General features: G+C 40.8%; 2 protein-coding genes across 3 annotated transcripts; one reads left to right on the top strand and one right to left on the bottom strand.

Annotated features, from left to right (window-relative positions):
* Positions 1-6,491: 6,491 nt before the first annotated feature.
* LOC103727363 (glutathione S-transferase) lies at positions 6,492-39,600 on the top strand. Of its 2 annotated transcripts, none has more exons than XM_029559744.1 (7): positions 6,492-6,640; positions 23,058-23,156; positions 28,425-28,476; positions 30,050-30,182; positions 33,492-33,633; positions 37,303-37,434; positions 39,243-39,600. In XM_029559744.1, the coding sequence occupies exons 2-7, from the start codon at positions 23,070-23,072 to the stop codon at positions 39,411-39,413; spliced, it is 717 nt and encodes a 238-aa protein (XP_029415604.1). In that variant the 5' UTR covers positions 6,492-6,640; positions 23,058-23,069; the 3' UTR covers positions 39,414-39,600. The 2 variants fall into 2 exon arrangements, with proteins under 2 accessions (XP_029415604.1, XP_008823426.1); XM_008825204.3 differs by having other exon boundaries at positions 6,492-6,755.
* Positions 39,601-41,570: 1,970 nt separating this feature from the next.
* Tmem14a (transmembrane protein 14A) lies at positions 41,571-57,941 on the bottom strand. The gene is made up of 5 exons (XM_008825203.3): positions 57,774-57,941; positions 52,566-52,651; positions 45,290-45,391; positions 43,243-43,330; positions 41,571-42,131 (listed from the first exon to the last, which is right to left on the bottom strand). Exons 2-5 carry the CDS (start codon positions 52,633-52,635, stop codon positions 42,092-42,094), a joined length of 300 nt encoding a protein of 99 aa, XP_008823425.1. The 5' UTR covers positions 52,636-52,651; positions 57,774-57,941; the 3' UTR covers positions 41,571-42,091.
* Positions 57,942-64,265: the final 6,324 nt, after the last annotated feature.

Below are 64,265 nucleotides of genomic sequence, written 5' to 3'. Positions count from 1 at the left end.
CATGCTTTTAGGACATTGATTACAGAGAATGGAATTCATCCAAAGGTAAAAACACTGGCAATAATACAAATATGACTTTGAATGCATCAAAGTGACAAATAGCTAATTAGCATTCTGTGTAGTCCACTCAAGGAACCCTCTTATCTGACCACCCTGCAGTTTAATTTAAACTTACTTGAGTCATGAGTATTTGGGACTGTCAAAAACAGAAAACAGCAAACCCCTAACTTCCATAGATATAAAATTAGAAAAAGCAAATAAATATGTAACAATTTTTGAAACAACAGGATTGACAATTAGAAACAGCTAAAATGTAGGTTTTAAAGAAAAAAAACACTGCTAACTAGTTTTTAATATTCATGTGTCAATATTTTGTTTTAGCATAAGACATTTAACACTCTATATTTAATTGGTATTTTAAATACAAGAATCAGCTCATCCCAGTACAGCAGAATGTTGGGAATTCAGTTCTCGGCTCCTCTGGGTGCTAGAGCATCAGTAAGACGAGTCTCAGGATCATCATGAGGCTGAATTAAAATAAGAAGAAAGAGGAGGATCACTTTGCTGGACAGGATGGTCACATGCTGCTATCCCTTGGCTTCCAGGGCCCAACCTCAGCTCTCCTTGGAGCCGGGGTGGATCATTATTCTTGTGTTCTAACTTCCCAGATGCAACTGAAAAATGTTCCCCGAACAAATGAGAGAAATAAAACCCCACTGTTCTGACAACCTAGGATGAGGGCTTAGGGAAGAAAAGTTGGGGAGAAACACAAACTTTCAAAAGCTACCCAAGAGAAACTACTTGAGAAATTAATCAAGGAGAAATTTGGTGGGGGATGTTATTACAATATCAGGAACTTTGTACCATCTGGGCCCTTCTCTTCTTGATCATTAAGCTCTATTTTTTGTCTTTCTGCACATCACAGGATCATAACTGGAAAGCTATCCTTGGTGATCAAAGCGCCCCCCCCCCAAAAAAAACCTTCATAATACATAGCTACAGTCGAAAATTCTACAGAAAAAAGGAAGAACATTGACATTCTTCAGTAAGTGATAAGTGGTAATTCTATCACTGGTCTGAATTATGTTCTTCCTATCTTGGGTTATGCACACAGACATTTTTAAACATCAGGCCATAATGTATTTGTTGTGTTTTGATCTTGTTTTTATATTTTATTATGTTATTAATGCTTTTTAATTCCACTAAGTGGTTTTTGGAAGTATGACATGCAAAAGGCCTGTTCAATATTCCATTAAATAGATAAAACATTTACTGGACATAGCTCAGTAGTGAATTTTAAGGCAGTTCTGAAACTTTCAGATTATCTTGTACTTTCCATTACAAACAAAGCTGTGATGGCTGTCAGGCTTTGTATACTTCTTAGAAATAATTTCCAGGGACTGGAGACATGGCTCAGTGGTTAAAAGCACTGGCTGTTCTTGCAGAGGACCCAGGTTCAATCCCCAATACCCATATTGCAGCTAACAACTATCTGTAACTCTAGTTCCAAGGGAATCTGAGGCCCTCTTCTGGCCTCCGTGGGCTTTACATGACACAGGTACATTTACATACATGAGGGCGAAATACTCATACAGTTAAAGTCAAAAAAAATTTTTTTTAATTCCGAAATGTGAAAATGAGTAATTGATGTTGTATATGAAAGAAAGTGGACATTTCTGGCTGTTGACACACAAAAGCAGCTTCCAGGAGGAATTAAACATTTTCTCTATATTGCATTTCATAATTGTTTAATTTCTTGGGCAGAATCACTGAATCAGGGCTGGGGATTTGGCTCAGTAGTAAAGTGTTTGCCTAGCGTGTGCAAAGCCCTGGGTTCAATCCCCAGCACTGCAAAAGTAACAACTAATAACTGTTGTGGTTTGAATGTGAGATGTCCCACACAGGCTCATATGTTGTGAACAGCTGGTTCCCAGCTGGTGGTGCTGTCTGGGAAGGTCATGGAACCTTCAGGAGGTAGAGCTTTGCTGGTGGAAGTATGTCACTGGGGACAGGTTTCAGGTTTTATAACGTGGCCTCATGTCCTGTTCTCTCTCTCTGCTTCCTGTGTGTAGATGAAAATGTGATCTCTCAGCTTCCTGACTGCCAGGGAGGCCTCATGTTCCTGTTGCCATGCCTCCCCTGCCGTGATAGACTCTATTCATTTTGGAAGGGAACAGAAAAGTAACTAATATATCAGCCAACCAAATAAATAAATAAATAGTAAATAAAATAAAATAGATTATACTGGGTCAAATTAAGAGAAATGAGGTTATTTACCTTTTTTTCTGGTAAAGATAAACATGTACATTTGATTGTAGACTCTGGGGATACAAAGTACATAAAATAGGAAAGTTCATATCAGTACCAAAGACTGAGTGAATCCACGGTGGCTTACAGCTTTTACAGTCATGCTGTTACAATAAAAATTACTTTGACCTTTCAAATGATAATTAATTCTTTACAAAAATTATCAGCACATGGGGACTGGAGCGATGGCTCCACATTTAAGAGCACTGACTGCTCTTGCAGAGACGGGGTTCAGTTCCCACCACTCATATGGTGGTTAACAACCATCCTTAAATTCAGTTCCAGGGGAACTGGACATGCTCTTTTGACCTCTGCAGGCATTGCACAATACAGGAGCACTCACATGCATGCAGGCAATACACTCATACACATAAAAGAATAATAAGTAAAATATCTTTTTAAAAATATCAGCACTTTGATATGCTGGCAGAGGAAAGCATGACACAGAACAGTTCTTACCTCAAGCCTGCAACCAGGCCAGCAGGCACTATTGTCTTGGACCTCTTGAATCTCACACCCATTATGGTAGCCAGGATGAAAGCTGTAACTGAAACCTAGTCATGGCAAATTAGAGTTTCAAATATGCCATTAAGATTTGCTTGTGAAAAAAGTTACTAGTCCAAACCTCTTGGTATAAGAACTATTATGTGGAAGTATTGAATGCTAATTTCTTCAACAAAAAATAAATTTTAAAGATTTATTTTTAAAAAGGTCAAATATTGGGGCTGGAGAGATAGCTCAGTGGTTAAGAACACTGGCCGTTCTTGCACAAGACCTGGGTTCAAATCCATGCACCCACATGGCAGCTAAGAACTGTCCATTAACTCCAGTTCCAGGGGATCCGGCAAACTCTTCTGCTCTCCGCAGACGCTGCACGACAAGGGTGAACTTACCTATGTGCAGGCAATACTCACATACACATAAAAATAATAAATAAAATATTTTTTTAAAAAGAACCTCTGCGGACGCTGCACGACAAGGGTGAACTTACCTATGTGCAGGCAATACTCACATACACATAAAAATAATAAATAAATTTTTTTTTTAAAAAGAACTAATATGTAGAACTTTCCCCCAGAGAGCTCGGTACTTTGGCTTAGACAAAAGGTGTTTACTCCCAGCAAGATAGGAATATTATTGTACTTTCAACCTCAAAAAGCTGTGAAAGTTATTTGCAAACCTTGTCGATCAGTACTACCCAAGAAAGGCAGGCAGGGCCTCTGGAGGTCCAGCTTCTCAGACTCCCAGTGTATGCTTTGGTAGCAGCTGGGGCACTCAAAAAGGACCCAGACCATGAGGCCCACCTTGAGGGTGAAATCTTACTCTGCTTTCCTTAGCACTCTGCCTTGGTTGTGTGGGAAAATGCATTTCCTATATGTGTTTAACATAATCCAAAACAATTGAGAAGGGAACATGATGTTGTCTTAAGAATCTCCATTCCCTCTCCCTTTCATCAGAATGGTTTAATATCATATCCCTTCAAACAACAGAGTAAAGAAATTTATAACAAAATTTTGTGGAAAAAGCAGAAACAATGGTCTTATGACTACTTTCTTATTTTTGTTTAAAAAATTCCATCCCTAAAGGTGGTTTGGATTTACGTAAGGGCAAAAAGATGACTACATATTAAGGTTAAAGGCAAACTGTACAATTTCTTTGTGCTTTTCGTATTTTGCAAATTTTCTGCCAAAGGCTTCCATTGTTTTCATTTTTGTATAAATAAACCAGCATTTATGTATATAAAGTCCCTTGAGATTTTGGCTTTTTATGAATGAGTCTCCCCAAAGCAGGGTAAGCTAGAAGACCTGAGACAAACTGAGTTTCTGAACAGTTGATAAGGACCTGGCTCAGGATCCCACGACACTTACTGAGTGTGAACATCCCAGGAAACCCTGCCTGGGCAACCAGTGGACTGATCAGTTGAGCTTTTAACCTCCCTTTCTCATTTCTTCTTGCACACAACCTGTGAAGCTATCTGTTTTCATTCCTTGTCTGTTGTGATAAAACACCATGACCAAGGCTACTTTCAGAAGGAAGAGTTTATTGGGCTTACTGGTCTGGAAGGATAAGTGTCCACCATGACTGGGGAGGCATGGCAGGAGGAAGCTGGAGAAGAAAGCTGAGTGTGCACATCTTCAAAGTCATGCAGGAAGCACAGAGAGAATCTGGAAGTGGGTCAAGGCTATGAACTCTCACAGCCCACCCCCAGTGACTCGCTTCCTCCAGAACGGCCACACCACCTAAGGATTCTATAGCCCTCTCCAACCAACTGAACAAGTGTTCAAATACTTGAGCCTAGGAGGACACTGCTCATTCAAACTACCACAGTACCCACATCTACAGATATAGAATTTTTCATGTGGGAGCTACAATTCAAAGTGGCCTAAGAAATCAGAAGACATGAGAAGTTGAATGGAAAAAAGAAATTTCTATTTTCACTAATCTCTAATTGAATTTATCATTTCTTTCCATTGGGAAAATAGGCAGCAAACCATAGCAATATTAGTGCCTGTATCTATAAACACCAAGGATCAGTTCATTATTAGGATTTATTTTTAGCACTATTTTGAATTATGCTATTAGACATAACCCAAAAATTATAGACCAGTATATTCATAAAACTAGCTACCTTTGAGTGCTCATTATTTTATTTTGTGCTTTCCTCCAGAATGACAAAGGGGCTGAAACTACACTGTAAGCTGTGAATCTCTGCGGTGGCTCATGACTAGGTAGCTCTATTCAGTTGATAGAAGAAAAAGGCTTTGCTGCACCCTCATCCTGGACTCCACCCTGACCTTTCACTGAAGCAGGTGACAGCTGATGTCTCAGTTTAGATGACGAGGTCCTTCTGCCTAAGAACATCCTGTTCCCACATGTCTGACACTATGGCATTCCAATGTCATATAAAGAGATGTTATTTTAGGTTGGGTTGAAATGTAATTGAATAGGCGTATGTTGAGGCTGTTTCTATCTTTTGATAGTTAAGTAGCAGAAATCTCAGAGCATCTACTCTGAACCATAGCATTAACCCTACTGCTCGGCCTTAGGGTGTATCTTGGTGAATCCCTAAGTGCTGGAGTGCACAAAGCACTGTGTTCAAATCCCAGCACTGACCAAACAAAAACCCTTCAGTTTCAGTGCTAAAGTACAAATGGCAAACGTTTACCTAGGCCATATAATGGGAATTATAAAGCTTTCCGAGAGGGTTTTAGTTTTATTCTGAATAGAGAAAGTGTTCTGGCAGTCAGGAGAGTGAGAAGGCTGGGATGACGACTGCACAGCAGGGGGTCGGAAGGAGAGCTGGGAGAACTCAGGGGCAAACCAGGACACCACTGCTTCCATGTCCCTGTGTCTTACAGCCAATTGTCCTGTGACTCTTCCCTTGTTTGGTTAACACCTTAGGACCAATGTAGATCTCTCATGACAAGACACAGTCATGTTACTTCCATGAAATTCTTTTATGTGCAGAGAATAGGTTCAGCAAACAAATTTCACAGGATTTAATGTATATGTTAAGTTCTTTTGTGTTCTGGGGAATTCTATTATTCCCAACCTCACAGAATCCAAGAACTTTCTTCAAATCCGTGGACAGCCGTTGTGTAAGGAAAAGGGTCTGCCATAGACATTGTATTTAGTCTAGAAGGTAAAATTGGAGTGACAGGAGAATTTACCGGGAGGCACAGTTTCAAGTTAGTAGGTGGTTCCCCCGCCCCTCCCCCGCCCCGCACAGATTACCAAGGACAAGCAAGATCGAAAGTGCTTTCCAACTCTGGAGTTCTAATACCATTCCTTCCAGATATCTAAGCCTGGCAATCTGATCTGACAGTGTTAAAGCAGGAGCTTGATATCACAACCACATCTATATGACCCCATAGTGTGATGGACGGTTGCTCAGGTTTTGAGACTGTATGAAGTTGGAATCTGACTTTGGAGGTCTTATTTCATCTTCCAGAACGTTGTTAGCTGCTCCACTGAAAAGGGGGACAGTCTGTAGACAGCATATGAAGTGTTTGGCGTCATTAGAGGTTACATAGGTGTTCTTTGAAGGACAAACTTTTTCTCTGCTAAAAATCTTTCCAGCTTCGGGGATCCTGGCTAAACCCTATCAAAGCACTGCAGGTGTCAGTCAGCCCTGCAGGAGGCAGCAGGCCTCGGTCAGAACTCAGGGACCAAGCACAGGCGGGGCAGAGGAGCGAGTGCTCAGGATCTTGGTTCCCACTGCAGCAGAGTTGCACCGGGGTTCCTAGGTAGGGCAGGACGTAGGGAAGAAGCAGAAAGAGGCACATGCGCGCTGCAGCAGCTGGGAAGAGGAGCCCGTATTGTGTGCAGGAAGGTGGGCAGTGGAGCAGGAGTGCGCCAGCGGTGACACAGCTTCCCGAGTGTGGTACTGCGCTTGCCTGCCTCTGATTTCCCTCTTCTCCAGCTGTAGGAAGGGCTTGGGGCTGCAGGTGAGCTGTGCATCCTGTAAAGGAAACTTTCCTGCCCTCTATTTTCTGGCAAGATAAAAGGATCTTTGCTAAGCGTCAGCCCTCCTTACTGATAGGTAAAAGTTTGGGGTGGAGAGCGATTGAATGGAGGATGAGGCACCGAGGCCCAGATAGAACTCTCAGCAGCATACAGCTTTATTTCACATGGGACACGTTTCCCTCGGGGAAGGGAAAGATGTCAGCTCACGGGTTGTGAGCTGGGACTTATATATGGGGGCTTCAGGGTGCAGAAGGGGTGGTAGTTTTGGGGAAAAAATCAACCAAGGGGAAGCAGGAAAAGCAGGGCTTGTAAACCTGGCTCTGTTCAGTCTGCCAGGCAGGATCTGGGTCTGGAAGTGTTTACTTTTTTCCTCTTAAGGTAAGGGAAAAGCTGCTGTGTTGAACAGCTTCTAAAATCTCTGGTTAACAGGTAGAATCTGCTTATCTTGTCTTTGGAGATCAGAGGAAAGGCAGGCTGCTTCTCAGCAGAGTTTGTTTCCCTTGACTTCAAAGGCCAAGGTGCTTATCAGCTCAGTTCCTTTTTTCAGGCTTCAAAAGTCCATAGGTCCCTGTTGGGGAGGGGAGAAACTGCTGCTGTTTGGAACCCTAATATTCTAGACTTTTGTGTTATAGGATGGGGGGGCCGTTGTCATCTTTCTACTTCCTGCTGGACAGGGTTGACGTGGGAGGTACGCTGGTTTAGGGGTCCACTAGGCAGCAGGGGTTGTCTTTCCGTGCATCTCAACAGGGTCCTCGATGGTTGACAGGCGGTCATGTACATGTGAAAGGAAGGAAAGTTTCCTTATGGTCTGAGCAACTGGATCTGGCCGTGTAGAAGCAGCTGAAGAGACGACTGAATTTTCTCTGAATTTTCTAAGTGAACACAGAAGCTTTTTGCCAGGGTTAAAATAGATTGATTTTTGCCTCCTTTAACACTTACTTCTCTGTGGAGATGAAGGAGCTGTTGGGTTCCTGGCAATATAGCTGGGGGTGATCAGACAGCCCATGGGAATTGTAGAGCAGTTACTGAATATTTTTAGTTCTTTTGCCCCACCATGAGCTCATTCATTCCCTCATTCATCCATTCAGTATTTACTTAGTACCTACCTCCTGCAGGGCAGTGTGGTTGGTACTAACTATGAGCAGGCCAGAAATGAATGGAACATGGGCTTGCCTTTATCAAGCCCAGCTGTGAATGGTCTATCTTACCAGCCTCAGAATCTATAAGCAATGGTGTCTTCTTGGCTGCCTTGGCACCTCAGACAGTATTCCATGAGTCCTGTCCTTCTTTCCCCGCCATATACCTGCTGCTGCCCAGAGCTGACTCAGGAGAAGCGTGAAGACTCGGCCACCCCTACCTCTCCTGGAGGTCCAAGTCAGAGACCTAGGAGAGAGTCATCCTTACAACTTCCCTGCCCATCTCTCCCTACCTCCATACTGTTAGTTCTAACTCCTGACTCTATCAAATTCATCTGCCTCCATGTTTATTGCTATTTCTCTAGAGTGGGATCCCATCATCGACTAAGTTCTTGCTTAGTTTACTACAGCCATCTCCGGATTTATCTCCCTGCTTTACTGAATTCATCTTCCTCTGCTGCCGCCAGGAAACACTTGGGATCTAAACCTGATTGTGAGGGCTGCTTCTTTGACCCCCCACTGACTTTAGGGCAAGAACCACAGACTGGTTTTGCAGGGCTGGTGTGCATCTGCAGCCTTGTGTCTCTCACTAGGTGCTCCTTTCTCAGGCCCTCGGTATTTTATTTTGAGAACACGCCTTGCTTTCTGACCCCTCAAGGCCTTTGCATGTTTGTTCTTATGCCTGGAAAACTTGTTTACTATGCTTTCTTTTGACATTTTATTTGTTGATGTGTATAAGTGTATTGCCTGCATGTATGTAAGTGCACTCATGTCATTCAATGCCTATGAAGGTCAGAAGAGGGTATCAGATACCCTGGAACCGGAGTTATGGACTGTTGTTAGCCTCCTTGTGAGTGCTGGGATTGAACTCGGGTCCTCTGCAAGAACAGCCAGTGCTCTTTCTTAACTGCTGAGTACATCTCTCCAGCCCTTGTTCACTATGTTTATTCCTGTTTTCCCCCAAGATCCCAGGTGGGGCCCTGCATCCCCTGAACATCCCTGCTTAGGCTCTGAAGCTCATTAGATACCTGTCCTCTGAGTTTTGGAAGCATAGACGAGCCTGTGTTTGTGGCCTTTCCCTTGAATTTGACTGCCTTGAACAAAGAAGTTTAAATATCAGTTGTGACACGATATGATTCTTTGAATACCTGAATAACAAATTCACTCTCTACCTCATTGTACTGAATAATGACCTTAACAATGGATAGAACAACGAAAGACTATTATTACTGCAAAAGCTAACGTACCTTTATTTTTATTTATTTTTGTTTTATTTGACAAGGTCTTCGTCACCCCAGTTCACCTGGAACTCACTATATAGACCAGGCTGGCCTTGATCTCAAAGAGATCTGCCTGTCTCTATGTCCTGAGGACTGGGATTAAAGGCAAGCACCACCACACCAAAAATATGCCTTTATTTTTAATTGGCACATTTTAATTATGTATATTTTTAGAATAGAATGTGGCATTTCAATACAGCATCAGTATTTATTCAGATCAAAGTAATTGACATAGCTATCACCTCTGACATTTATCATTTCTTTATGCTAGGAGCATCCAAAATCCTGTATACTAGCTATTTTGAAATACATCATGTTGCCAACCACAGTTATCCCGCTGTGCTGTGGAATGCTAGAAATTGTTCATCCTAGGCAGTGCACCACTGTTCCTTTTAACCATCCTCACCCTCCCCACACAACTTAGAGAGTTTGGTAACTTTTATGCAATCAGCTTGTTAGAGTCCATATATAAGTGAGAACATGTGGTATTTGTCTTTCTGTGCCTAGAAGAGCTGATATTTATTGAATGCCCAGTATGTGTCAGGCACTCTTCTAGTATTTTAATTCATTTAATTTTCACAGTAGCCCTGTGAGCTAGATACTTTTATTTTCCTTTTGTAAAGGTGGAGAAACTGAGTTACAGAGCAATTAAGGAATGTACCTAATTTTGCACAGCTAGAAAGCTTGAAGCCAATATACATGGTACCACAGTAATAAATATTATTATTCCTGTGAGATGCCCCTGGGGCAGAAGAGGGTGAGTCACCAGATGGAAGGTGATGTCCAGTGGTCACAATTTCAAGGTGTGAGCCAAGTAGAAGAATCCACAGTGGAGACCTCTGAACAGCATCAATTTCATTTGCTTATTCACTTTGTTCCTCCAAGTAATCCAGTTCTGGATGGTATTGCATAGTGTTGAGGAGTGACACATGCCTGAAACTGATATCTTGGTTGTGCTGTGTAAAGTTAGGGCATCACTTGCCTTCTCTGTGCCTCAGTTTCCTCATCTGGAAAATACTGATTGCAATAGCATTTCCTTCATGAAGTTTGGGTCGTGATTGGGATGATATGAGATGGAAGAGGGCCTGTCACGTGGTAGTTACCCAAAAGCATGATCTTCTTTGTTACCCTTGTTACTGTCTTTATCTGTCATTCACTCAGCAGATGGTTTTGAACACAGCTCCTTCCTTTATGTTATGCCCCTTGGAGTCACTTTGCTGGCACAGATGAGGTCTCCTGGGTTAGTTCTTTTCCAGATGTGGGGTCTTTGTGTGTTGCTTCCTATTCTGTGACCTCTCAATAAGGATTTTTGTTGTATTTTGTTTTGTTTTATTTGAGGGAGGGTTTCACTCTGTAGCTTTGGCTCGCCAAGATTGGCCCTTGAATTCCTGGAAATCCACCTGCCTCAAGCTCTCAGTGCCGAGAGTACAAACATGAACTACCACGCCTGGTTTATAGTAAGTTCTAAGTGACTCCAAGATAAGCTTAACACCTGTTCTGTTCTGAGCCAGTCTGGTTTACCTAAAGGAGAAGCAGTGAGAAAACTGAAAGAAGGCACAAGATGGCCAAGGGTGTAGGTCGGTGGTAGTATGCTTGCCTAGAATGTACAAGACCCTGGGCTCACTCTCCAGTAGCACCCCCCACCCAAAGGAACAGGAAACTTCATACACCATTCCCATCCCTCATATTTACAAACAACTTTTTCCCCATGGAAGAAAATAGATGTTTTAAAAAAGTAAGATATTAAAGTACACCAGTAATTGTAGAATTTAACAATCCAAGGAACTATACACATCTCATCTATTTCCCCCACTTAGGGGGACCTGGGAAGAGGGAGGGACAAAACCTTTACATTAGCAGCCAGCTCAAGGCTAGTAGTTTATTGCCAACCTGTAACCATCTTGCTTCCTGCTGGATCTTGGATAACCCAGGGCAGGGCTTCATTGGAATATCTCACACTGGATATGCTTCAAGTGATCTGTGGTGTACTACAGGATGCCATGGCATGCAGTTAGTTTTGGGCCAGGGTTCTATCATCATGTTTAATGATTTACCACTGATTAAGAATGTCTGTCTCTGCCACAGCGAAGTTGGTACAAAGCAGATAGTCAAAGTGAATCCTCATTTCAAGTACCAAGCAAAATCCATGTAACACTTCTTTTGCTGTGCATTGTGGGGAGGATGGAAAGATAAATATTCACACAAATATGAAGGCTTTGAAAGATGGAGTTGCAAAAGCAAAGGAATGTAGAGGAGGCAGAACCACTCGCTGCATCTGATGACACATTCCAGAGGGTTGATGGAGAAGTATTTGAGGGCAGAGGCTGGGGCCAAGGTGTAGAGGATAGTGGGTACAAGTGTTGACTTTTTTGTGGGTTGAGGAAAAGAAGGTGTTGCAGGCGTTAAAGTGTAAAGGAAAGTTTGGGCCTTGTCTGGAGTTTACCTGGCAGGCAGGTTTTTATTGTTTGTGGATCACAATGTCTATACACCAAATCCCAGGAGACACAGCAAATCCTAGGCATAGTGTCAGTGGTTTCTAGTGGTGATTCTACCAATTTACACTCCAGCTATACTTGGCCCAGAAGATTAAAATATCCCCATATTTGTTTGTTGCTAGGAATGTCACTCATCCCAGTAGATAGATTTCTAAGGATTAGCTGTGTAACCTACATATAAGTCACATACATATTCCATTTAGTAAAGGTAAATGCCTTTTTAAATTATGAAACCCAGGACACAAAGCTTGAGAGACTGGTTGTTTTTGTCTTTGGGGATTAATTAATATATGTGGAGAAGTGCTTATCATATTTGAAATGAATGATTGTTCTGACCAAAAGATGCCAAACTTGCTTTGATTAAAGGCAGAACAGTTTTTCCATGCCTTTGAAAAGGTGAGTGATATACCTTTTCCTGAGATATCAGTTCAGAGGGTGGCAGGAGCGTAGTTCCAGCTTCTCCATGGGGCATTAGTCATGTGGGTGAGCCTTCTTGAGTACTAGTGAGCAACCAGGGACCCCATCATAGAAAAGTAGACAGTGACCAACAGTTGTACCAGTTATATCTGATTTTAAAAAATCAATAAAATCTCCATTCTAGAATTCTGCCTGTGATTGTACTTCATGGTCTTAATTACAGTGGGGAGAGTTGGGCTGAGGAGCTCTTGGAAACTCAGGGTCCCTGGTCTGAATGTGCATATAGTCATCATCTGACTCCTAGAAATCTGCAGGTGTTAAAGAGCCATGACTACCTTGTTTGCAACAGACCAAGCAGAGTTACGTTAACCTGGTTACTCCTCTACCACATTGAAGAGCTGGACTCCAGGCTTCCTCCACACCTTTTGGTAGCAGGTGATCTATTTTCAGCCCTGAGTAAAGCATTACCACTTCTTTCACCACAGAATCTAATATTTGGGTGTATATACTGGAAAGACCAAGACCGCTAGTCCTTTATGACTTTTAGCCCTTCCTATGGCTTAGCCCATTAGTGTCCCCCAGAGTATTATATACTACAAGTTTTGTCTCTAGCCATCGCACTACTGGGGAGGAGGTGTATGTGGAGAGAAGAGGTGGGGCCAAGTGAAAGGTCTTCAGGTTATTTGGGGTGTGATCTTGAAGGGGATAGTGGACACTAGCCCTTCCTCTTCGCTCTTTTGTTTCTTGGCCTTGAGGTGCACTTACACCATAAACGTACCACCACAGACCAAAAGCAATGGAACTGACCAGTGTTAGACTAGAATTTTCAAAACAGTGAAGTAAAAGTTAATTATCTCATGTATTTTGGTACAATGAGGTAAATTTGATGAACACATTTTCTTTTGCAAGGCCTCCTATATGAGCTTTTAGACTCTTATTTTGAGTCATACATAGAATCTAAGGAAATTTGAGGTACATTCTATCTAAGAGGATTGTTTTATGTTTGTGTCTGTGTCTGTGTCTGTGTGTATGTGTTTGTCTGTGTGTCTGTGTGTGTGTACATGTGCATGTGGAGGCCAGAGGTCAATGCTGAGTGGCTTCTTAGACCACTCTCTGCCTTATTGCTTGAGACAGGGTCTCTCACTGAACCTGGAATGCACTGATTTGCTATACTGGCTAGCCAGGAGCTCCTGGGACCTCCTGACTTTGCCTTCCAGAGCTTGGACTATGGGTGCATGCTGCTACACCTAGCTCTTTATGTGGGTGCTAGGGACCAAACACGGGTCTTCCTGCTTATGCAGCAAGCATTTTGTCTATCGAGCCATCTCCCCAGCCCTTTGTTTTGTCTTTAACTCAGAAGACTCAGATGTAAGGCTCCTTTTGCCTTGTAGTCAATGTTCTAGTCTGTGACTCCATTGTCCCAGGTGTGTCCTTGCCGTTCCTCAGTTTGTTTGAACAAGTCTTTATCCATCTGATTTCCCATCCTCAGCATCGGCTCCAACTTTCTGGTTTTCTCTTCCTCTTTGCAAATGCTGCCTTTAGCAGAACAGTTCAAACAAATTGGATTTAAAAGAGTTTATTTGAGCACCAAATGATTCCTGGGCTAGGGTTGTAGATTAGTGGTAGTGTTTTCTTAATATATGCAAGCCCCTGGCTTCAATCTTTAGCACAGAAGAAGAAAAAAAAAATGACTCATGAATTGGGCAGCAATTTGAACCTGAAGAGATTTAGAGAGTGACTCAGCAGTCTGAACAGTGAACTTTGTGACCCCACCCCCTGCTCCAGCAAAGTCAAGAAAAACGCAGTTTGACTGGCTCTGGCTTATTTGTCCACGGTATAAGGAGCCATTGGCCTTACTTGGGCATGATCTACTCAGGTGGTTGCCTGTCATTGGTCAAATCTGATTTGTTTGTGCATGTTGAAGTCCAGTTATTTATCTAAAAATATAGTTATAACTTAGGTTTTAGTTTGTTCACATGCTGAGTTAGAGTGAAGGTTTTTACCTATCAGTTTCAAAAGTTCAAGCCAGGCATGAAGGCTCATACCTGAAATCTCATTACTCCAGATGCTAAAACATAAAGTGGAGGCCAGCCTGGACTATCTAGTAACTATCATTTAGCCTGGGACCTGAGATCTTGTCTCAAAAAGCCAAACAAACAAACAAACAAACTGCCACCACAATCAACAAAAAAGTACCCCACCCTAAAAACAAAAACCAGGGGCTGGAGAGATGACTCAGTGGCTAAGACCAGCTCTTCTTGCAGAAGGCCCGGGTTAGAATCCTAGGAACCCACATGGTAGCTAACAACTGTCCATAACTCCAGCTCCAGGGGATCAGACGCCCTCTTTTGATCTCTGTGGGCTCTGCACAACAATGGATGCACTTACACATATGCAGGCAATACACATATACACATAAAATAAAAATAATAAATGAAATATTAGAAAAAACAAAACAACAAAAACAACCCCACCCCACTCTCGAAAGGAAAGGAAAAGGAAACAAAGGAACGAACCCTCCAATACCCCAAAAGTTCAAGGTTAGCTTAAGGATAATGGTCCCCTTTCACCACCAGCCCTACTTTTACCTCTAATGGGAAAAGCTGGTTTGGATTGCCCCATGATTTGCATTTTGTATTTTTTTCTATCTTTAAGTCCAGTTTCATTTTCCTGTATTATTTTTGTTTGTTCATTTAAAGATTTCACCTTGAGCATCTGACAGAAAACAACACCAGAGCAATGAATGCACAGGAGCAGTGTGCAAGGAATAAGACAGGGAGGACTGGGTCCTGACTAAGGTCTCCACAGAGGTACAGCTGATCAAGAGCCCCACATAGGTGTACCTGATCAAGATCTCCACATTGGTGTACTTGACCAAGATCTCCACATTTGTGTCTCTGGGAAGGAGTTGTGGAACTATGCTTCTTTCTTCTTACCTTCATTTCTCACTTCTAAACTCTACTGTGGAGTTGAAGCAGGAGACTCAGTTGATCTTTGTCTAGGAGAGGCTCAGGTTTCCTGGATTGTGTTAGTGACGAATTGTTTTGGCTCCACTGTGAGACTGTGATTTCTGGGTTCAAGACCCCCAAACAATGTTTAGCAGCATCCTGTGGTGAATGTGATTCTGTGGCTTGGAAACCAGAGGAAGCCTCATTTGAATGAGACAAATTTAGAAAGAATCAGAAACACTTTAAAGGTTAACTAAAGCAGGTATATACAGTATATACATGTAAATCTGTACTTAGGGAGTTTTGAAACAGTGAATTACTTAAATATTGACAGTAGCTATTGTGAAGCTGATAAACTTTTAAAAACTACATATGGTGAAATAATAAAATTCCTATGGTCAGATTGACTATAATTCATTAGTTAGGTCAGAAATGAAATTAGATTTCTACATATACTGTCTTAGAGTTCCCACTCATCCCCAACTGTACCAGACAATCTCTAAATTCCTGTCCTCAGAAGATTCTTTTGCCTCCAGAAAGGTTAGTAACAATTTTTTTGACTGTAGTTTTTTTCTGTTTATTTCCTGATTTATGAGCAGAGCTGAAATGAACTGTATGCTTCAAATGAGAAATAAATCTAAAAATACAACTCTAAACATTTGCCAAGCTCAAGTAATAAATTTTAAATGATGGATCTGAGACATGGCTATAAGTTTCATAGATAACAGCATAAAATCGATTTCTGTTCATGTATGTGTGTCTATATATGTATTTTATAAATGTGTGTGATGCTTTTCTACAATGTACTTATAAAAGCTTTTTTGATTTGTTTAAAGAAATTAGGCACTGAGAAAATAAAAAGTAGCTGGGTGGGGTGGCACAAGTTTTTAATCTCAGTACTTGGGAGGCTGAGATAGGCAGATCTCTGAGAGTTTGAGGCCAGCCAGGGGTCTATATAGTGAGATACTGTCTTAAAAGTAAAATGAAATAAAATTATCCTCTTAAAGTTAAATATAGTAGTTAATCTAAATGACTTTTGTTCATGGGACTTAATAAACCTTTGGTAAATACAGCCAGTTTAAAAAAAGTGTTGATGAAGTAAACACATCTTCACAATTGTCAGCGTTGAACTATAACTGACATTTTGTTTAGATTTTCTCATCAGCTAGGTTGTGTAGGCTCTGCTAGATACTTTAACATAAAAAACTTGTTATTTCTGTAATGCTCTTGATAGTTACTTGATTTGGCTGTGAGCTAATGCTGTGAGGGAGGCCTTTGGGCTCCTTGAAGCCTTGTGTACTTAAAGTTTGTCTTCTCTCTCAGGCCTTTGAATTTTAAGATATGGGCAGTTGTCTATGGCAAAACCTGGGAACACAATACATGTCCACATTATCTGGGCCAGTGACTACATAAACTAAAACCTAATATGGCTCACTCTCCCTGGTCTAGCTCTGCAGCTGACCATATAGGAGGGGTCAGAGCCTACCTACAGCTGTTGTCTTCACAGCTGCCTGTTCTCTCCCTAGGCTTCCCACCTGTGATATAGGTTGCAGATGCAGACAGGCCCTGTTCTTTGTAGCTATGTGCATTGTTTTTTCTCATAAATGACACCCTGGTTTCATTATCATCCAGAAGTCAGACGTTTGTGGTTCAGGGATGTATTACAAGCCCCTGGGTAAGGTGCCTTTAGCACAGGAGGAGGAAGTAGGACAGACCCAAGGCTGCTGATCCTGTGTTGGACCTTTGCTCAGACTTTTTGAGTTCTCTATGTACAAGGCTGATGACTATAGTCCCGTCCATCCCTTTCAGCCTCACCAGAAACATCATACTTACCCACTCCATACCACCTTGGCCACCTTCCTGTCATGACTCTTGCAGAGCACTATAAACTTCTGACACATACCACCTTACTGTCTCTACAGCCTGACCTGTGTGACCATGTAGGAGTGATAAACTATTTTACAGAACATGCTAGAAACCCTAAATTCCTGACTTTGTTACCATAGTGGAATCAATTATTAAAATAGCTGCTGAAAATACCATTGCTATTTCTTACTTGATTAAAGTGTGCCAAGTCACTTGAATCTCCAATATCCTTTTTAGGAAAACACTCTACCCCTGTTTTACAGATGAAAAGCTAAGGCTTAGTGATCTCAGCTGATTCTGTTGGGATGGCAGAGCTTCTATCAGACAGAATCAAGGTTTAGAACCAGATTATGTCAACATAGAAATACATAAAATCTTCGTAACTACTTTTTTAGATACCATGGTTAATAGATAGTGCTTTCATCACAGCAATAGAAAGTAAACTAATACACTCATTGCAGTGCATACCTGTAATCTCAGGGGAGGTAGAGGCAGGGGGATCAGGAGCTCAAGGCCAGCCTTGGCTATATAGTGAATTTGAGGCCAGCCTGGGTTACATGAGATTCTGTCTCAGAAACAAAACAAACAAACAAAACCCAACAAAGTTACAAAGATGAACTAAACATACCAAGAAACCAGGGGCCTACAGTATATCAGAAAAACTGCTTTGTTCCTGTTTATGGTTCGTGTAAACTGGTAAGGTTACCAGGTAATTTTCTTTTCCATTTTATAATCAGTCATTTCAGCAAACTTTTATTTTTCATCTTAAAATAATAGAACCTACAGGCATTTCACTCTCTTTGTTCTTTCCTTCTCGAAAACAGTGGCAGTTTGCTATTCCAGCAAATGCCCGCTATGGACACTGATGGGGTGAAAGTGCAGACTAGAGCTGTTCTCTAGTACAATGCCACCAAACACAATCTCTATGAAAGGCAAAGAGAGCCTTGTGCAGTATATTTTCTGTTCTTACCTCAATAGAAAACACAGGAAGGATTTAAGACACTGGCAAGGGGATCATGACTAATGGCAGGCTGAGCCTCGGGCAAATACACTGACATTATCAATATGGGAGTGTCATGTGGAGATGAGGGAAGGGGAAATTTGGTGGCAGATCTAGACGAATGTCCTTACTGAACTGAACGCAGTCCATGAATATTGCACAGTGATAGAGGTTTCCCAAAATGAGTCAGCAGATATCAAAGGATGGTGAAATCATAATTGTTAGGGTTCAGCCTTTAGAGGCTAGGATCCAGCCAAAAGTTTTGGTCAAGGGAGAAAGTGATTGTCTGGAGACCAAGGTTAGAGAAGGGAAAGATTAAAAAGCTGTCTCAAGTTTAGGACATCTCAAAATGATGATCAGGAACATGGTACTAGCTAAATGTATACATTTCTCGATGTGACAAGTTTTCATACAGGCCAATTCTCACGATACGGGGTTACCTAAAGAATTTCATCAAGAGTCAAAGTAGCCAGAGTGGTCCCATACCATCAAAGCACGTGGTCTTCTTTCTTGATTAAAAATAAATTGTATGGAATTGTGGGAACTTCATAAAAAAGTTGAGTCGAGTTACCAATGATCCAGAAAATCCTCTACTAGGGACATAGCCAAGATAAATGAAAATATACCTTCCCTAATACTCGTTCAAAATTTCTTATAGCAGCATATTTACAATATTCAAAACCTGGAACTAAATCAAGCACCTATCAACCAGTGAATAGATGAACAGAACGTTCTGTAGCAATACAAGGAAGTATGCTACATGGATTAACACTGAAAATCTGTTACATAAAAGAAATAAGACAAGTGCCTATATTATATGATTTGCCTGTGTGAAAAGTCCAGGCCATTCAAATTCAAGCAAGCAGTAAGTAGATTAGTGGTTGCCTACAGCTGGAGAGACTGGGGAGGGGAGTGACTGCCAAAACATTTAGATGAGTTTTTTTTTTTTCAAGGTGAAAAAGTGCCCTGGAATCAGAGGGTCCTTATTTGCAGAATTTTATGAATGTGTCAAACCAGTGAATGGTATCCATTAGCGGAATGACAATTACAGTATATGAATATGTCAGTAAGGGTGTTACATAAAATGTGCTTTTGAAAGATCATTTTGAAACAAAAGAAAGTCTATAATGTATACAGCTGTAATTATATAAAGAATCCCTAAGGGTTTATTTTATTTTTATTTTATGTGTATGAGTGTATTGCCTGTATGTATGTGAGTGTACCTGTGTCATGCAGTGCCTGTGGAGGTCAGAAGAAGGCATCGTATCCCCTGGAACTAGAGTTACAGACAGTTGTGGGTGCTGGGAACCGAACCCAGGTCCTCTGTAAGAGCAGTCACTGCTCTTAACAGCTGAGCCATCTCTCCAGGCCCCCTAAGGGAATACTGGTCAGGGTCTCAAGAAATGCCAACATGACCAGAGTTAGGCTCAGTGCATGGGGAATTTGGGAGGAATTCTAGTATCGAACACAAAAGTAATCCTGGGTTATATAAGAGGTCGAGGGCAAGAGAAGAGCATACCTGAGATCTGGGCCAGGGACTCTGTCTTTTAGCAATAGCAAGCACACTGTGGTGTGCACAAGACAGAGAGAGAACAAAGCCCAACATGGAATGTGTGGTCACATGCAGTGAGTCCACCAAATTCTCATATGACTGCCAAAAGTGTTGGTTGTGGACACTCTTTATACTTTACTTGGTCACAGAACCAAAAGAGTTTTTTAGAGAAGGGGCTAGGGAGATGGCTCAGTCACTAGAGTGCTTTCCAGCTCCCCGTAAAAGCTTGGCATGGTGTTGTACTCTGGGTGAAAGGTACTTCCATGAGTATAAGGCCATTTCCCAGGGGAGAGATGAGAGAGAGAGAGAGAGAGAGAGAGAGAGAGAGAGAGAGAGAAGGAGAGAACACAGAGGGGAGAGGGATGCCTTGAAATTTTGGGGCTGTATCCTTTTAGTTTAGCATGTGGAGCAAACAAACATAGGTTCAGCAGGAATCTGGAAGATACAAGTGAAGGGGTGTGTGGAGTTAACATAGGGATGTAGGACTGAGAATGGAAGGGTCACCTGGTCTTGAACACAGGAGTGAGAAGACCCATTTCTCCCTCTCCATTGAGTTAGGGGCCTGGAGAAATGTGTGGAGCTCCACATCTGATCAGGGAGACAACAGAGTGGGAATAGCTGACTCCAATGTTATCTGCTTTCAGAACCCTCTTCACAGTCACATCCAGAAATATCTTAGTAGCTGTGCAACATCCTTTAGCTGAGTCAAGTGAACACATAAGAATAGCTATTATAGCTTAACTGCGCTCTCTAACTCCATCCAGCAGAGATGGACTCTAAAGTCACGTGTCTAGGCCTTCCCTGACTAGGGGATCTTAAGACATGTCTCCTTTGTTGCTGCCATTGTGACAGCTTTTAATTTGGCTCTTCCTAAGAACTCTCAACTTCCAGTCTTTTGCCTGTTCCCATTACTGTCTCTCCAGTTACTCCACTGCTGCGATAATGGCACCTGCTGTTCTCAGCTTCGTCCTCTTCCAGACGCTCCTTCCCCCGCCCCTCCACCCATGGGTAGGGACCACAAACCATTACTCATCATTCATCATCTGTTCTATCTCTTAGAGATCTCAAGAGCTTATGAGATTGAAAAGTCCTTTAGCCTAGATCACTTCTTGTTTATTCTAAGAAGTCTTTATTGAAATCTGTGCAATTTTCCTGAATCTAATATTTTTAGATGATTTTAGAAAGAAAGTTAGAAATATGTTGATTTAGGTCATGGTAAAAACATGTTACAAATAATTATATTAAAATTTTTTATTTTTGAGAATTTCAAACTTGAGTATGAGATTGCATTATTTTTACCTCTCCCAGTTTCCCACCAATTTCTACCATGTTTCCCCACTCCCTGTCAGCTTCCTATCTCCTTCTTTAATTATATATTGTTATATATACATACACTTATAAATATTATATTACACACTGAGTTCATTAAGTGGTGCTCATGTATACCCGTGTTTCAGGTTATCCATTTGGGATCAGATAACCTCTCAGGTCCCTCAAAAAAAACTGGTTCTTCCTCTCTCAGCATCCATTGATTGCCTGTAGCTCATCATCTTGAGGTGGGACCTCAAGATATTCCCCCTGTGCATCTTCGCAGGTCAACTGGTTTTTGTCATTATAAACATCTCATGAGACTACCATATTGTGGAGATTTCACTGGTGCAGCTTCCCTAACATGTCTAGAGTTCATTAAATAGCACCAGGTGTCTTGTCCCTCTGGCTCTTGCATTCTTTTCACCCCCTCTTCTATGATATTCCCTGAGCCTTGAATGTAGAGGCTGAATTGTAGCTGTGTCACTTACAGTTGGGCACCTCACAGTTGTCCTCTGCATTTTGACCAGTTGTGGAACTTTGTAATAGTTTCTATCAGTTGCAAAAACAAGCTTCTTTGATAAGTGGTGAGAGGTACATTTGTCTGTAAATATAAGGATACATATTTAGAATACAGTAAGAAATTACATTGGTCTGTGGAAGTTACAGAAGTGGGTTCTTTTCTGGGGCCTATGACCTCTCTAGCCATGTGTGCTTGGCTATGTTTACAGTATCACACACGAGTTCTCTCCCATTGAGCTTGCCTAAAGTCCAATTAGACAGCTTGGATTACCTCCAAGATAAAAGTGCCACTACTGTACCAATAGAGAGAATTTGTTGGGCTTTGGGCTAGTCATTGTTGTGGTTCTAGGATTTACAGCTGGGTAGGATCATTGACTGGTTTTCTCCCTTGGATGCTTATATAGTATCTTCTGGTATTTTGAAAGCTAGTCTTTGGGGAAGAGGCTTCTTGGGCAATTCCAGTTCACTTGCTCCAAGTCCTGGGTCCAACATGTGTTGGGTCTTCAGCAACAGAGTCTTACCTTCAAGTACTTGGAGGCAATCAAGGGCTGTTGCAATAGACTGGATTATATTGAGAGTCTCTCAGATTTCCCTGGATATCAGTTTGAAGGGAGGTTTCCCATGCCTGACACTGTGATTTTTTTATTATATGACCATCAGCTATATACATGCACTCTCATTTATGTTATATATGTACTTTTCAATAGGCTTATTAAATATTCTATTTTCCTTTGGATTTTCACACTACTCAAGTATTATTTCTAAATCATCTAATCATTTTTTCCAATTCTGGATTTTAAAAATAGTGACTTTTTCACAAGCTATCTACATTTATTTTACTGGGATTTTCTTATTTAGAACTGTTGGATTTGAAAGTGAGTTTGTTGACATGCTGCAAAATAAATCAGTTCCCATTTATTCCATGAATACTCTCCTACTGCTAAGGATGATACTCCTCTTCTACAGTCCTTCTTGCTTTCTGGCAGCTCCTGTCCAGGCACCTCAAGGTGCCATTGAACATTCAGGATCTGTATCTATCACCCCGCCAAGCCTGTCTCTTATACCCTTGAGCCTCACAGGTTGCACTGGGGTCAGACTTTTAATATCTAGACTTGTGTATTATTTTAATTTCTTTAAAATGAGTGTGGTTTCTTAAAGGTAATCTTTATTTTTCAAGGAAAAAGATAGTATAAAAAGGCACTTTTGGCCTAACTGAACTTTTGATTAAAAATACTCATGAGTCATTAAAAATCTTTTTTCCATGAGGTTCTAGGCTTCAGAGACTACTGTGATTAAACTATCAAGATTAATTTGAAAAACAAAAATTACCAGCAATCCCACCCTCCCATTCACACGGTTTATCCAGTGTAGACTTGTCGTGGTAGGAGGAGGGAGACTGATTTGTACTGAAAAGGAGATTTAAAAGGTTGGAACACTCAACCGTTGCCACCTGCCTTGGGAGGGGAAGCTCATCTGTCTTACTCTTGAATCCCCTTCATCTGTCTGGCTTGCTTAGGCTTGTATTCTTCTTTTTAAAAGCAGTTATATAGTTAGGCTTTTGCAAGACATTTGGAAACCAGTTTGTAAAGATAACCTTCCCTGGTGGAAGGAACAGAGCACACAAGGTAGTCTTGGAGCAGAGGGGCAGCTTGGTGTGGGGGCCAAAGTTCCGAGTCACAGTTTTCTTAGCAACCTTGTGCTTCTGCCCTGTAAGTTCATCCTCCAGGTGTAGCCAGTCTCTCTCTCTCTTGATTTTCAGGAATCCTTAAGCATGGCTGGGAAGCCTGTGCTTCACTACTTCAATGGAAGGGGCAGAATGGAGTCTATCCGGTGGCTCCTGGCAGCAGCTGGAGTAGAGGTAAGATGCCTGATTGAATCATGCTATTTTCGAACACTTGATTGGATACATACTGAGTGAACCTTCTAGAGAATGCTTTATGTTTCCCAAACAAAAAGTGTGGCCTTCTCCCATTCTTCCAACTGTCTGTTCGCTCACTTCACTGTTTCTTTTGCTGTACAGAAACTTTTTAGTTTCATAAGTTCCTGCTTGTTGATTGTAGATCTCATTTTCTGTGTTACTGGACTCATATTTAGAAAGTCCTTGCCTATGCCAATAAGTTGAAGCTTATTCCCTGCTTTTTTCTTTAGCAGTTTTAGGATATCAGCTCTTATGTTGAGGATCTTGATTCGTTTGGAATTGAGTTTTGTACAGGGTAGGAGGTAAGAATTTAGCTTCGTTTTTCTGCATGTTGAAATCCAGTTTTTCTAGCATCATTTATTGATGATTCTGTCCTTTTTTCAATGTGTATTTTGGGCATCTTCATAAAAAATCAGGTAATTGTAGCTGCGTGGACTTATATCTGGGGCCTCAATTCTGATCCACTGACCTGTGTATATGTTTTGTACCACTGCTGTGTCATTGTTTATGGGTCTTTTTAAATTGTTTTTATTGAATTTTTGTGTATTTCATACAGAATATCTCAATCAATCTTAATCATCTTTATACCCCTATCCCCATTGACACCTCCTATAGCCCTACCACTGGAATTCATGCATTCTGTCATTTGTGTTGAGGTCTATTGTGTCAAGTTAGTGTCCCCAGATGTCCCTTAGTACAATTTCATCTACTGAGGTCTAGTCAGCTTATCTAGAGTCCCTCACTTTAGGAAGATCAGCTCTTCCTCACCCAGCAGTAATAAGTTACAAATATTCTTCAGCTAAGATTGGGGTCTGCTGTCCATCTGCCCAGTTCTATGCTGGGTTTTTGTCTGCTTGGGTTTGCATGGCACTTGTGTATGCTGACACCATCACTGTAGATTCATATGAGCAGGGTCCCAGGAGCTTGTAGGACTCTATTTGTATATGGTTGTGTATCTCCCTGGCTCTTACAGTCTTTCTGCCCCCTCTTCCATAATGCTCCCTGAGCCCTGGGTGGGTGAAGTTTAATATAGGAGTCCTGTCCAAGAACCAGCATTCTGCAGACTCTTAATCTTTATACTTTGGCCATTTGTGATCTTTTGAGTTCCTGGTCCTCTGTTGCATGAGGGAATTTCATGAATGAGAATTGAGAAATTCATTAGTGACCTATTTACCCCTGTTCTATGCTCTGTGAGCCTTAGGTGTAGAGGTTGCATTGTAGATGTGTCACTTAGGCTTGGGAAATTTACAATGTCTGTGTGTGACCCATTGTGGTACTTGATAATAGTCTCCATCTGGTATAAAAGAAGGTTCTTTGATGTGTGGTGACTGAGATATTTGACTGTAAATATAAGGATATATATTTTGCACATAATAAGAAATTACATTAGTCTAGGGATGTGACATTGTTGGGGTTTTCTCTAAGATCTATGACTTCTCCAGCCATGTGTATTTGGTTATGTTTACAGTACCACACTTGAGTGTTCTCCCCTAGCTCTCAAAGCTTTGGAGAACACTATGAAGGTGCAGAGGGAAAACATCAGTAGATGGTCCAACACTAGCTTAAAGACCAAATAACTACATCAATGGCCAGCACAGCATATGAAATTGGTGCAGTAGTGGCACTTTCATTTTGGGGACAATCAACAGCTACCTGATTGGACTAAAAGCCCACTCAATGAGAGGAAACTCAAGTACTTAAGAGGCAGAAGCAGAAGAATCTCAAGTTCAAGGCCAATCTGCTACATAATAAGACCCTGCCAAAACAAAGTTAAAAATGCACAACATAAACACCAACCAAGCATCAACCATACAAGAACATGTCATTTCTTCTAATGCAACATTTTACAAAACAACAATGGTGGGTCCTCCTTTCTGAGCCCCATGGAGCATTCTTAGTTCTTTTGATTCCTCACATTGTTTTAGATTCATAGCCTGTCAGAGTTAGAAGGAAATTCTGTGGTCAATATTCACCTTCATTCAAATTTTCCTTGTGAGGTTGTACTAAAAATTACTTCTGGGAGGTGAGCTTGGCTTGCAGCTTCTGGCTCTGTCTTCCCTTCGCCCTTATGACAAACTGAGATAATAGTCCTCCAAACTACAGTTTGGAGAACCAAAGACTTTATTGGGCTTACTTACAGAGAAGGGGGTGGAGGGGTGGGTATGGGGTTACTTACAAAGATGTGGGCACACGTGGGCTTCCTTCCTACATTGCTGCTGACATTCCAGTGGCGACCCAAGAGGATGAAGACTACCACCTCTCCTCGGCTTCCCCATCCCCATCCTTAGTCTCTCTCCCATGTACCACTTAGGCCCGGTGGTTGGATGGAAGGCATGACTGACTCTATCTGCCCTCCCCTCCTACAGAGTGTCTATAGTCAAATTAGTTTGTGGTGATTGAAGCAAATGTGTAAATCCCAGCTGGAGAAGAAGGCATCTGCCCTCTACTTTCCAGCCTAGCTTGCCAGGCAGAGGACAAGTCTACACAGCAGAGGTCCTGAGAAGTTAAGTAACCATGTCATAGGATGCATGTCTGCTGACATGGCTGTGCTTCATTTTTGGAGGCCCTGCTGTGCCCAACACACATCCTCTCACAGGGAGGCAAAAGATAACATGGATAAAAACACACTGCTAAAAAATAAAGCTCAAGTGGGAAACCCTTTTCTGGATGAACTTGCAAAACTTGATCTAAATCTATTGAGAAATCGCGCAGAGAGCATGGAGCCAAGGACACTTGGATCTACCCCATCCTGTTTCACACCCACACCCAGAACTATAAAACAGCAGGCTGCCCTGCTTCTCTCCCATGCAGCCCCACTCAGGCCCCCATCATGAAGGATCCCCTGATACTGACAGGGCCTCCAAAACAAAGCACAGCTACACCCGCAGCATCCTATGGCATGATTAGTTAGCTTTTCAGGACCTCACAAGGAAAATTCAAATGAAGGTGAATATGAACGACAGAATTTCCTTCTAACTCTGACAAGCTATGAGTCCAAAACACTGGGAGGCATCAAAAGACCCAAGAAAGCTCCATGTGACCCAGATCCTCTTCTCCAGGTCTTCCCAGGGAGGTTACCAGTTGTTAGCCTAGTAACACCCTTGTTAGAATTTGGTGTTGCACTCCCCGTGGAGTTCCTATCAGAGTCTGGGCAAACTAGAGTTCTTCTGAGAAATTCTAAGAGAAATTAAAATCATAAGCAAATGGTTCTTTTAAATAATAAATGAAATTGTAGGCAATGTTGAAAGGATGGAAAAAGTTCTCTGTATTCTCATATTTGGTGTCACGTTTGGAATATGGATTCTTTAACTGATACTATTTTTAGAAAAATTTACTAAGATGACAATAGTTGAAATGTAATGAGCGTGCACAGGAAGCTCTTTTATTTCTCTTCTTCCACCCTTTAGCTGAAGGATTTAGGTAAGTCGTGGCCTGTCTGGGCTTCCTATGCATCAAATAAAGGTACACGAAAGAGAGACTCTAACATTATGGCTGCTGTTGCCATTGATCATGTGTTTCTGTTTGTTTCTTTTTTTTGCTTTTCTTTTTCTTTTTCTTTTTTGGAGGGAGGGAGAGAGAGAGGAAGAGAGAGAGAGAGAGAGAGAGAGAGAGAGAGAGAGAGAGAGAGAGAGAAAGAAACTACTAATTCTACTGGAACCAAGCATGTTTTGGGAGCATGGAAAGGGGCAGAGAGGTAGAACACTTGGCCACACGGCACTTGGTACAGAGACTGCTAAGCACACCTAAAGAGAACTGTTTTATTAAACCAGAGAGCAAAGGAGAATAAAGAAGAGTCATCCACACACGTACATGTCGATATTCCACCCAGTGAGAGCATTCCTTGTAGATGTAGCAAGTGTCCAACTTCTACTTTACGTGTGTATGTGCATGCATGTATGTGCGGTGTATGCGTGTGTGTGTGTGTGTGTGATGTATGCATGTGTGTGAATGTAGGTATTCTTTCCTATTGCTCTCCACTCTAATGTTTGGGAAAGGATCTGTCACTGAACCTGGAGTTCACCATTTGAGCTAGGGTCGCTGTCCAGAGAGCCCCTAGGTTCTTCCCCCAGGGCTGGGGTCCAGGTATATACTGCCATGTCCAGCTTTTACATGAGTACTGGGGATCGGAACTCAGGTCCTCCTGCTTGAGAAGCAAGATTTCACCCACTAAGTCATCTCCCCAGCCTCTGAATTCTACTTTTTTGAGTGGTACAGTTATATTTATTAAAGGAGTGGGGATATAGCTCAGCGGTAGAGGACTTGCTTAGCACACTCAAGGCTCTAGGTTCAATGCCCAACACCACAAACAGAAGGAAAGAAAGGCAGACATAAGAGAATCAGTCTATTAAACACCTGTTCATGTTTAGAGACATGGCCACTAAAACCTAAATTCTTTTAGCTTATATTTTCAAAATTTCTACAATGAGTTCTATAACTTGTGTAAAAATATTGATAAAGTTTTTAAGTAAATGAGAAACTAGAGGTTTGCGTCTGTTTTTATTGTCTTAAAAAGTAGGCTGGGTGTGGTGGTGCACACCTTTAATCCCAGGACTCAGGAGGCAGACACAAGTGGATCTCTGTGAGATTGAGGCCAGCCTAGTTTACATAGTGAGTTCTAGACTAGCTGGGGCTACAAGGGGACCCTGTCTCAAAACAGACAAACAAATAAAATAAATAATAAATTTTAAAATGTTGCTAGAGAGATGTCTGAATGGTTAAGAACTCTAGCTGCTCGTGTGGAGGACCCAGCTTTGGTTCCCAGCACCCACATAACAGCTAACAACCATCTTTAACTCCAGTTATGGGGGATTTGATGCCCTGTTCTGGCCTCCATAGGTATTGCACACATGTGGTGCACTTACATGCACGCAGGCAAAGCACTCATACACATAAAATAAATCAATCTTTTAAAAAAATAAAAAAGAAAAAGAAAGAGAAAACGTAACAGAATTCCCTAGAACCTGTAAAAACTGCTGTTGGAGTTCAGAGATCAGGTTAATCTTGTCTCCAGGGGTCAGGAATGAAGGTGACCGCACACTTCAGTCTAGTACTATTTAAATATTACTAAATAGTACTAAAATATTTTTCTAGTGGGTGGGTATCGTTTTACTTCTATTTAATTTTTCTATGATGTCAGCAATAATAATAAATATGCTAGTAGCAACAGAGTCTTTCATTCTTTCATTCTTTTATTCTTTCATTCTTTAGTTTGAAGAAGAACTTTTTGAAACTCATGAAGAATTTGAGAAATTAATCCAAGGTGAGATAAACCCCTTTTAACTCCCAATGTTGCCTGAGACCAGGCATTACTATGGAGGATGCTTTCTGTCCCCCTCTCTTTAATGTTCTAAAAGAGGCAGTAACTACCAGCATTTCAGTTCTCTGTAAGGAAGGCACACCCGAATCTTGCAAGTAGAAGGAACCCTGCCTTCAACTTCTAGGTTGTAATAATGACAGCTCTGGCCCTTTGTTTCCCACACCTAAGATGATAGATAATTCCTTGTCTGCAATTGCCAGCTTCATGACACCGCATTCTTCTTTTCTTCTTAACTTTTCAGGATCTCACTGTGCAGCCTGAGCTGACCTGGCACTTGCTATCTAGATCAGCTTGTCCTCAACTCACAGAAAGCCACCTGCCTCTGCCTCTTGAGTAGTACAATAAAAACACATCATAAAGCTCTTTCTTTCTCTTTCTTTCTTTCTTTTTCTTTCTTTCTTCCTTCCTTTCTTTCTTTTTCTTTCTTCCTTTCTTTCTTTCCCTTCCTTCCCCCTCCCTCCCTCCCTCCCTCCCTCCCTCTCTCTCTCTCTCTTTCTTTCTTTCTTTCTTTCTTTCTTTCTTCCTTCTTTCTTTTTGACATAAGGTCTCTTGTAGCCCAGAATGATCTTGAATGCCTGATCCTCCTACCTCTACCTCCTCAGTGCAGGCTAACTTCTTTTATACTAAGTTCTCTATGTGAAAGTACCTTGTGCAATTCAGCTCCATGTTAGACCCTGAAATGATGGAGAGGAGACTGGCCCAACTGGCTGGACTTCAAAGGTGGTACATAGGAAGAGTGCAGGGCAAGCCTCACCTTGCTTTTATGGCGGGGGGAGAGGGAGATAGAAAGATTGATCAATCGGTGATAGATGATAGATAGATAGATAGATAGATAGATAGATAGATAGATAGAGATGATCCTTTCTAATAAAACCATTGCCATTCCTTATGATGAGCTGTGATTTCTTAGATGATTGTTTTGCTACAAAGCATCCTGAGAAAGTTGAAGAAATAAAGAACTGTCACCCAGATGGTAGCCCACTGGGAAGGGAGAGATGGAAGGGGAAAGGTATATACTAGAGAGAGATGAGGAAGACTATATAGAAGGTAGACAGAAGCAAATTTCAAGGAGTGCTTTAAATTCCAGAGTGAGGTTCGATAGTTATGTATATTATCTGATAAACAATAGTGAATGAAGGGAAGATCTTTAAACAGAAGTGAATGACTTCAGGAGAACAACCAGATGGGAAGAGTGGAAAATGAGACGGGCCACCTGGACTCTGGTAGTTCAAAGGTAAAAAGGATTTAAACTAGTGGTATGGCATGGGAAAGGAGACTAAGGAATTAGAAAAGGAGCACTGGCCAGAGGGAATGCTTTGTATCCACATTTTAAATTTATACTCTATATATTTTGTGGGTGAATGCATGCATCTTTCACCTCTTAGTTTCTAAAAATATCTTGATAAATGCTATTGGATTATATCATCGTATTTTGTAGTATCTTTAGAATGAAAGGAAATTTAGTTACTGTTTTCAAGAACAATAAATAATCCAGTTTCCCCTTGTGCATTTTAAGGTGGAACCCTGATGTATGAACAAGTGCCCATGGTGGAAATTGATGGAATGAATTTGGTACAAACCAGAGCCATTTTAAGATACATAGCTGCAAAGTATGACTTGTACGGAAGGAACCTGAAAGAACAAGCCTGGTACAAAACCCACTTCTTAAAAATCCCAGAACATTAAATATTTAGCTCCATTAGGGGAGATATCTATCTATCTATCTATCTATCTATCTATCTATCTATCTATCTATCTATCTATCTATCTATCTAATAGTTCTTGGTAGACTGATAGAAAACTCATTTTTGCATTTTGACCTTTTACTATGGAAAAATATAACTATCAAATGAGGGAATAGTATAATAACCCCTATTACATAACATTTCCCCACAACAATCAAACATTTATGGATAATTCCTACAGTTTAAATTTTCTCATTGTACATTTAGCTTTTACTATTAAAGGAAGCTAGCTACTTTCTTATCAATATGTGTTTAGCTCTACTAGGTAGGAAAAGTACATAGGAATAAGTCACAAGAACACCGGTTCAGAAGTTTTTCTGGGAGTGGGGATGGGGGTGGGGGGTGGGGCTCACCTAACTGTAAAAACTGATTCTGGAAGTAGTTGTAGGAAACCATCTCATCAAATGTCTGTTCATACCAGCTAGCTTCCTTAGCTTCCCAGACACCAGCTAATTCTTTTGTGCATGCACGATGGCTTTCTGTGATTGGTGGCTCTTTCAAGTGGCCTGCTTTCCTGGAGTTTAAAGTAAGAACCCTAAACTGAAAATTATTGCATGGATTTGGACAAACATTGTTCAGGAAGGAAAAAGATATTCCAATTATACTAAATGAGATGCATTTAAAATAAATCTGTTGTTGCCTAAGGCATTGTTTTATTTCAAAATGAATTTTTATAAATGTCTAAAAATTAATGCAGAACAAATTTTTAGAATGATCTTACAATACTATTAACTGTAAGCACTTTCATTTTCTAGTACTTTTTGCTAATTTTCTACTGGTAGCACCCCTGCAGTGCAGTCTATCATGTTCCCCTATTTCAGTATTTTGATAAACCACTAGTTGGACTTAGAGGAATTATCAGACTTAGGTTCTACGGAGTGTTACAAGACCACTTCATTACTGTTTCTATATGAAGAAGCACAAATGCCTGGTTACCTGTCTTTCATGATATTAGTAGCTGTAGGTATTTAATGTTATCATTCCTTCCATTTATTATTTGGAATAATTATCTTAAAAATGATTTCCCCTCACCTCCTCTCTAGTATATGGAGGTACAGAGTCCTATAAGAAAGATAGAATTGGTGTCTTTGTTTACCTGTTTTCCATATAATGAGCTGGTTCACCTGTGTGCTGTAACAGTGACCAATTATTTATTATTTTAGTGCCATTACGAACCTATTCATTTAAGTAATTTTTTATGTATTCTGTTTCATTTCAGCCATTATTCTCATTTGTGTTCAAATTGTCCTGCCTCTGGCTGGTGGGAGCCAAGTGACTCCTGGGAATACCTTACCATAATGGCTCTTGACAACTCCTTGTGTGGGGCAACCTGGTGGTCTGGATAGATCTTGAGTATCTCTTGCTCCACAACTGGACTCGTTCATTCTCTAAGGAGCTGTGGTTCATTTTAATGCAAAATGGTTTTAATGTTGTTGTTTTATAGAACTAATGTTTACAAACTGAAGGTGAATCAGTAATTTATTCATAGTGATCTCATTGGTATGTCATGCCACTATGACAAAGGCTCATATGCAATATTACATATTTTTAGCTTTTTGTTTTTTAATATTTTATTATTTTTATTCTATGTGTATGAGTGTATTGCTTGCATGTATGTAAGTGAACCCATGTCATGCAATACCTTTGGAGCTTAGAAGAGGGCATCAGGTCCCCTGGAACTGGAGTTACATTACAAATTTTTATTAGCCACCATGTGGGTGCTGGGAATCAAACCTGGGTCCTCTGCAAGAGCAACCAGTGCTCTTAATGCCTGGAGCCAGCTCTCCAGCCCCCATATATTTTCAACTCTTACACCTACACAATTCCACAATAGCCTTAATTTGAAAAATGGTACTCTTTTGGTAACCCACTACAGACTATTTGCACAATTTTGTGAGCTGATGGCTCAGCTGGGTGGTCCCTAGAGCCTCTCATACAAGTGATTTATTCCTATGTCTGGCACCTGGGTTGGAGGATCTGCATCCATGGGTGTAGTTGAGTATGTCTTGCTCTTTCCACATACATTCTCCATTTGGTGAGATGAGGCTGCCTCAAAGCCTTAGATTTCCAATATGGCTGGATTTCTTACATGGAAACTAGTTGCCTTTAGAGTAACTGTTACAGGAGAATGTGGTAGAAGCTATGGGATTTCTTATAACCTGGCTGTGGAAGCCTGAGTGGATCCTTTCCCTGTTTTTCACTGCTCAAAAGTCTCCAAGGTCCACTGCAGTCCAAGGAAAGAATGAGACTTGGCAGAAGCAGCAAGAATTAAAGATCATCTTCAAGGCACTCACTGATATCTTAGTTAAGGTTAGAGGCACTGTGGTTCAACAAGATTACAGACTCACCTTAGATCAGGACAGAGGTATCCAACATCCATCCCAACGGTCTTTTCCCTATGCCTTGGTGCCCGCTCAGAGATGCCATTTTTCCACTCATTCTAGTCGAGTTGTGGATAGCAGCAATGGGAATTTGTGGAGCAAATTTTATGTCCTTTTAAAAATGCTGTTCTGACTATGCTTGAGAATCTTGGATTCTCATGGAGAGGTTTTGGGAAAGACAGAGATCCCGAGTTGCCTCTTCTCCCATACAGACCACGCGTTAGTCTGGATGAGCACACTGTTATAACATTTAAACAGCCAAATGTTTGTGTCTTATTACTGGTAGTGTTGCATAATTGATATGAACATGCATATAATTGCTCACACATTTTGGTGCTATAATTCTTCCTGGCTCCCAGATTAATCTGGGGTGGACAGGAACAGGGTTTGCTAGTATCCCAGGATTGACCTTCTTCAGCCTCCTGAGTCCAGATTATAGGTGTGTGCTACAGTACCTGGTTTCATATTGAGTTATTATTTATTAATTTATCTATCTGTTTATTCCTTTTATGAGGCAGGGTTTCCCTGTAGCCCAGCTTGGACTGTAACTCATTATGCAGACCAGGCTGACCTTGACCTCACAGAGATCTGCTTGTCTCTCCCTCCTGAGTGCTGGGATTAGAGGTATGTGCTACCATGCCCAGCTTCAGATTGAGTTTATTTAATGCCAAAAGGAATATCTTGCTGGTATTTAGCTCATGAAACAACAGTCCACAAGGATCCCTGATAATCAGGCAGGTGAAACCGAGGCAATATCAAATGTGTCATTGCATTAGTCCATGCAATGCTATTCCTCTCATTGGACCTCTTTAAATGATCACCTGTTTTGTAGGATTGACATGTATGTAGAAGGCTTGAGGGACCTGAGCGACATGATTATGTACTTTCCACTCTCGCTGCCTGACGAGAAGGAGATGAATCTTGAATATATCCTTCAAAGAGCCACAACAAGATTCTTCCCTGTTTATGAAAAGGTGAGCAACGATTGTCGACTCTGCCTTGTGGCTTGGAGGAGAAAAACAAACTAAACTGAAAACAGAATATTTTTGGTGCATGAAAGTTGCCAAACCCTCTGTGAAATCTTAACATTTTTTCCTTATATAAGGACAAATCTTGTCAGGTGTCCTCCTTTATTTCTCTTCACTTATTCCTTTGAGGCAGGGTCTCTTCTCTGAACCTGAGACTCGTGTTTTCTCAGTTAGGCTAGAAGCCAGCAAGCCTCAGTGATCTTTCTGTTTCTGCCTCTTTTGAAGCTGGGGTTACAGGTGTCTAGGGGGATGCCCCACTTGTGTTGGTGCTGGGATTTTTAACTCTACTCCCCATTAGCAAGTACTATTAACTACTGAGCCATCTCTCAAGACCCAACCAAGGTTGTCTGGATTTTATTATATATATTTTAAATATTTTATTATTTTTATTTTATGTGTATGGGTGTATTGTCTGCATGTGTGTAAGTGCGTCTGTGCCTTGTAATGCCCTCAGAAGTCAGAAGACAACATCAGATTCCCCTGGAACTAGAGTTACGGATGGTTGTTAGCTGCCATGTGGGTGCTGGGAATCGAACCTGGGTCCTCTACAAGAGCAGCCAGTGCTCTTAACTGTTGAGCCATCTCTCCAGTCCCTGGATTTTATTATATTTTTAAGGGATTTCATACATAATTCTAACACTTTGTAGTTTTGATGCTGATAGAAATTCAGTTACCCGATTGAAGTCTGAAGTAAAATAAAACCTGATAACCAAGGTCCCAGAGGAGATAGCTCATGCTAATTAGAGTTGGGGAAGTGAGGATAAATATTATTTCTTAAATGTGTGGGTAGTACCAGGGCTCAAAGCAGTTTATAATGTTAGCAGAATTTGATGCACTATTCAAAGTCATAGAACTTTAAAAAAATAATGCTTTGCATTTTATGTTTCTGTATTTTTCTTTTTTTATATATTTTTTTATTTTATGTGTATGAGTGTTATGCCTGCATATAGGTAAGTGCACCCGTGCCGTGCAATGCCTGTGGAGGACAGAAGAGGCTGTCAGATCCCCTGGAACCGGAGTTACAGACAGTTGTTAGCTGCCATGTCGGTGCTGGGATTCAAACCTGGGTGTTCTGCAAGAACAGTCAGTGTTCTTAACTGCTAAGCCATCTCTCCAGCCTCATTTTTCATATTTGCAAAAGAATTCCTGAAAGGTCTGTGCCTTAAGCAAACGTTTAAAACAGCGGTCCCAGCACCTACCTGGGTTGGTGTCTTAACAGTTGCATGAGGGCTTTACTTCCAGGTGTGTTCATTACAATGCGTAGAGACTTAGGAAAGGGTGATGAAAACTTTAGAGTGAGATAAAAAAAAGAAATAAGGAGCCAGGTGTACCTTCAAAACTTACTGTAATACTGGGTCATTGTCCTTCCTGAGTTGAATAACATGGTTGTAATGGAATGATTTAATATATACATTTAAATATACTTATGAACATATCACGTCATGCATATTATTTAACCCATACTTGAGTATTTGGCATGAATTACAGATACTCTAAATTCCTAGCTTGTATTTTCTCTTAATTACAGTTAAATTCTCAGTCCCTTTGCTCCAAAATGGACCAAACTACAAATACTACAAACCCTAGTTTTTCTCTATTTCATTTCCTTCAAAAGTACTTAAAAGATAATATATTCATATGTAATTAACACATAAGATATTTTGTCTTATAATTGTATAAACAATATCAATAGCATAGGCATTTAACACCACTATTTCATTTTTCTTTTTTCTTTCTTTTTGTGGTGCCCAGGATCAAATCCAGGGCCTCATGCATGCAAGGCTATATCCTCAACCCAACACTACAATTTCTAATGACTAAAGTTTTTTTCCCCCTATAATACCATGAAACATAGAGACTTCTCTCATAACTAAAAATAATAATCAGTATTTCTTTTTTATCTATAATTTTTATTTTATGTGTATGAGTATTTTGCCTGCATGTATGTAAGTGCACCTGTGTCATACAATGCCTGAGGAAGTCAGAAGAAGGCATCGGCTTCCCCTGGAACTAGAGTTATGGATGATTGTTAGCAATCATGTGGGTGCTGGGGATCAAATGGGTCCATTGCAAGAACAGCCAGTGCTCTTAACCGCTGAGTCATTTCTCCAGCCCCACAATGTCAGTATTTCTAAAATCAATGCAGGGAGTTGGAGACATAGTTCAGTGGTTAAGACCACTGGCTCTGCTTCCAGAGGACCTGGGTCCAATTCCCAACACCCACACGAGGGCTAAAAACTGTCTGTAACTCCAGTTCCAGGAGATCTGATGCTCTCTTCTGGCCTCCATGGGTATCACATGATACAGGTGCATATATATATATGTATATATATGTATATATATATATATATGCAGACAAAGCACTCATACACATAAAATAAAAAGAAGTAAAAAAATTTAAAAACAACACCAGTAATAATAATGGCTCCCCTCTGTGGGGTCATTGCAAGCATTACCTTTTAATAGCCATGAAGAGGTATTAACCATTCCATTTATAGATGAGGAAATCATAACTTAATCTAAATAACTAATGTCAAACAAGTGATAAAAGCCAACATATGCAGTCACATCTCTGTAAATCCTAATCACATACCCAAGTATAAGAACATAAACTTTTATGTTAGAATATAGATTAGTGAAACCTATTCCATTTTCCATTTTCCATTTTTATATCCAATCAATCTACATCAAAATTGCCCATAACATAGCCGTATTAAAAGAAAACTTTGCTAATAAAAATTAGGTTTGGCATTACCATTGAAATCCATCTGATGACTTTATATCCATGCTCAGATGCCAAGGAGCTCAGAAAGTAACTGACTGTGACTAGTAATAATCAGATATCTAGAGATCAGACACGCATGTGCAAACACCTTAGCATCAATTGCATTAAAAATGAATTTTTCTGTATGAAACTGTGTATTTTAATAATGAAATTGAGATCTTTTTTAAAGGTTAAAACGTCATTTAATTTTATGTCTTATATGGTTTATACTGAATACAATATTTTATAACTGTATTAACTGGACTGTAAACCTAAAAATTTACAGCCAATTTTGAAAGAGATGCATCTTAGCTCTGAAAATTGTTATTGAATATGTCAGTGCTGTTGTAATGAAATGCTTTTTCTAATTATGTGGTTATTAAATAAATAATTTTAAAAAATTAGGTTTGGATCCCCGTGAGGGGGACCTTCTCCCTGCACACAAAGTACCTTTAAGGAGCGGCACGGCTAAGGAGACTGCCTAGAGATGGTGTGAGGACAGAGCACCAACACGCACTTTGAAGATGTCCCCAAACAGCACCACCAGCTGGGGTCAAAATGTTCAATACTTGGTGCTATAGGGGACATTCTCATTCAGACCACCACAAGTGGAGATGAAAAGGAAGCAAAGACTCATGAGTGTAAACTGTTGCATGTGTTCAGCTAACTTGAGGGTCTAAGCGCATCCATTTCTGCCAGATGAGCTAAAGCCCTGAGAGCTAAGTTGGGGCTTAAGCACATACTGCTAGCCAGTGGGAGAGGACAGGATAATAACCAGGTCCAACTAAAATCACTTTATGTGTTAGGAGTGGGTCTAACCCTCTATCCTCTCCATCTCAACCATCATACAGGCTCTAAGAGACCATGGGCAAGATTTTCTTGTGGGCAATCGGCTGAGCTGGGCTGACATACAACTTCTTGAAGTCATCTTGATGACTGAAGAATGCAAGGCTAGTGTGCTCTCAGGCTTCCCTCTGCTGCAGGTAATGCTATCCAACAGCTCCCAAGGACTTCAGGCAGAATGAATGTGTCATTTCTGTATTCCTTCAGTCAGCCATCCATCACTATTTAAGAATTTACTTCTTTATGCTAAGAACCATGCTAGAACTATCAAGATGCCTTCATTAAACACCTACTCTGGAAAACAAGCACATAGGCAGTTACCTTCCATAGAACATGGTAAGTTAAAAAACATAAGAAATCAGATGACGATCACCTGGACCAGCCGAGGGCTGAGGGAGGATTTTGCAGAGCTTGAGTCTTAAAGCCTTTGCCTGGGATATAGTAGAACTTCAATAAAGTTTCTTCCTAAGCCGGTGCAGTGGTACACATCAGTAATTACAGCACTGTAAAGAATGAGACTGCAGGACCATCAGTTCAAGGTCAGCCTGAGCTACATAGGTGAAAGACCTTTCTCAGATAAACAAACAAAACACCTAAGTTGTGTTCTTCCTCTGGGAGTGAGGGTAGGGAAACACAATAGTATTATACAAGCACAGTCATTATTTAGCAACAACTGTAACCACTGTTAAAACTCATGCCATCCATGGTACCAAGAACCAAGCACACATTTACTCAATTCTTTTAGTCCATCCTCAAGTAAACAGATGAGACTTGGAGGTTAAATAACTTCTATAGTGTGCATTGGAAGGACTGGGACTCAAACTTTGTCTATCTAACCCCACAGCTAAAGTTCTCAAACTTTTCTAGATGAGTGGATTCCTTTATAAATTTAAAACTATACTTAAGTGTAACATGAGCTATGGCAATTCTGAAGCTTCAATTTTCCACCTCTTATCACATTATAAACTGTTTTGGAATTGCTATTCAGTCTACCTCATGTTTATACAGTGTTGTCCATTATGTATTTTAAAAAAATTTCCTGATCATATAATGGGCTAGTTATTGTGCTAATTTTAAGTGGTGAAAGTCACAATAATGAATGTCACATGCATCTGATGTCTGAGAATTGTCTACACAAACGGGAATTCATCCATTGTATAATTTATGTAGCCACTTGAAATTGTTTTCAAAGATTGCATAACAATATGAAAAATGCTGATGGCAGAAAATGAGGGCCTCTTCTTAACGTTTGCTGCTGTAAAAACTGTGTCAACAGCATCATGTGGGCATGGGTTTCCACATTTAAGGCATTCGGTTATGAATAAAAAAAAAATGAGATCAAAGCCGGGCGTGGTGTGCACGCCTTTAATCCCAGCACTTGGGAGGCAGAGGCAGGTGGATCTCTGTGAGTTCAAGGCCAGCCTGGCCTACATAGTGAGTTCCAGGACAGCTGGGGCTACAGGGAGACCCTGTCTCAAAAGGACCAAAAAAAAAAATGAAATCAATTGGTTATATCCTATGAACACTTTTGTTGTTTTTAAAAATATTTTATTATTTTAATTTTTATGTGTAGGAGTGTATTGCCTGCATGTAAGCAGATACACCTGTGTCATGCAATGCCCATGGAGGTCAGGAGAGGGCATCCGATCCCCTGGAACTGGAGTTATGTACAATTATTAGCTGCCATGTGGGTGCTGGGAACCAAACCCGGGTCCTCTGCAAGAGCAGTCAGTGCTCTTAACTCCTGAGTCTCACTTTTTTTGTTCTTAATATATTCTACAAGGGCCGCATCACTTGGCAATGCTATATACTGTGTGAAAGTACCATTTATCCCCATCTCTACTCACGGTGAAGAGTACAAACTTCCTACTTTTTTCTCATTTGTGCCTCATTGCTATTTTATTTTGCTACATTCTTCTCTCATGGATTATGACCTTTCACGTTTTAGGAATTCAAGGTCAGAATCAGCCACATCCCCACAATTAACAGATTTCTCCAAGTTGGAAGCCAGAGGAAGCCTCCCCTGGATGAGGAGTCCATTCAGACTGCGAAGGATGTATTCAGATTTGAACATGGCCTGTTTCTTAAAAATATGAGCACTATTGTAGCTGAGTATTAACAGATACAGAGGTCTAAGTAGCTCAGCAAATAACCTCACATTACATTTGTATCAATGACCAGAAGAAAGTCCTAAGGCCATGTTAATTAAGAAATAACAATTGTATAGGGAAATAAACTACTGAGAACTTATCTGTAAATCAGAAAACCCCTCTACTGTTTGAAATAAAATGTCCTGATACAAATGAGTCAGACATGAGTAAAAATCCCTGTTTCCTACATAGTGCAAAAGAGTAAAATCATATATAATAGATGAAAAATATTTTTATTAGATTTATTTATGTAGTGTGTGTGTGTGTGTGTGTAAATGTAGTTGCCACAGAGCACATGTGGAAATCACAGGTAACTTCTGAGAGTCAGTGCTCTCCTATCTTGTGGGCTCCAGAAATTGAACTGAGGTCATCAAGCTTGGTAGTGAGTGCCTTTAACTGCTGAGCCATCTTGCTGGCCCTCAAAGATTAAAACATTTTAGCTTTATTTTATTTTTGATTATGTGTGGGAGGTCAGAGCCATCAGCTCTCCCTGGAACTGGAGTTACAAGTGGTTGTGAGCTGTCCGACACGGATCTTGGGAACCTAACAAAAGTCCTCCACAAGTGCAGCAAGTGCTCTTAACCTCTGAGTCATCTCTCCAGTCCCAAAAGATTTAAAAAACAAAACACAACAATAAGAAAATCACAAACACCACCATCATTCACTTTCCCCGCCTTTGGGGAAAAGTCCAGGACATAGCACAGCATCAACTACCTTTTAAAGTTTCCATCACTGGCATATCTCACAGATAGAGTGCACATTTTTACAATTAGCTACACAATTAGCTTTTGCTTCAGCTTCATGGTCATCACCTGAGTAGAAGCTGTTGCTGACCTTGGCAGTAGGCAGGAAAGCACACCATTTGCCATTTTCAGTCTTGTTTGTGGTTAACAATGTCTCTTGCACACCTGGCATTAATGGGAATTTTTTTTTTCTCTTTAGAAGTAGGATCTTTTAAAATATTTCAAAGAACTTTTTATGGGTTTCCTATTTGGCTCAATCAGTTTTTTTCCTTCCCTCAATGTCTTATCATTGAAAATTTAACATCCTTGAAACTGAGTAGGGTGAGCACATCTGCACACCAGCTAAATCAACTCACATCTTCTCACTTCTTCAACAAAGGGAGCAAAGTCTGGTGAGACTAAAACGGGGGGCTTTTAGAGCACTTCGGGTTGTGCTGATCATTACATTTTTAAGGGTAAGAAACCAAGTCCCTGACAGATCTTCAAAAGACCATATTAATCAGTGGAGGGATGGGCCAGGACTTGTGTTTCCCAGTGGTCCATCTGGTCCCTAAGACTTCCTTGGCCATTACAAGTATTCTTAAAATTGAGTGGTGATTTGTGATGGAATCATTTTTTTTCTGTTGTTGTATTTATTGTATGTATCTGAGAGAGAGGAAATACAATGAGTTGGTTTAAATACCATTCCCTCACCAATCCTTTTTATTAACTGTATTAGTTACTTTTCTGTTGCTATGATAAAACATGGCCCAAATTAACTTATATAAGGAAGAGTTTATTTGAGCTTACAGTTCCAGAGGATTAGACCCCTAAGGGCAGGAGGCACAGCAGCAGAGGTGGCAGGATAGGAGAGCCAAGTGATCACATCTTCAGGCAGACACAGGAAGCAGAGTGTGACAGCAAATCTGCAAGGCTTAAGAACTTTTTTTAAAAAAAAATTGTTATTTTTATTTTATGTGTATGAGCATATTGCCTACATGTATGTATGTGCACCTGTGTCATGCAATGCCTATGGAGGTCAGAAGAGGGTGTTGGACCCCTGAAACTGGAGTTATGGACAGTTGTTAGGTGCCATGTGGGTGCTAGGAACCAAACCTGGGTCCTCTGTGAGAGCAGCCAGTCCTCTTAATTTCAGAGCCATCTCTCCAGCCCCAAGGCTGAAGAACTCTTAAAGCTGAGCCCCACCCCCAGTGACCTGCTTCCTTCTGCAAGGCCACACCTCCTAAAACCTCCCAAAACAGCACCACCAATTGGAGACAAAATGCCCAAATACTTGGGGCCTATGAGGGACATTCTCATTCAAACCACAACATTAATAATTAAACATTTAAATGTCAAAGATGATTGAGTTGCTAGAGAAAACACAAAATGAAAGAAACAGGCTTAAAATAAAATGTCTTTATTTGACTACTGAATACATGCTTTTAGGACATTGATTACAGAGAATGGAATTCATCCAAAGGTAAAAACACTGGCAATAATACAAATATGACTTTGAATGCATCAAAGTGACAAATAGCTAATTAGCATTCTGTGTAGTCCACTCAAGGAACCCTCTTATCTGACCACCCTGCAGTTTAATTTAAACTTACTTGAGTCATGAGTATTTGGGACTGTCAAAAACAGAAAACAGCAAACCCCTAACTTCCATAGATATAAAATTAGAAAAAGCAAATAAATATGTAACAATTTTTGAAACAACAGGATTGACAATTAGAAACAGCTAAAATGTAGGTTTTAAAGAAAAAAAACACTGCTAACTAGTTTTTAATATTCATGTGTCAATATTTTGTTTTAGCATAAGACATTTAACACTCTATATTTAATTGGTATTTTAAATACAAGAATCAGCTCATCCCAGTACAGCAGAATGTTGGGAATTCAGTTCTCGGCTCCTCTGGGTGCTAGAGCATCAGTAAGACGAGTCTCAGGATCATCATGAGGCTGAATTAAAATAAGAAGAAAGAGGAGGATCACTTTGCTGGACAGGATGGTCACATGCTGCTATCCCTTGGCTTCCAGGGCCCAACCTCAGCTCTCCTTGGAGCCGGGGTGGATCATTATTCTTGTGTTCTAACTTCCCAGATGCAACTGAAAAATGTTCCCCGAACAAATGAGAGAAATAAAACCCCACTGTTCTGACAACCTAGGATGAGGGCTTAGGGAAGAAAAGTTGGGGAGAAACACAAACTTTCAAAAGCTACCCAAGAGAAACTACTTGAGAAATTAATCAAGGAGAAATTTGGTGGGGGATGTTATTACAATATCAGGAACTTTGTACCATCTGGGCCCGTCTCTTCTTGATCATTAAGCTCTATTTTTGATCTTTCTGCACACCACAGGATCATAACTGGAAAGCTGTCCTTGGTAATCACACCACCTCCCAAAAAACCCCTCAAGGAAATTCTACAGAAAAATGGAGACAAATTCTACCACTAGTCTGAATTATTTCCTTCCTATCTTGGATTACACACGCAGACATTTTTAAACATTGGGTCATTCTGTATTTGGTGTGTTTTGATCATGTTTTTGTATTTTATTATGTCATTAATACTTTTTAATTCCACTAAGTGGTTTTTGGAAGCATGACATGTAAAGTCCTGCTCAATATCCTATTAAATGGATGAAACATTTACTGGGACATGTCTTAGTGGTGAATTTCAAAGCAGTTCAGACATTTTTCAGCTTATCATGTATTTTCCATTAGAAACAAAACTGCAATGAATGTCAGGCTTTGTGTACTTCTTAGAAATAATTTCCATGTCTGGAAAGATGGCTCAGCAGTTAAGAGCACTAGCTGCTCTAGCTAGGTAAGAGCACTAGCTGCTTTTGTTTGGTCCCCAGCACCCACATGATGGTTAACAACCATCCCTAACTCCAGTACCAGGGGATCTGACAACCTCTCCAACCTCCATGAGCACTGCGTAACACAGGTGCATTTGCATACATGCAGGTAATACACTCATACACATAAAATAAAAAATAATAAAATATTTTAAAAAATCAGCACTTTGATATGCTGGCAGAGGAAAGCATGACACAGAACAGTTCTTACCTCAAGCCTGCAACCAGGCCAGCAGGCACTATTGTCTTGGACCTCTTGAATCTCACACCCATTATGGTAGCCAGGATGAAAGCTGTAACTGAAATCCAGTCACAGCAAATTAGAGTTTCAAATATGCCATCAACACTTTTTGTGAAAAAAGATACCATCTTGAAGCTCTCAGCACAATAACTATTATGTGTAAGTATTAAATGCTATTTTCTTTTTTAAAAAATGGCATGGTGGCACACGCCTTTAATTCCAGCACTTGGGAGGTAGAGGCAGGCCAATCTCTGTGAGTTCAAGGCCAGCCTGGTCTACACAGTGAGTTCCAGGACAGCTGGGGCTACAGGGAGACCCTGTCTCAAAAAGACCAAAAAATTTTTTTTATTTATTATTTTTATTTTATGTGTATGAGTGTATTGCCTGCATGTATGTAAGTGCACCCATGTTGCGCAGTGCCTGAGGAGGTCAGAAGAGGGCATCAGATCTCCTAGAACTGGAGTTACAGGCAGTTGTTAGCTGCCATGTGGGTGCTGGAATTGAACCCAGGTCCTCTGCAAGAGCAGTCTGTGCTCTTCACCACTGAGTCATCTCTCCAACCCCACTGAATGCTGTTTTCTTATAAACAACAAAAACAACAAAGCCTTCTATTCAAATACCTTACAAACTAGTTCATCAAAAAGTTTCTAAGTAAACAAACATGTTAAAATCCATTCTTAAAAGATCTTCAAAAAATTCTTTTCCTAACCTAAATTTCTATTCCTAGTTTACCCTTAGAGGGTAGGGACTATACTTTATTCAACTTTTCTCAGAAACAATACATAGTTATACTTGGACCCACAAGAGACACTCAGCAAATGTTTAAATAATTGTCAGGATAATAACAAATGTTTCTTTTTAAAGCAAGATCTGAATGTAGTATTCTATCTTTCTTTTCTGACACAGTATTATTATGACTATCTCTAGAATATACCATTCCATCTTTATTTTCTGACAGAATATTATTATAACTACCTGTAGCCTATATTTAAAATAAGAGGAGAAAAAATCCCACCAAGTTTCTTTTTCTTCCTCAAATTTAAACTAATGTAATTTTGTTTTCATTTGTATTTTCCTCTATTAGGAGTGTTTAGTAAATAAGGTGGATGTGCTGGTACATACTACGTACTTGTTTTCTTTAATTTGTTTTACATTCATTTATTTATTTTATGTGTGTGCATGCCACCCACGTGTGGAGTCACAGGACAAGTTGCAGGGTCAGTTCTCCTCTACCAAGTGTGTCCCAGGGATGAGACTCAGGTTGTTAAGCTTGGCAGCAAATACCTTTACCCACTGAGCTGTTGTGACGACCCCATACTTATAATTCAAGCCTGCTGGAAGTAGAAACAGGAGGATTATGAATCTGAGTCCAGCTTAGGCTACATAGGTAGTTGCTACGTAACTAAATCCTATTTCAAAACCCAAAAACAAACCAAAAAGAGAGAAAAAGGAAAGAAAGATAAAAAAGATAGAGAATTAGAGAAATTTTTCTTAATCTAGTTTTCCAAAATGTCACTGTAATTTTTTTCTTTTCAGTCAGACAAAGAAAACCAAGTATTTTAGGGGTTTAAACACGGGCTTCCTGGGCATTCTTTCACCAAGCCCAAGGGGAGGAAGCAGAAAAAGGAGGCAGCTTTGCTGGTCTAGATCACCTTAAGGCATGGCTGAATGTAAAAGCTACCTGCAGATTACACAGAATGATGCTAGGCTGTATAAAATACTTTCACAGCAACTTGAAAGCCATATACATTTAAGGAAGCTGAAAGAACAGCTAGTAATAAGTCTATGCTCTTTCTTATTTAATTTTCTTGTAGCTCATTGTATAGAAACATAAGATGAAAGGCTGATCACTATTTTTGATGAGGACTGTCTAGAAAGAAACAAGTGTGTTTAATGTTGACCCAGGCACACGGCCATTTAACTCTTGACAACCATTTTTATAGTAAATGTAGTATAGAGGGTCAAGCGAACATTTTCCAGGTCAAGTCTCTGCAAATGGGAAGAACACCTTACTTACACAGAGATATTTTGACATCCCGCTTGTCATTAGAGACACGGTAAGCTCCATAGCCAGCCAAAAATCCAACACAAAGACCACCAATCAAAGATGGAACTCCACCTGGGGAAGAAAGAGACGGGGATTATATGGATTGGAGAGATGCCTTAGCAGTTTAGAGTGCATACTGCTCTTGCAGAAGACCTGAGTTCAATTCCCTGTACCCTGTTGGGAATCTCCCAACTACCTATAAATCAACCTCCAGGGAGATTTGATGCCTTTGGCCTCCAAGGGCACCTGTACCCACATACCCCACAACACACACACACACACACACACACACACACACACACACACAAACACACAACTAAGAATAATAAAATAAGTATTTTAAAAATGTTTTTTATTTGTGTTTTTATGAGTGTATTGCCTGCACGTAGGTAAGTGCACCCATGTTGTTCAATGCCTGTGGAGGACAGGAGGACTTTGGATCCCCTGGAACTGGAGTTACGGGCAGTTGTTAGCTGTCATGTGGGTATGCTGGAATTCAAACCTGGGTCTTCTGAAAGAACAACCAGTGTTCTTAACCACTGAGCCAGCTCTCCAGCCCAATAAGTATTTCTTTTAAAAGAAGAGAATTACAAAGAGAATCACAAAACAATAGGAATTCATTCCATAATTTCAAGTCTAGTATATGCACCTTCTTATTAGGGCATCATAAGAGACTGGAGCCAAATTAAGTATGGTCCTCTTCACATCTAGTTTATAGGAAATGAGTTTCACGTAGAACCAAAAATGCAAGGTAGAAGAACCTGAATACACAGAAATGCGGAAGCTAGGCATCTTGTGTGAGAGTAAAAAAGTCCTGCTGGGACCACTCTGCTTCTCCCACCCTACCATCCCCCCTGACCCCCAATCTCCTTGGCACCATCTTTTTACTAAGGCGTTATGATGACAGGAAATGAGATTCTTAGGAATTTTTATCTCACAAGAATAAGGAGGGTAGTGCCATGCAGGACAAGCAAAGGTTCTGTCTTGAATGATTAACAAATATTCTAGTCTCGAAATGTCAGTGTTCAAGAATGAATGAGCCTATTCTGAGAAAGTGGACGTCACAACTAGCCTGTCCCTAACCAGTCCACATACCCCAGGGCATTGTGACAAACACTGGGCACTTCCTGTGTAATGGACAGAGAGTTACATGTTGGTGACACTGTGAATAAGATGCATATAATCCTTGCTTCGGAGAGCTCAAGGAATTTAGAATCTAAAGGATTAGGTCCCTAGTTAGAACAAAAGTATCTTTATATTTTAAATGACTATCGGGAATTCAACTATGTATCTGTATCAGTCCATGCAGGTATGCGTGTGCACACACGCACAGACACACATAGAAACACGAAGACATACACAAACATATACACACACAGATATACACACATACACACACAGAGTCACAGACACACAGACACACATAGAAACACAAAGACGTACACAGATATAGACACACAAACACACACACATACACACAGAGACATACATAGATACACAGACACAGACATACACACAGAAACACATAGAAACACAAAGACATACACAGTCATAGACACAGACACATACACACAGACATACATAGACACAGACACACACACACATAGACATACACAGACACACATACATACATACAGACACACACATACAGACATACATAGACACAGACACAGATACACACACACACAGCCTAAAAAAGGGAGCAGACATAATCAGATATTCCTTTTAGGTTTGTAATAGAAGTTATTTAAGCATGTCTTTGACAAATTGTTTTCAACAGCATTTATCAAGATTTATGAGGCATTTGCTTTTAAGCAGTTATTTAGTCATTTATCTGTCATGGTGGCAAAATATTTTAAAATCCATCTAAAGAAAGATTTATTTTGAATTAGTTTCAGAGATTCAGTCCAAAGTTGGATGGCTCCATTGCTTTGAAAGGGGGTGGGCATGGGCATTTCCACTGAAACACACACTGTCAATATTTTTCAGTTTTTAATCCAATTCCATAAAAGATGCACTTAATGATAAATAAATTCTGGGTTAAGATAGCAGACTAGAAGCTGCCCCTGTGTGACCCAGTAGGAGAGAAGACTCAGAATAGTAAGAAATAGATTTTATTTTCAATAGAAGACAGAAGAAGAGCTTTGAAACTTCAAAGATGGACTATCTGAAAAGCGCAGAGAAAAAGACAGGAGATACACTGAGCACCAAGCCAAGCCAAACAGAGCTTTGGATTCAGGGTTCCCAGGAGTGGCTAAGGGATCAGAAACCTCATCCAGAATGTAAGCCAGGCAGTGCTGGGAAGAAGAGACTGGCAGTCCTACCCTCATAACAAGCCCAAGGCCCTCCAAGCCTCAACTCTAGTTGTAGGTTTTGGTGGGATGGTGACCCTTCTAGATAGGTAAGCAGTATGGAGGAATCCTCTTTAGTCATTCTGTATGACATGAAGAGCTGTGACCAGGTGCCATCTCTAGGGGGAAATCTATTATTTATTTATTTATTTATTTATTTATTTTTCAATTTTATTTATATTTATTTTATGTGTATGCATGTACTGCCTACATGTAGGTAAGTGCACTCGTGTTGTGCAATGCCCGCAGAAGATAGAAGAGGCTGTCGGATCCCCTGGAACTGGAGTTAAGACAGTTGTTAGCTGCCGTGTGGGTGCTGGGATTTGAACCCGGGTCTTCTGCAAGAACAGTCAGTGTTCTTAACCGCTGAGCCATCTCTCCAGCCCTGGAATCTATTATTTAAAACTGAGTTGCCCTGGTACCTGAGAACAGGGAACAACCACAGGTCAGGAGGTCTGACTTTAGCCATAGAGGAAGAAACAGCCCAAGGAGGCAGCTGTGGAGAGTTGGGGGGCCGACACTGACAAGCCAAAACACAGAGGCAGCAGTACCTCAGTTGAGGCAGTGGGGTTCACAGAAATGTGCCTCCACCTTTGTGCATAGGAGCAGACCTCATCAACTAAGAATAGCCCTGGAGTTTACTAGTCCTGTGCCTGAGGTCAGTGGTGGTCAACCTCTGGAGCCACCTACCTCTCCTTCACTGATGTCAAGCTGAAAACTCCAAAGCTCCAGCTGTCATCCTGACATGCACAGCTGCATTCCTCCAGCAGGGTGACCAACACTTAGGCAGTCTTAAAAGTATGAAGACAAGTCTTAGGTCTCTGCAGATCTCAGGAATATGGTGGCTGCCCATACCCCAGCACATTTTGGAAACGCTGTGAGCTAGAACATTAGCTACCTCCTCTGAGCGCTAGGAACGGGGCATCTTGAGAGGGTGAGAGAAATTGCTCACTCAAGATTGCAGAGCTAAGTATGATCAGCAAAGACCCTAGGAATGCAAAGAAGGGAGGCTACAGGAAATATCAAGTTTTAACAAAAAATATTTTATTTATTATTTTTATTTTATGTGTATGCATGTATTGCCTGTGTGTAGGTAAGTACACCCATGTCATGCAATGCCCACGGAGGACAGAAAAGGCTGTCGGACCCCCTGGGACTGGAATTATGGACAGATGTTAGCTGCCATGTGGGTGCTGGAATTTGAACTTGGGTCTTCTGCAAGAACAGTGAGTGTTCTCAGCTTCTGAGCCATCTCTCCAGCCTCAGTATCAAGTTTTTGAGTCCCAAAAGGAAGTTGCTTCAACACGTCATCTTTATGTGTGTGTGTGTGAGAGAGAGAGAGAGAGACAGACAGACAGACAGACAGACAGAGACAGAGAGACACAGAGAGACAGAGAGATAGAGAGAGACAAAGAGTTATGCATGTGGGGCATAGGTATGTGCAGGTGCGCTCTCCCGTGTGTGCACAAATAGAGGCCAGAGGTCGACTTCAAGTATCTCCCTATCATTCTCCACCTTTTTTTTTTTTTTTTTGAGACAGGGTCTTCCTGTAGCCCCAGCTGTCCCAGAACTTGCTATGTAGATCAGGCTTACCTCAGTCTCACAAGAGATCTGCCTGCTTCTGCTTCCAAGTGCTAGGATTAAAGGCATGCCCAGATCTACCTTAGCTTTTGAGAAAGGCTACCTCACTGAACCTGAAGCTTGTTTCAGCTAGAGTGACAGGCCAATGAGCCCCAGGAGCATGAGCCCCTGAATGTCTCTGTCTTTATCACCGCCCCAGCACTGGGGTTACAGATGCACCACCTCACCCAGGTTTAGTTTGGTGCTGGGATCTGAATGCAGGTCCTCATGCTTGTGCAGCAAATACTTTACACATTGAGCATCTCTCCAGCCCCACTTTTACTGTCGTCTTTTCTTTTCCTTATCCCCCTGTACGTCCCTGCTTCTTCCTTTTATTACATTTTTAGAAGTGCTTTTACTTTACCATATTTTAAAGAAAAGTGTATTTTTAGTTTTAATCCCTGTCATACATTCATCTAATTTTGTTTATACATTTTTTTCTATTATTGGGCAATCTTTATTCTTTCACTTTCTTGGATTTCTCTCTCTTTTTTTAGTATTTATGTGTGCCAATTTTTCTTTCTACTATGCTTTTAGTATTAATTTGACTTTATCTTATTGTTACTTATTTTTTATAAATTCCTCTTTTTACATCTGTTTTTTGCTTTTAGCTTTCTAATTATTGGGAAATCTTTAAAGCTTTTTTATTTAATTGAATTTTATATGTCTGAGTATTTTGTGTGCATGTATGTAAATACACCTGAACACATGATCCCAAGGATGCCAGAAGAGGGGGTCAGATTCCCCGGAACTGGAGTTAAGGATTTTTGTTAGCTGCCATGTGGGTGCTGAGAACTGAACCCGGGTCAACTGCAAGAGCAGCCAGTGCTCTTAATCACTGAGCCACATGGTGGCTAACAACCATCTGGAACTCCAGTTCCATGGGATTTGACACCCTCTCCTGGCCTTTGTGGGTATTGCATGGCATAGATGCATTTACATGCATGTAGGCAATACATTCATACACATAAAATAAAAGTGAATCAAATATTCTTATGAAAGGAATCTACAGGATAGGAGAAGCTGAGCATTAAACTGAAGGCATAGAGAAGCTAAGTAATGGCCATTTTGTCTCCAAGTGTTTCTGCATCCAACGTTCTCTCTCTCTCCTTTCATTTTACTCTCAGAATAATAGCACATCTCTCATCTACAACTCTAAAATCAGGAAAGCTCAAAACAATGTACTTTAAGCTCTGGAAGTTAATAACTGTCAGAAAACACTGTTGTATCCAGCAAAGCTATGCTTTGAATTTGGCAGAGAAGGAAAGACATTCCCAGAGAAGCACAAACTAATGTAGTTCATGACCACCAACTTTGCAGAAGACACTTAAAACAAAGCTACAGATAGAGGAAGAAGGCAGTCTTAATCATGAGAGCACAGCAAAGAATAAAACTCATGAGAACAGATGAACAAAGGAGAGCCAGGGAGTCCATGATGTCCAACAGCCATTCAGCAAAACCCCTAATACATAGGAGTGAAAGGGAAGAACAGATAATAATCCAACCAATCAGAAAACCCACAGCATTACAAGAATTAGTTAACATCTTTAAATAAAAACCTTACGTGTAAATGACCCATATCCACCAACAGACAGTCATAGACTAGCTAACTACATTAAAGAAAAACAAACAAACTAGATTTGGCTCAAGAAACACACCTCATTGGTGAAGACACTCAAGAGACTGAGTCAAAGGACATTCAATTTATTAAGTAAACAGCCCAGAACAAGCTGGTGCAGAGAGCAGATAAAGTAGGCTTCAAATCAAAATTAGTTAGAAGAGATAATAGTAATAAAAAGAACAATTCATCAAGAGAATTTAGCAATTATAAATATATGTAACTAAATTTGGGGGCTTTCAATTCCATAAAACACACACTAACGAATAGAAAAAGTCAGAGAGGTTCAGAGTCAATAATAGTGGCCCACTCTCATCTTTAGCTGGGTCATCAAATCAAGAAACCAACCAAGAAACTTCAGAGTTAAACTATACCATAGATCAAATGAACATTAACAGATATATTATATCCAACAGGTACAAAATACACATTCTTCTCTCCAGCCCATGGAACTGTTTCTAAAATAGTCCACATTCCAAACCACAAAGCAAGCTTTAACAAATACGTAAAAATAAAAATAATTTCTTGTATCTTATAAGAAATTCAGGAGGAACTTTAAAAATTCCTAGAACTGAATAAAAATTTGGTGGGAAGAGGGGGACCAGGAGGAAGGGGTACAGGGAGGAGGGAGAACAGCTTGGAAAGGAGCCACACAGGAACAGTACAGTGACACATGTATGAAAATGTCATCATGAAATAGAGAGATGTTCAGAGCTAAAGAGCACTGGCTGCTCTTGTAGAGGACCTGGGTTCAATTCCCAGCACTCAGATGGCAGCTAACAACCACCTGTAACTCCAGTTCCAGGGGAATTCAATGCCCTTGTCTGACCTTCAGAGGCATTGCACCACACAGGTGCACTTAACACACATGCAGCCAATACACTCATGCACATAAAATAAAAACAAATAAAATATTAAAATTTTTTTATTATGAATATAAAGTTCAGAAATGTCTAAGTATTTATAACAGAAATATTAAGTAATTAAACACTTCATATCTTTATTATTTAGTGAGCTTACAAAATTATGATGTGCCCCTAAAAGCTAATGATCTCATTCTTTATTTCTGAACATATAAATGGATAATGAGTTATTATAAAAAGCGATACTACCAATATTTACATATATAATGAAATAGAACATTCTCAGGACCAGAAAAGACATCTAACTCTTCCTTCTTTGTTTATAATTTATTCTCAAATTAAGTATCCTTAAATAAAATGTTTTAGTTTTGTGTAAATGGAAAAAAAATGATATTGCCTTGAAAGTTAATTAATTATGTGGGTCATAACTGCAGGTGAAGAGAGGCCCAGAAGCCCCAGGCTAGAACAGTCTGAGATGCTCTGCCTCACATGACTTCCTTCCCTTCATGAATCCCTCCCATGACATGCTGGTTCTCAGGCACCTCCGAGGCATCTTTAGCTTCTTTTCGTGCTTAGGGATCCTCAGAAGATCCCATTTCTCTATTAAATCTTTTTGATAAACAACTTGTACAGGGTATGGTGGTGCACTCTTATAATCTCGGTACTTGGGAGATGGAGACAAGAAGATCAATGGCAAATGTAAGGCCAGCAAAGGCTACAAGATTCCGTTTAAAAAAAAAAAAAAAAACAAAAAAAAAAATAAGAAAAGAAAAGAGAAAAAGTTTTAGGCTTACCTCGCCGCCTATATCCCAAAATACTTCCAAATGTCACAAGGGCTGCATAACCAAAACCAACCAGGTCCATTAGTGAGGATACAGTTCTATAAAGAAAGGGCAAGAGACACATCATACAGTTTTGGAGAACAAATGCATATAAAAGTAATAAGTAGCCAGGCATGGTGGCGCACACCTTTAATCCCGGCACTCAGGAGGCAGAGGCAGGCGGATCTCTGTGAGTTCAAGACCGGCCTGTTCTACATAGTGAGTCCCAGGACAGTTGGGGCTACAGGGAGACCCTGTCTCAAAAAGACCGAAAAAAAAAAAAAAAAAGTAATAAGTAGTCCACAAAACCAAAGAAGAGGAGGTTTAATCTTTACCTCTTACAACATAATAGCTGATATCCCCTGTCCTCATCATGGTAAACACACTTGGGGGTACTCTTCAGACTGATTCTTCTTTGCTTGTCTAGACCTGTTGTACCCACAGCTGTTTAAGTGACTTCTGTTTTGGTTATCCAGGTCTCTGACTGAACTTGTATAACACAAAACTTTCCTTTACACTTTAACACCTGCAATACCTTCTTTACCTCAACCCACAAAACAGTCAACACCTGAACCCACTATCCTCTACACCTTGGCCCCAGCCTCTGCCCTCAAATACTTCTCCATCAACCCTCTGGAATGTGTCATCAGATGCAGCGAGTGGTTCTGCCTCCTCTACATTCCTTTGCTTTTGCAACTCCATCTTTCAAAGCCTTCATATTTGTGTGAATATTTATCTTTCCATCCTCCCCACAATGCACAGCAAAAGAAGTGTTACATGGATTTTGCTTGGTACTTGAAATGAGGATTCACTTTGATTATCTGCTTTGTACCAACTTCCCTGTGGCAGAGACAGACATTCTTAATCAGTGGTAAATCATTAAACATGATGATGGAACCCTGGCCCAAAACTAACTGCACGCCATGGCATCCTGTAGTACACCACAGACCACTTGAAGCATATCCAGTGTGAGATATTCCAATGAAGCCCTGCCCTGGGTTATTCAAGATCCAGCAGGAAGCAAGATGGTTACAGGTTGGCAATAAACTACTAGCCTTGAGCTGGCTGCTAATGTAAAGGTTTTGTCCCTCCCTCTCCCCAGGTCCCCCTAAGTGGGGGAAATAGATGAGATGTGTATATTTCCTTGGATTGTTAAATTCTACAATTACTGGTGTACTTTAATATCTTACTTTTTTAAAACATCTATTTACTTCCATGGGGGAAAAGTTGTTTGTAAATATGAGGGATGGGAATGGTGTATGAAGTTTCCTGTTCCTTTGGGGTGGGGGGGTGCTACTGGAGAGTGAGCCCAGGGTCTTGTACATTCTAGGAAAGCGTACTACCACCGACCTACACCCTTGGCCCTCTTGTGCCTTCTTTCAGTTTTCTCACTGCTTCTCCTTTATGTAAACCAGACTGACTCAGAACAGAACAGGTGTTAAGATCTTGGAGTCACTTAGAACTTACTATAAACCAGGCGTGGTAGTTCATGTTTGTACTCTCAGCACTGAGAGCTTGAGGCAGGTGGATTTCCAGGAATTCAAAGGCCAATCTTCACAAGCCAAAGCTACAGAGTGAAACCCTCCCTCAAATAAGACAAAATAAAATACAACAAAAATCCTTATTGAGAGGTCACAGAATAGGAAGCAACACACAAAGACCCCACATCTGGAAAAGAACTAACCCAGGAGACCTCATCTGTGCCAGCAAAGTGACTCCAAGGGGCATAACATAAAGGAAGGAGCTGTGTTCAAAACCATCTGCTGAGTGAATGACAGATAAAGACAGTAACAAGGGTAACAAAGAAGATCATGCTTTTGGGTAACTACCACGTGACAGGCCCTCTTCCATCTCATATCATCCCAATCACGACCCAAACTTCATGAAGGAAATGCTATTGCAATCAGTATTTTCCAGATGAGGAAACTGAGGCACAGAGAAGGCAAGTGATGCCCTAACTTTACACAGCACAACCAAGATATCAGTTTCAGGCATGTGTCACTCCTCAACACTATGCAATACCATCCAGAACTGGATTACTTGGAGGAACAAAGTGAATAAGCAAATGAAATTGATGCTGTTCAGAGGTCTCCACTGTGGATTCTTCTACTTGGCTCACACCTTGAAATTGTGACCACTGGACATCACCTTCCATCTGGTGACTCACCCTCTTCTGCCCCAGGGGCATCTCACAGGAATAATAATATTTATTACTGTGGTACCATGTATGTTGGCTTCAAGCTTTCTAGCTGTGCAAAATTAGGTGCATTCCTTAATTGCTGTGTAACTCAGTTTCTCCACCTTTACAAAAGGAAAATAAAAGTATCTAGCTCACAGGGCTACTGTGAAAATTAAATGAATTAAAATACTAGAAGAGTGCCTGACACATACTGGGCATTCAATAAATATCAGCTCTTCTAGGCACAGAAAGACAAATACCACATGTTCTCACTTATATATGGACTCTAACAAGCTGATTGCACAAAAGTTACCAAACTCTCTAAGTTGTGTGGGGAGGGTGAGGATGGTTAAAAGGAACAGTGGTGCACTGCCTAGGATGAACAATTTCTAGCATTCCACAGCACAGCGGGATAACTGTGGTTGGCAACATGATGTATTTCAAAATAGCTAGTATACAGGATTTTGGATGCTCCTAGCATAAAGAAATGATAAATGTCAGAGGTGACAGCTATGTCAATTACTTTGATCTGAATAAATACTGATGCTGTATTGAATGCCACATTCTATTCTAAAAATATACATAATTAAAATGTGCCAATTAAAAATAAAGGCATATTTTTGGTGTGGTGGTGCTTGCCTTTAATCCCAGTCCTCAGGACATAGAGACAGGCAGATCTCTTTGAGATCAAGGCCAGCCTGGTCTATATAGTGAGTTCCAGGTGAACTGGGGTGACGAAGACCTTGTCAAATAAAACAAAAAACAATAAAAATAAAGGTACGTTAGCTTTTGAAGTAATAATAGTCTTTCGTTGTTCTATCCATTGTTAAGGTCATTATTCAGTACAATGAGGTAGAGAGTGAATTTGTTATTCAGGTATTCAAAGAATCATATCGTGTCACAACTGATATTTAAACTTCTTTGTTCAAGGCAGTCAAATTCAAGGGAAAGGCCACAAACACAGGCTCGTCTATACTTCCAAAACTCAGAGGACAGGTATCTAATGAGCTTCAGAGCCTAAGCAGGGATGTTCAGGGGATGCAGGGCCCCACCTGGGACCTTGGGGGAAAACAGGAATAAATATAGTGAACAAGGGCTGGAGAGATGTACTCAGCAGTTAAGAAAGAGCACTGGCTGTTCTTGCAGAGGACCCGAGTTCAATCCCAGCACTCACAAGGAGGCTAACAACAGTCCATAACTCCGGTTCCAGGGTATCTGATACCCTCTTCTGACCTTCATAGGCATTGAATGACATGAGTGCACTTACATACATGCAGGCAATACACTTATACACATCAACAAATAAAATGTCAAAAGAAAGCATAGTAAACAAGTTTTCCAGGCATAAGAACAAACATGCAAAGGCCTTGAGGGGTCAGAAAGCAAGGCGTGTTCTCAAAATAAAATACCGAGGGCCTGAGAAAGGAGCACCTAGTGAGAGACACAAGGCTGCAGATGCACACCAGCCCTGCAAAACCAGTCTGTGGTTCTTGCCCTAAAGTCAGTGGGGGGTCAAAGAAGCAGCCCTCACAATCAGGTTTAGATCCCAAGTGTTTCCTGGCGGCAGCAGAGGAAGATGAATTCAGTAAAGCAGGGAGATAAATCCGGAGATGGCTGTAGTAAACTTAGCAAGAACAGTCGATGATGGGATCCCACTCTAGAGAAATAGCAATAAACATGGAGGCAGATGAATTTGATAGAGTCAGGAGTTAGAACTAACAGTATGGAGGTAGGGAGAGATGGGCAGGGAAGTTGTAAGGATGACTCTCTCCTAGGTCTCTGACTTGGACCTCCAGGAGAGGTAGGGGTGGCCGAGTCTTCACACTTCTCCTGAGTCAGCTCTGGGCAGCAGCAGGTATATGGCGGGGAAAGAAGGACAGGACTCATGGAATACTGTCTGAGGTGCCAAGGCAGCCAAGAAGACACCATTGCTTACAGATTCTGAGCCTGGTAAGATAGACCATTCACAGCTGGGCTTGTTAAAGGCAAGCCCATGTTCCATTCATTTCTGGCCTGCTCATAGTTAGTACCAACCACACTGCCCTGCAGGAGGTAGGTACTAAGTAAATACTGAACGGATGAATGAGAGAATGAATGAGTTCACGGTGGGGCAAAAGAACTAAAAATATTCAGTAACTGCTCTACAATTCCCATGCACTGCCTGACCACCCCCAGGTATATTGCCAGGAACCCAACGGCTCCTTCATCTCCACAGAGAACTAAATGTTAAAGGAGGCAAAAATCAATCTATTTTAACCCTGGCAAAAAGCTTGTGTTCACTTAGAAAATTCAGAGAAAATTCAGTCATCTTTTTAGCTGCTTCTACACGGCCAGATCCAGTTGCTCGGGCCATAAGGAAACATTAAAACTAGAGGCTGTAAAAACTTGAAAGGAATAGGGTGTGGATGCGGGGACAAGGTCACCAATATTCCTGCTGCAGACCCCAGGCTGGGTACTGATAAAAGGCTAGAAATCACCTTGGCTTCACTGCGTTTAAAACGGAATGGCAATTCCCTGCTGGCGTCGGTCCCAAGTCTTCCAAAATTTGGAGCTCTAAGAGATCTCTAGATTATTAGATTCAAAGCATTTTCATAGAAGAATATAACAATCGCCCACCTTTCAGCTACGAGGGCGTGGGAGTCATTTTCAAGTTAAGTCTGGGTGAACCCTACCTACGACGCATTTGTTCATGAATTATTTGTTCATGAGTTCAGTGCACCACCATCACCAAGATCCCGGCTCTGGGAGGGTAGAAGGTAGGACAGGTGAGAGATTTAGGACTTCGAGAAGGCAGAAATTCAGGAAATTGGCAGGATGAGGAAAAGAAAATTCCTACAAGGGAAGCCTCCATTCCTGCACATCCCTTCCATCCGCAAGTCGCCTATACTGTTTGCTGTGAAGACCGAGGGGGTGGTAAGGAGGGCTGACGCTCAGCAAAGATCCTTTTATCTTGCCAGAAAATAGAGGGCAGAAAAGTTTCCTTTACAGGATGCACAGCTCACCTGCAGCCCCAAGCCCTTCCTGCAGCTGGAGAAGAGGGAAATCAGAGGCACGCAAGCGCAGTACTGCACTCCGGAAGCTGTGTCACCGCTGGCGCACTCCCGCTCCACCTTCCTGCACACAATACGGGCTCCTCTTCCCAGCTGCTGCGCGCATGTGCCTCTTTCTGCTTCTTCCCTACGTCCTGCCCCGCCTAGGAACCCCGGTGCAACTCTGCTGCAGTGGGAACCAAGATCCTGAGCACTCGCTCCTCTGCCCCGCCTGTGCTTGGTCCCTGAGTTCTGACCGAGGCCTGCTGCCTCCTGCAGGGCTGACTGACACCTGCAGTGCTTTGATAGGGTTTAGCGAGGATCCCCGAAGCTGGAAAGATTTTTAGCAGAGAAAAAGTTTGTCCTTCAAAGAACACCTATGTAACCTCTAATGACGCCAAACACTTCATATGCTGTCTACAGACTGTCCCCCTTTTCAGTGGAGCAGCTAACAACGTTCTGGAAGATGAAATAAGACCTCCAAAGTCAGATTCCAACTTCATACAGTCTCAAAACCTGAGCAACCGTCCATCACACTATGGGGTCATATAGATGTGGTTGTGATATCAAGCTCCTGCTTTAACACTGTCAGATCAGATTGCCAGGCTTAGATATCTGGAAGGAATGGTATTAGAACTCCAGAGTTGGAAAGCACTTTCGATCTTGCTTGTCCTTGGTAATCTGTGCGGGGCGGGGGAGGGGCGGGGGAACCACCTACTAACTTGAAACTGTGCCTCCCGGTAAATTCTCCTGTCACTCCAATTTTACCTTCTAGACTAAATACAATGTCTATGGCAGACCCTTTTCCTTACACAACGGCTGTCCACGGATTTGAAGAAAGTTCTTGGATTCTGTGAGGTTGGGAATAATAGAATTCCCCAGAACACAAAAGAACTTAACATATACATTAAATCCTGTGAAATTTGTTTGCTGAACCTATTCTCTGCACATAAAAGAATTTCATGGAAGTAACATGACTGTGTCTTGTCATGAGAGATCTACATTGGTCCTAAGGTGTTAACCAAACAAGGGAAGAGTCACAGGACAATTGGCTGTAAGACACAGGGACTTGGAAGCAGTGGTGTCCTGGTTTGCCCTTGAGTTCTCCCAGCTCTCCTTCCGACCCCCTGCTGTGCAGTCGTCATCCCAGCCTTCTCACTCTCCTGACTGCCAGAACACTTTCTCTATTCAGAATAAAACTAAAACCCTCTCGGAAAGCTTTATAATTCCCATTATATGGCCTAGGTAAACGTTTGCCGTTTGTACTTTAGCTCTGAAATTGAAGGGTTTTTGTTTGGTCAGTGCTGGGATTTGAACACAGTGCTTTGTGCACTCCAGCACTTAGGGATTCTATCACCAAGATACACCCTAAGGCCGAGCAGTAGGGTTAATGTTGTGGTTCAGAGTAGATGCTCTGAGATTTCTGCTACTTAACTATCAAAAGAGAGAAACAGCCTCAACATACGCCTATTCAATTACGTTTCAACCCAACCTAAAATAACATCTCTTTATATGACATTGGAATGCCATAGTGTCAGACATGTGGGAACAGGATTGTTCTTAGGCAGAAGGACCTTGTCATCTAAACTGAGCCATCAGCTGTCACCTGCTTCAGTGAAAGGTCAGGGTGGAGTCCAGAATGAGGGTGCAGCAAAGCCTTTTTCTTCTATCAACTGAATAGAGCTACCTAGTCATGAGCCACCGCAGAGACTCACAGCTTACAGTGTAGTTTCAGCCCCTTTGTCATTCTGGAGGAACGCACAAAATAAAATGATGAGCTCTCAAAGGTAGCTAGTTTTATGAATGTACTGGTTTATAATTTTTGGGTTATGCCTAATTATTAACATAATTCAAAATAGTACTACAAATAAATCCTAATAATTAACTGATCCTTAGTGATTATAGATACAGGTACTAATATTGCTATGGTTTGCTGCCTATTTTCCCAATGGAAAGAAATGATAAATTCAATTAGAGATTAGTGAAAATAGAAATTTCTTTTTTCCATTCAACTTCTCATGTCTTCTGATTTCTTAGGCCACTTTGAATTGTAGCTCCCACATGAAAAATTCTATATCTGTAGATGTGGGTACTGTGGTAGTTTGAATGAGCAGTGTCCTCCTAGGCTCAAGTATTTGAACACTTGTTCAGTTGGTTGGAGAGGGCTATAGAATCCTTAGGTGGTGTGGCCGTTCTGGAGGAAGCGAGTCACTGGGGGTGGGCTGTGAGAGTTCATAGCCTTGACCCACTTCCAGATTCTCTCTGTGCTTCCTGCATGACTTTGAAGATGTGCACACTCAGCTTTCTTCTCCAGCTTCCTCCTGCCATGCCTCCCCAGTCATGGTGGACACTTATCCTTCCAGACCAGTAAGCCCAATAAATTCTTCCTTCTGAAAGTTGCCTTGGTCATGGTGTTTTATCACAACAGACAAGTAATGAAAACAGATAGCTTCACAGGTTGTGTACAAGAAGAAATGAGAAAGGGAGGTTAAGAGCCCAACTGATTAGTCCACTGGTTGCCCAGGCAGGGTTTCCTGGGATGTTCACACTCATTAAGTGTCATGGGGTCCTGAGCCAGGTCCTTATCAACTGTTCAGAAACTCAGTTTGTCTCAGGTCTTCTAGCTTACCCTGCTTTGGGGAGACTCATTCATAAAAAGCCAAAATCTCAAGGGACTTTATATACATAAATGCTGGTTTATTTATACAAAAATGAAAACAATGGAAGCCTTTGGCAGAAAATTTGCAAAATACGAAAAGCACAAAGATATTGTACAGTTTGCCTTTAACCTTAATATCTAGTCATGTTTTTGCCCTTACGTAAGTCCAAACCACCTTTAGGGATGGAATTTTTTTTAACAAAAATAAGAAAGTAGTCATAAGACCATTGTTTCTGCTTTTTCCACAAAATTTTGTTATAAATTTCTTTGCTCTGTTGTCTGAAGGGATATGATATTAAACCATTCTGATGAAAGGGAGAGGGAATGGAGATTCTTAAGACAACATCATGTTCCCTTCTCAATTGTTTGGGATTATGTTAAACACATATAGGAAATGCGTTTTCCCACACAACCAAGGCAGAGTGCTAAGGAAAGCAGAGTAGGATTTCACCCTCCAGGTGGTCCTCATGGTACAGGAGAGTGGCCAATATGAAGTCTTGGATGTCACCCAGGTCTTTTATGTATCTGCCCTTTTTGAGTGCCCCAGCTGCTACCAAAGCATACACTGGGAGTCTGAGAAGCTGGACCTCCAGAGGCCCTGCCTGCCTTCCTTGGGTGGTACTGATCGACAAGGTTTGCAAATAACTTTCACAGCTTTTTGAGGTTGAAACTACAATAATATTCCTATCTTGCTGGGAGTAAACACCTTTTGTCTAAGCCAAAGTACCGAGCTCTCTGGGGGAAAGTTCTACATATTAGTTCTTTTTAAAAAAATATTTTATTTATTATTTTTATGTGTATGTGAGTATTGCCTGCACATAGGTAAGTTCACCCTTGTCGTGCAGCGTCTGCGGAGAGCAGAAGAGTTTGCCGGATCCCCTGGAACTGGAGTTAATGGACAGTTCTTAGCTGCCATGTGGGTGCATGGATTTGAACCCAGGTCTTGTGCAAGAACGGCCAGTGTTCTTAACCACTGAGCTATCTCTCCAGCCCCAATATTTGACCTTTTTAAAAATAAATCTTTAAAATTTATTTTTTGTTGAAGAAATTAGCATTCAATACTTCCACATAATAGTTCTTATACCAAGAGGTTTGGACTAGTAACTTTTTTCACAAGCAAATCTTAATGGCATATTTGAAACTCTAATTTGCCATGACTAGGTTTCAGTTACAGCTTTCATCCTGGCTACCATAATGGGTGTGAGATTCAAGAGGTCCAAGACAATAGTGCCTGCTGGCCTGGTTGCAGGCTTGAGGTAAGAACTGTTCTGTGTCATGCTTTCCTCTGCCAGCATATCAAAGTGCTGATATTTTTAAAAAGATATTTTACTTATTATTCTTTTATGTGTATGAGTGTATTGCCTGCATGCATGTGAGTGCTCCTGTGTTGTGCAATGCTTGCAGAGGTCAAAAGAGCATGTCCAGTTCCCCTGGAACTGAATTTAAGGATGGTTGTTAACCACCATATGAGTGGTGGGAACTGAACCCCGTCTCTGCAAGAGCAGTCAGTGCTCTTAACTGTGGAGCCATCGCTCCGGTCCCCAAGTGCTGATAATTTTTGTAAAGAATTAATTTTCATTTGAAAGGTCAAAGTAATTTTTATTGTAACAGCATGACTGTAAAAGCTGTAAACCACCGTGGATTCACTCAGTCTTTGGTACTGATGTGAACTTTCCTATTTTATGTACTTTGTATCCCCAGAGTCTACAATCAAATGTACATGTTTATCTTTACCAGAAAAAAAGGTAAATAACCTCATTTCTCTTAATTTGACCCAGTATAATCTATTTTGTTTTATTTACTATTTATTTATTTATTTGGTTGGCTGATATATTAGTTACTTTTCTAATTCTCTATTCCAAAAGGAATAGAGTTTATCATGGCAGCGGAGGCATGGCAACAGAAACATGAGGCCTCCCTGGCAGTCAGGAAGCAGAGAGATCACATTTTCATCTATACACAGGAAGCAGAGAGAGAGAACAGGACATGAGGCCACATTATAAAACCTGAAACCTGTCCCCAGTGACATACTTCCACCAGCAAAGCTCTACCTCCTAAAGGTTCCATGACCTTCCCAGACAGCACCACCAGCTGGGGACCAGTTGTTCACAACACATGAGCCTGTGTGGGACTTTTCACATTCAAACCACAACAGTTATTCTTTGTTACTTTTGCAGTGCTGGGTATTGAACCCAGGGCTTTGCACATGCTAGGCAAACACTTTACTACTGAGCCAAATCCCCAGCCCTGATTCAGTGATTCTGCCCAAGAAATTAAACAATTATGAAATGCAATATAGAGAAAATGTTTAATTCCTCCTGGAAGCTGATTTTGTGTGTCAACAGCCAGAAATGTCCACTTTCTTTCATATACAACATCAATTACTCATTTTCACATTTCGGAATTAAAAAAAATTTTTTTTTGACTTTAGGTGTATGAGTGTTTCACCCTCATGTATGTAAATGTACCTGTGTCATGCAAAGCCCACGGAGGCCAGAAGAGGGCCTCAGATTCCCTGGAACTAGAGTTATAGACAGTTGTTAGCTGCAATATGGGTATTGGGAATTGAACCTGGGTCCTCTGCAAGAACAGCCAGTGCTTTTAACCACTGAGCCATGTCTCCAGTCCCTGGAAATTATTTCTAAGAAGTATACAAAGCCTGACAGCCATCACAGCTTTGTTTGTAATGGAAAGTACAAGATAATCTGAAAGTTTCAGAACTGCCTTAAAATTCACTACTGAGCTATGTCCAGTAAATGTTTTATCTATTTAATGGAATATTGAACAGGCCTTTTGCATGTCATACTTCCAAAAACCACTTAGTGGAATTAAAAAGCATTAATAACATAATAAAATTTAAAAACAAGATCAAAACACAACAAATACATTATGGCCCGATGTTTAAAAATGTCTGTATGCATAATCCAAGATAGGAAGGACATAATTCAGACCAGTGATAGAATTACCACTTATCACTTACTGAAGAATGTCAATGTTCTTCCTATTTTTCTGTAGAATTTTCGACTGTAGCTATGTATTGTGAGGGTTTTTTGGGGGGGGAGGGGTTGATCACCAAGGACAGCTTTCCAGTTATGATCCTGTGATGTGCAGAAAGATAAAAAATAGAGCTTAATGATCAAGAAGAGAAGGGCCCAGATGGTACAAAGTTCCTGATGTTGTAATAACATCCCCCACCAAATTTCTCCTTGAATAATTTCTCAAGTAGTTTCTCTTGGGTACCTTTTGAAAGTTTGTGTTTCTCCCCAAACTTTTTTCCCTAAGTCCTCACCCCAGGTGTTCAGATCAACAGGTTTTACTCCTCTCATTCATTCAGGGAACACTTTTCAGTTGCATCTGGGACATTGGAACACAAGAATAATGATCTCACCCAGGCTCCAAGGAGAGCTGAGGTTGGGCCCTGGAAGCCAAGGGGTAGCAGCACGTGACTGTCCTGTCCAGCAAAGTGGGCCTCCTCTTTCTTCTTATTTTAATTCAGTCTCATGATGATCCTGAGACTCATCTTACTGATGCTCTAGCACCCAGAGGAGCCAAGAACTGAGTTCCCAATATTCTGCTGTCCTGGGATGAGCTGATTCTTGTATTTAAAAGATCAATTTAAATAATAGAGTGTTAAATGTCTTAGATTGAAAAGAAGTAATATTGACACCCGAATATAAAACTAATTGGCAGTGTTTTTTTTTTTTTCTTTAAAGTCTACATTTTAGCTGTTTCCAATCTGGTGTTTCAAGAATCCTTATATGTTTACTTGCTTTTTCTAATTTTATATCCATGGAAATTGGGAACTC

Source organism: Nannospalax galili, unplaced genomic scaffold (assembly GCF_000622305.1).
Source record: "Nannospalax galili isolate Female #2095 unplaced genomic scaffold, S.galili_v1.0 scaffold329, whole genome shotgun sequence".
Classification (NCBI taxonomy): domain Eukaryota; kingdom Metazoa; phylum Chordata; class Mammalia; order Rodentia; family Spalacidae; genus Nannospalax; species Nannospalax galili.
This window is presented reverse-complemented; position numbering and strand designations above follow the sequence as displayed.

Excerpts from the sequence above, each read along its gene's own strand:
- LOC103727363 (XM_029559744.1), top strand. The coding sequence starts at position 23,070 with ATGGCTGGGAAGCCTGTGCTTCACTACTTCAATGGAAGGGGCAGAATG. Across the intron at positions 30,183-33,491 it reads AACCTGAAAGAACAAGCCTG|GATTGACATGTATGTAGAAG; the intron begins GTACAAAACCCA and ends CCTGTTTTGTAG. Across the intron at positions 33,634-37,302 it reads TCTTCCCTGTTTATGAAAAG|GCTCTAAGAGACCATGGGCA; the intron begins GTGAGCAACGAT and ends ACCATCATACAG.
- Tmem14a (XM_008825203.3), bottom strand. The coding sequence starts at position 52,635 with ATGGACCTGGTTGGTTTTGGTTATGCAGCCCTTGTGACATTTGGAAGT. Across the intron at positions 43,331-45,289 it reads GGATGTCAAAATATCTCTGT|TTACAGCTTTCATCCTGGCT; the intron begins GTAAGTAAGGTG and ends ACTGGATTTCAG. Across the intron at positions 42,132-43,242 it reads GGCCTGGTTGCAGGCTTGAG|CCTCATGATGATCCTGAGAC; the intron begins GTAAGAACTGTT and ends ATTTTAATTCAG.